Consider the following 71,348-nt stretch of genomic DNA (forward strand, 5'->3'; position numbering starts at 1 on the left):
TTCAATATCTGGTATCCGGCTGGATATATTTAAAATTGCCGGATACCCGGCCAAACCTTACTTCTATACACACAGGGTGCGGCACATAAATCCGGAAAAATTCTAATTTTTAAACAAATGAACATAAAATCGTCAATTTTAAAGATTTTATTGAATTTTAAAAACTGGGAAGCAAAATAGGTTTATGACTAGTAGATTATTCAACAAAATCGCCGCCAGCCTCAATCACCGCCTCTACCGGCCTCCTCAACCGCCGGCAGGTTCAGGTCAAAATGTACCTGTCCAAGCTGGCGTAGTTCTCATTGATAGTGGCAATGAGGGAGGTCTTTGTGGTATGGGCACGTCTATTGGTGTATGCTTCAAAAGTAGCCCCAGGCCCAAAAGTCCATTGAATTAAGATCGGGCTGCTTGGAGGCCACATTTCCTTAGGAACATGAGTAACCGCCAAATTGACAAAATCCATGTTTTTGCTCTCATTTGGGCTAGGATTTAGCTACAGTGGACTTTAAGTACTCAAAATGCGTGTCTCAATGAGCTTAAGACACACAAAAAAAATTTGGGTCAAATTTCCAACTCCTTCCCTGTCGGGCCCTATTGTTTGTGATTTCTTAAAGCTCAAAATCTTGAAAAATCGACCTCATTTCGGCTAGTATTAAGCTAAAATTGATTTAAACACGGCAAAATGTGTGTCTCAATAAGCCTAAGACACTCACAAAATTTGGGGTCAAGATTCCAACTCCTTCCCTGTCGAACTCTACGTTTTGTGATTTTGCGCATTAAACCACCGGCGCATTTGGAATCTGCCTTGTTGAACATATGCGCGGCCAGCTCGGTGTACACGTCCATCTTCGTCCAAAGATTTTTTTGTGCTAAAAGGTCATTACCTAAGCTTTCTATAGTGGGGTCAAACGTCCTGATTGGTCAAGTAGTTTTGACGCTATGGCCGTTTAAAAAATGTCCGGATTTATGTGCCGCACCCTGTATGTTTAAATGTATCTTCTACTTTTCATTTAACCTAATCAAATTATGATTTAATAGATTCATTACATTATTGCATAATATTTCAGATTATCATTATTCAGATCTCTAGAGAATTGAATAAAAATGGATAATAATGGATCAGGTGCAGCAGAGCGCCAAGCGGTCAAAGTGTCATGGAATAATTTTTCTTCCAATTTACGCCAGGTATAAAACAAATTATGGCGTAGCAGGTAGATTTTTAACGGATATGAATGAAGAAAATCATCTGGTCTAAACCATTTGTTATATTATTAAAATTGCTAGGTATTAAGAATAGAATATTTGAAAGGCAATGGATTTTAGACTTAACAAAAAGTTGTAGAAAAATTATTTTCTTCATGTGCCATATCTCCTTTCCTAGTTCTAGCTTGTTTTGCAGAACTTTGGGATGGATAACTAGGGATAGCAATCCACCAAGTTTTTATTCGGATGCTTACAAAAATTCGCCAAAATAAAGCGGATTAATCTGCGGATTCTAGGAGTTTCGTATTCGGATTACGATCTCAATGCATAACACATTTGTCTAAAAGGTGATTGTTATTATTATTGACAAATAGTTTTTTAGTATAGGTATTCTTTGGTGTTAAAAGCAATTTATAAATGTTACTAATATTTCAGTCTGCTGAGGTGTTCAGAAACAGGTTTACAGATGTTATTCTGGCTGCTGAGAATAAACAAATAGAAACTCACAGGTGAAATGATCTGATATCATTGATAGACATCATGATAACATCACAGAAATATAGATCTATTTGACTTCATAGCCAGCATTCTTATTAATCTTCTTAGGGGGGGGGGGGGGGTATGCAACCATCTCGTAATCAATGTATAAATGGCACTTAGAATTCAAATTTTGATCTGAAATTTTGCATCAGTAATCCTTGGTAGTTCTAATTTTCCTAAATCAAACAAAAAGTTGAAAAAGTAACGGCTCAGCCGTTTTTTGGCTATTTTTAAGGCAAATCTGTCATAAATTACGTAGGAATCAACTTTTAAAATGAGTAAAATGATTCAATATTTTTCATGAAATGTACCTATAACATTTAATACTTTTGCAGGTTTATTCTGGCGTCGGGCAGCGAGTTTTTCCGCAAGATTTTGGACAATGAGCCTATGAACACCAAGAAATATATTTATCTGTTTGGAATCAGATATGATGACCTCATCTCTTTCCTAGATTTTATGTATACAGGAGAGGTAAGAAATTATTTTAATACCTACCTAGTAAACCTACTTTTTATGCCTTTTCAAAAAAATTGTTCCTAGTGCTTTTAGCCTTTTTTAAGCAAGCTTTTGAGGGTTAATAAAAGTTTTATTAGTGAATTTAACTCACTTATACACAAATCTCATTTGGTGAAACTATAATAAACCCAGGCCTAGCTATTCTAACAATCAATTCTACAAAAAATCACGAAACCTTTGTAAGTAAGAATCTTGTTTTTTCATGACTGAAGAGGGTTGGTTAAGAAGGTATGGAAAAGGGGAAGGGGGTTGTGGGGAAATTTTCCTTTAGAATTGTTTGTCAGAATATCATTTCCTTTTCCCTGAATAAACCTAATGTTCTTATTTCATCTGACATACAAGTTATGGTCTAAATTTTTCTTAACTTTATTTATTATGAATATAACAAACTAATAGAATGCGACTATTCTGTACTTTTACAAAATTGATTAGAAGGGATTATTAATTAACTTTTTCGCTTAAGAAAGGGATAAAAAACATTTACATGTATCTATTTTAGGTTATAATAGAAGAAGCTCGCCTCAATAATTTTATATTAGCTGCCAAGCAGCTGGAAATTAAGGGTCTCGTCAATGACTACACTCCAACACAATCACCTACCAAAGAAAAGGATGATGATGTCGGGGTAAAAGATATTGAAGTACCTCCTAAACAAGTTGAAAAATCGGTGGCTCAAGATAATAATCAAAAGGTACGTTGGTAAACATTTTCCAGTGAAAAGTTTAAAGGGATAGCTTAGTTGCATCATGTGCATTTCAGAAAAATGATTTCAAGCATAATTTCAAGTAAAACACTTGATTAGTTGTTATGCTGTTTTTTGTGCAAAAATGCCAGCTGAGCTATAGGTATAAATTTTATATATCAAAAGAAGACAGTTTTCAAGTCTTGATATTTTTTAAACCACATGGTAAAAAATCGAAATTCTTTCTAATATAGGTATTCCCAATTTTTTTTTTTATCATTGAACAGGAAAGAATATTCAGCTCACTAAACGCAAGTTTAAATGCATTTCGTTTAACTCCCCCTTTTCAAATTATAAATTACCTTTTTGATTAGGAAAAAGAGGGCAAGACGCAAGAAAATGAAACAGAAAATGATAATAGTGCGAAAGACGTGACTGAACCAACAGAAGAAGAAGCAGGCAATAAGAACAAAGAAACTTTGGAAGAAGATTCTAATACCGATTCTTGTCTGAATGCTAAATGTTGCCATAATGATCACGACTACTTGGCCATTCCTGGTGGGGGGCCTGTACAGTGCAGGAATGAGTCATGCCAGGTTAACCAACAGAGATCTAGGTCAGGAAGAACAAATTCAGGGAATACTTCAGAAGAAACCTTATCCGCTCATGAATCTACGGATGCTGTGCTTAATGATTCTTCAAATCTTAATGCTGATGATGAAATTGATGAAGAAGTTGCTGCGGCTGCCCAAGTGTCGTCTGAAAATGTTGAAAAGGAGAGAAATATGGTTGAAATTCCTCTGGATTGCTTGAATATTGAGTAAGATTTAAATTTACTTTAAAAATAGGTTAGATCTGTACGACCAATCGTCCGTCAATTTAGGAGAACTTTACCAAAAAAAGTCTACCCCTCCTAACATAGTGGAAAAAACTATTTTGTAGGTTTTGCATTTGATTTAAGATATAGGAAGTCAAGATATTTGGAACTTATTCATTTCCAACAAGATTTACTGCTTATTTTGTGACTATAATTTTCCTTTTATTTTAATATTTTCTGTTTTAGTATTGAGAGAGGTATTAAAAGATCAAATTCTGCCCTTGAAATGGATGAATATGAAAGAGAATCTCCTTTCCAGCCATTTGTAAGACTGACAAGACTTGATGTGGATAATATTTCACAGGATATTGTTGAACAAGAACAAAATATTCGTCTCAGTCCAGGTATCATTTTTTCCCTCTCATTATGTAAAGAAATTGAAATATGTTCTTATGGAGCTCAGCAATGATAACTACCTAGACAATCTAAAAAATTTAACAATAGGTAATAAAGCCTGTAGAAAATCTATAGACACTTTTACATGCATAATAATACCAATGATAATACACGGACGGACTTACCATTGATGCAGAATTAGAGTAAAACTCTAGAGGGAGGGGGGGGGGGGAGGGGTAAATAACTAGCTGTATTTCTTTTTCCAATGACCTTGTGTCCATTCTCAATTGGGCGTTGGAAAATCAACCAATGGTGTCAGAAATATTAACACAGCTAATTAGCAGAAAACAATTAGCAGGCGAAAAAGGTCATTGGATAGGGAGTAGGGGGGGGGGGGGGGAGTTATCTGTTGTATATTATACATCTATACTATAGATCTGTTGATGCAGAAAAGCTGCAATATTTAAAAAGCATTTTATTATAAATAATTGTGTTTTTTATTGTTCGTTGATTTGAATGCTTGTATAACATTTTTTAATTATTACAGTTAAGGGTAAAGCAACAAGACAAAGAAACAAATCTAAAGAAAACAAAACATCAGATTCTTTGTCTGGTATCAATAACCCTGAGACAGCAAGCAGGACAAAAAGACAAAGAAAGTCAAGTCCTGGCACTCTACAAGAACCAACCGATCCAACCCCCGAGAAGTCAGTAAAAGTGACTCCATCTAAGAGACAACCAAGAAAACCAATGGGAAGACGGAGTAAATCATTACCCAAAAGAAACATGGAAGCATATTCCGCTGCCCTTGCCCAAGAGATTAATAATGATAATGATAATGCATTAAATCTTCAGATGGAAGATTCTCCAGAAAAAGAAAAAGAGGTTGAAGTAACTCCACCAAATAATGAAAAGCGAGCTAAAAGAAGCTCTAATAAGATAACACCAAAGAGAACTGTGAGACCTCTAATTTTGAGAAAGTCTGGGAGGAAATCTCAAGAGCCAAAACAGTCGCAGCAAGAAAAAACCTCAAATGCCTCCAGAAACGTAGAAAAAGAAAATGACGAAAATGTAAACATAGAGAAGGATAATGTCCGAGAAAGGACTGTTAAGAAAACATCATTTAGTCTGAAACAAGTGGCTCAACTAGGCACATCTAGCAAGCCTACTAAGGTTAAATCTTCCCTAAACATTACAGAACAAATAAGAAGGATACAAAAAAGACCAGCGTCTCTTGGTGGATCAGTGGAAGGATCAAAGAGTCAAGGAATTACAAAAACTAAAGATAGATTAACAGGAATGTGTACAATTTAATTTGAGCTGTTTTTTTTATAATTAAAGGGTACTAAGACCAAGTGAAATTAATCACCTTCCAGAAGCGATGTTAGACATTTTTTTGGCGAATTATACAAACTTTCTGATAAATTCAGTTAAATGAACGATAAAAGAGTTTTATAAAGCATCATGATTATAAATCATCAAATGATTAAACACAAAAGCAAACTTTTATGGCATATGTCATATATTAAGCAAATGGGATGATAATTTGTAATCTTTAAATAGTGTTATAAATGTACTTATGCCTTTTACAGCATTCAAGCATATTTTTGTTGTGATATTTTAATACACTTTGAACCCAACAAAACATTTGATACTATTTGGAAAAAAAAGTTCTTATATTTCCTTTTTTTCGTTGATATAACCATATTTGACACAAATATATAGTGAATTCACCAAAAATGTTTAAGATTACTGCTGGAAGTGGCTAAATATCACTCGCATTTGTTCGTGCATAGTCCCCCAAAGGGGTTGTTTATATAATATACAAGTTTTCGTGATCTTTAGATTCAAATTAACCGACAGATATTCTTATATACACTAGGTAATCTTCTATAAAAATTCATCCCTTTATAAAAGTGTACATATTGATCACTAGTTGAAACAATCAACGTGCCAAGTACAAGAATTGACCTAAATACCATTATGAGCAAAGAACAAATTGAAAAATATGAAACTTTGAAACAAAATCAAAGAATAGCAAGTAAGTTTATATTTTATTAATGATATTGAAAACAAAACAAAAATGTGTGGGGGGGGGGGGGTATTAAACACCCCCTAAAACACTAGCCTCACAGAAGGAAAGTGCAAAAATACGATTACAAACTCCACCCCCCCCCCCCCCCCCCCCTCTTGTGTCTCATAATTGGAAGCTTACATTAAAACAAAAGCAACGTTGAAAAGTATCCTTACAATAAGAGTGTTTTTCAATCACGTAAAAGTAATGGTTTGTTCAGTGTGTTATAATTTCTCAAAACTAAAGTAAACTTTTTTTATTTAAACAACGACCGTAGCCTATGTGCTTTGCTGGGGAGATGGTGTTTTAATTTCGGTCTCATTTTCGTCATTACTAAAGACGTTTGATGTTCTACTATATGTTTTGTCAGTTTTCGATATTATACCTTGCAAGAGTAGAGGTAATGACTCACCAAGAACCAAGATTTATATAAAAAAAAATGTTACCAATTAAATGGTTGTTTAAATAAAGGAGCCTTTGGAAATTTTTAAAAATTATAGCATTTTATTTTATCAATCACTCCTCGAGATAGTAATCAATCTATAACATTAATCGATATAAAATTACCTGGATTTAGCACCATATTTTCGCATACTCTGATGAAATGGTCCTTCCAGATGGCTAATGTAACAATACCCCCCCATCCGCCCCTTTTACCACATTACCTTCCCTTCTACTGACCAAAAAATGAGAACTAAAGCAACAACTCTAATTAATGATAAAATTTTCCCTGTAATAATATCCACATATATTATATCCATTATAATATATTATATTTAGACATTGTGAATGTACTGCTACAATTTCGTCCAACCCAGGAGAGAAAGCACCAGTGCTCCATGTGTCCTGAAACCTTCACCAACAAAGACCTGGCCTGGCTACATGTCGCGGATGAGCATGTTGTCAACAATATTAAGTAGAATCAGATATTGAAACCCCATACATATTTATATTTAAGTTTGGAATTATATGCAAATTAAATTGTAATTCTGGATGAATGATTTGGGATATTTTGGTTCAATTTTCTAAACGGATTTGTATTAAAATCCCTGTATAAATTTTGTATTAGGTAGGACTGGAATAAGTCTGAAAAAAGCCATAAAGATATTTATTAAATTAAGTGGGTCATAAATAAGTTTTGAAATTATCATTCAATAGAAGAAATAGGGCATTTGAGAAAAGATATTGTGTTTAAAGTTTATAAATGTTACTGTTAAAAATTAATATTCGAAAACATTTCTTGTATATAAAAATCTACCAGCTTATAAATTTTTTTTGAATGTTTTAGCATTTTGTGTTTTTTAAGCATGTACCTAACATATTTTACTTTAGATCATTATTTGATTTATTTTTACTTTAAACCCAAATTAAATATGTATAATTTCAGATTTAAGATAATGTCTTTGCTGAAGACTGCTTTGAAAAGTCGTATGATGTGGGGAATGACTGCTCTGTTGGTTGGAACCCAGGGCGCCTGGATATACTGCCAGTATGCATTCGGCTGGGTTGGTAAGAGATAATTTCATTAATTTCTGGAAAAGCTTATTTGTAAAATATAGAATCTTATCTGTTTAAAGTTTGTTTTATCTAACTTTCTTTTCAAATTTGCTTTATTTCTTTTAACCCATGATGGGGAACTAACCCTGCAGGTCTACACAGTACCCAATATAACTTAACCTAACTTGACCTAAAGTAATAAACAAGAAAAAGAAAAAATACAACACCCACCTTGTTTCAAGGGGGAGGTAGGTTGTGCTAAAATTCCGTAAAGGTGTGAGTTTTAAGGCTTAAAAACAGCAGTAGAACGATAATATTCACTAAATATGTGTATTCATTATTGAAAAAACTATAGACAAAAATATTTAGTGTTCTACTACTGTTTTTAAGTCTTAAACTCACACCTTTACGGAATACTAGCACAACCTACCACCCCCTTTAATTTAATGTAGGGGGAGGGTTTTCTATGCTCGACTAGACACTATGAGGGCAACCACCGATAATCAAATATTTAGATGATGAACACCCCTTGGTGTGGACAAGATTAGGCAGAGCTGCTAAACATGCCTTGACTGGCAAAGCTGAAGGATATCCAGAAGAGCAACCAAATAGAAAGTCAGCCATTCAGAAACTTACACCTGAAGAAACAAAATAAGAAAATCAGGGAAACCAAAGGAGAAAATGAAAGTGTGAATTATTATAATTACTCACACACTGCTGCTTAGAAACCATTTTATTGTATGTTTTTGTTTGCATTGTAGATATTGTTTTAGAGAGTTTTTAAATAATCATTATATCTAAATAAATTTTCAGGTGAAAATGTCGGAATCTGACCTGGCACTCGCCAGGTTGCTCCAGGATCAATTTGATCAGGAGGCCAATTCGGAGATTGTATCTTTTCTTCCTGAAGAATATAGGTATCGTGGGTTTCTTCGAGTTCATATAATTATACTTTTTAGGTGCGAAGCTACTCTATAATTCACGTCGTCTGTCCATCAGTCCGTAACGCTATGTGGAAAATGTGATTTTCTCGACTATTGAAGACATGTGAAACTTTCAGTGAAGATTCCTATGACATATTCGTATATTTTGTCTGTCTGTCGGTTATGTTTCAATAGATCTAAACCTTGGTTTAAAAAGTTTCATGATTTTTTTTCTGACATGACAACTAAACTTCTCTTTTATAGCTCACTTTGTCTGTTTGTTTATTCCATGATTTTTAGTGCTTCCTCTTTATCCCCTTAATAGTTATGAAAATCATGCATCAAAATTTAAGAAAAGACATATTTATCTAAGAGAGATAAGACAATGGGCTGTTTACTACACTATTCCCCAAAGTTTTAGTAACGTTTTCTTATTCGTTGCCTAAACAACTTTGGGGATTTTAGTGAATTTTGATTGGTTGATTCAATAACTTGAGTGTTTAAACGTTTCTTTCACTAATTTTAATGTACAGAAGGAGTTAAGGGGGGGGGGCAGGTTACGGCTGGACCTAAAAATAGCAAAAAAATGGCTAAACGGCTGAGCCGCCAGCTGTTAGCCGTTACTTTTCAACTTTTTGTTCGATTTAGGGAAAATAGACCTACCAAGGCCAGGATTACTCAGGCAAAATTTCAGATCAAAATTCGAATTCTAAGTGCCATTTACACATTGATTACGAGATGGTTAAAGGTTTCATCATTGGGAATGTATATCAATTTATCGGCTGTTGTCTTATCCCTTTAGATTCCTGGATTTATCGTATTTTGTCTCATACCTGTGCGTGCTTTGTTTAGGAGTCCTGAGAAAAAGGCTGGAAAACTGAGTGTTGTATCAGATGAATGGGAAACTATAGACCCCACCCCAGATCTGCACGCCTTGTTCATAGAATTTAATCAAACTTTCTTCTGGGGTAAATTACTAAGGTAAGTCTATTTAGTTTGTGCTATAAGGAAGACTGATGGTTTAGGCTATTTTTTCAGATTTCCTGGTAATAGGGTAAGGGGGGGGGGGGGGGAATTTCGGTTATTTTTTCGGTTTTTTTTGAAAAAGGTTTTTATTTTTTCCCTTAGTTTTCTCTAATCATTTAATTTGTTTTCTATTCTATCAGGGTTTCGGATCCGGATCTGGATCCGGATCCGGATCCACAAGGATCCGCATATTTTTGGGTCCAAGGATCCGGATCCGCAAAAAAATGCGGATCCGGATCCTCGGACTCAAAAAAATGCGGAAAAAGTGGAAAAATCTACCTAAATTTATATAAAATCTCAGACATTCTCTTGATGAGAGCCAATCTTTAAGGTTTAGGGTCAGACTTGAAAATTAAAAGTAATTTTGACTTCGAATTAAAGAATAAATATTTTTGAAAAATTTGGAGATTTTATTTTTATTTTCAAGGATCCGGATCCGGATCCGCACTGACCCAATTTGGAGGATCCGGATCCGGATCCGCAAAAAATCAATGCGGATCCGAAACCCTGTATTCTATCTATGATTCTACCTTTTCCTTTCGAAGCAAAGCCTATTAAATAGTGTAAACCAAAAATGAAAATTTCTTTAGGATCATATTATTGAAAATATTGGAATGATAATTTTTTTGTTAGGTTTATATCATTTTATTTTTAATAGTGATGGGAATCCGGATCCGGAATCCGAATCCGGAATCCGCCCAATTTTCGGCCAATTTTGGAATCCGAATCCGGATCCGGAATCCGTTTTTTATAGCGGATTCCGGATTCTAAATTGGTAGGCTAAAATTACCGGGTTTTTTCTTACAACTCCCTCTGTTTGAAGGCAAAGATCAAAAAAAAATTTCTACATAACAAATTTTAATAATTACTACTGTGATGTAAATGTTTTAGTTATGCTGGAAGTCAACACTTTAAACAAATCAAGGCTTCAACCAAGTAACATAGTGATAAATTAACGAAAAAAGCTATCCCTCTGTGACGGACGGCCTTTTAAAATACTGCTAGAATCCGGAATCCGAATCCGGAATCCGCCAAAAAATAAGAATTCGGAATCCGCAAGAATCCGTCACTTTTTTTGACGGATTCCTTCAGAATCCGGAATCCGAATCCGGCCCAAAAATTCGACAGATTCCCATCCCTAATTTTTAAATTAAAAAAGTTGTTAATTTACTTTTCCGAACTTCATTATTTTCAGCGTTGCGGAGCCGTTTGATTTTGGTGCGGCTCCGGCTCCGCGGAGCCGCCTGTGATTATGGCGGCTCCGACCTAAAATCAAGAAAAACTCGACATATTTTTTTGTTCCCACGTCTATTTTTAACTTTTGATGGTTATAAAAGTTCAATTTTTGATAAAAATAGACTTGAAAAGCTTAAAAGGGGCATTTGCACATGACAAAACAGAGTTACCAAATTATAATTTATTTAAAATCTCTTTGTTTATCTAGTCCGGAGCCGTTTTTTAATGAAAATTACGACTCCGGCTCCAGCAAAATATGGCTGCTCCGGCTCCGCAACACTGCTTTTATTCTTATTTCTCTAAAGGCTAATACATATTTGTTTGTTATACAAATGCTTATTGAAGAAAGTCGTAGGAAGCAAGTTATGGATGTTACATATGTATGTATGTATCTATCTATCTATCTATCTATCTATCTATTTATCTATCTATCTATCTATTAATATTTAGTTGTGAAGTTCGATGGTCTCCCCGCATGACACAGTGCGCCGGTATTTGCAGATATTTTCCCAGAGAAAGATTTTGTACTATAGGTAAGCATTTGCAATTTGTATAACAAAACTTGTTTTGGCTTACTATATCAAAAATATTCGCACTAAATAATTTAAAAGTTTTATGGCGACTAAAAAATAAGATTTTAGAAATAATAATTACAAGATTCTAAAAAAATTATATTTCATATTCTGCCTTTGGTAACTGGTATTTTACACTAGCGTCTACGCCCTAAGGAGCCTTTCGGATACAGACAGTTAGACAGACATCCTGTTACTTAAGGATTATAGAGTTTATTTTTCAGGTATATCCATACCACTGTTAAAACTACGTCCTCGCAAGGATCTAGTTGAGACCCTGCTACACGAGATGATCCACGCGTACCTGTTTGTCACTGACAACAATGATAACCATGACGGTCATGGACCAGAGTTTCATAAACATATGTATAGGATTAATAAAGCTACAGGTAATAAATTATTATTTTACCTTCAGGGTGGAATTCTCATTCGATTTTTAAGTGATCATCTAGAGAATTCAGAGCAATTTCCCCTTTACCATAACAACTATTGTCCAACAGACAACCAACCCTATGATTGCAAGACCTTTGGCTGAGACGTCCTAACTGTGCATGGTAATGAGTTGCGCCTGTTGATAGGCAAATGCATTCACACTAGGGGTAGGAAGGGAAGGAAGTGGGTCGTGGGAAAATTTTCACTTGTATTGTTTGTCAGAATCCTGGTCCCTTGTTCCTGGAAAACGACAAAATAATACTTTTACAATCTAGGCGCTAATATTTCTGTTTATCACACCTTCCACGATGAAGTAGCTTTGTACAAACAACATTGGTGGAGATGCAGTGGATCCTGTACAAAGTAAGATATTTTTTCTAGTAGCGAAGCTCTTCCATAATTAGGGTTGGCCATTACGCCCTCCATCTGTCCGTAAGTAACAGACAGCTTTTATCATTTGGGCATGTTTCCTGTAAGTGTTATGTAGCCAACAATATCTACTATCAAGTTTTTATAATGTAAATATATCCTTCAACAGAAATCTATAACAAGATGCTATTATTATAACTAAAATCAAACTTATACTTGTAGATAATCGCATGAGCACTATTTTGAATACTATTTGTATTTTTCTGTATATAATAAAGCTTTCAAAGCCTAAGTGGTAAACATTTTAGAAGACCGCCGTTCTTTGGTATAGTGAAGCGGTCAATGAACCGTGCCCCAGGCCCTAGCGACAGATGGTGGAAAGAACATGAAAATTCGTGTGGCGGAACTTTCAATAAAATCAAAGAGCCTGAAGGCTATGGAAAGAAAAAGGGAAAGGAGAATAAGAAGGTAAGTTATATAGCCCAGGGCTCTAAAGGGACAAGACAGTTGCTGATAAATTGATGTACATCCCCAATGATGATACACAAAATTAGTGGTTGAAACGTTTGAACACTCGCCTTAATTACCAACCAATAAAAATTCACTGTTGTCCCCAAAGTTGTTAAGCCAAAGAATAAGAAATCGTTAATAGAGGACTTTTGGGACTAGTGTAATAAACAGCCCATTGCCCCCCTCTCTCTCTCTCACTTAAAATTGCCTAGGATATGTAAAAGATGGGATAAACCACTAAGTTCTTATTTTGGTGTATCTTGATTAATAATGTGCATGATTTAATATAAATATGGTCAGGTGCCCTTCAGACAACCAACTATTTGATTGCATGACCTTTGTCTGGCAGTGCTAATTATTTGTGCATTGTAATGAGGTGGACCAAGACATTCTTGCTACTTATTTATGGCGCGCACCTGACAAAGCAGCAGTAGGAACATTTATGATTAGATACTACTACCCAAAAGTAAACTTTTATCCCAAATAACCTAGGCATAGTCTTACAGTAATACCTTTTGCACACCTTTTACGCAAAAGTGGCTAAAAATCCCCCCCCCCCCCACACTCCTTTACTTGGATGTTGTACCAGATTTTCATGTACTCAATTAAAGTGCTACTCCCAACTGGCTAAAATAACAATAACTCCCCCTTATCCATCCACTTTACCACATTGCTATCTACTCTTACTGTATCATCGAACTGACCAATAAATGAGGTCCATATTAACAACCTAAATTGACGACAAATTTCCCCCCGTCCATATATATTATATATCCACATATTTTATATCCATTTTAGGATCAAGTGAAGCCATCCGGGTCCAAGGACATCAGATCTTTTATCCAATCCGGAAGCGGCAGCAGCTCACAAAACAATAATACCAACAAGGGAAAATCAGATCCAAATCAGGGGACCATGACAAAATCCGGGAAAGGAAAACCGCCAACTGCAATACCCGGCACCAACAAATGGCATGGAAAAACAAGTCCTGCTAAAAGAAAACGGGATGACACATCTGGAAATATGTTGAATACAAATAAAGTGAACAAGACTGGAGGTTCGAGTCCTGTCAAGGGGAAAGGTGGTGGGAGAGGAAATATTTTTGGATTTGGAGGCACTAGCTTTAGTAGCTCAGGTTAGTAACAATAATATTTTAAAGATAGCGCAGCAATAATATACGTCCAAGAGGGGAGGAAGGTGGTTCAAGGGGTGTTAACTCTTACTTTGAAACCCATTATTTTACCAACTCGAATAAAAAAAAAACATAATTAATCCTAAAAAAAGCTATCTGTCGCGGACGGAAAGACGGACCGACCATAATTATAGAAAAGCTTCGCGTTTAAAAATTGCAACTATTTTACCTACAGTTTACTGAATTACTTTACTCCTTTATAAGTGATTTCTTGAAACATCATCAAACCGTAAAGCTTCGCAGCTGTTTGATGAATCACGGTTCATGTTTTAGGAAAAGTTGGAGGTTCGAGTCCTGTAAAAGGCAAGGGCGGGGGACGCGGAAATATTTTTGGTTTTGGTGGAACTAGTTTTAGTGGTTCAGGTATTTGTGCATTTTAAGAGACATTCTTAAAAATCAAATAAAAGTCAAAGGAAGGAATAAGATGACCAGTGTGTTTAAAGATACACAGTTCGTTTGTTCTTTCTGCTATTAGTATTATTCTATTTTTTTTGCTTATTTTAGTACATTTGTAGGTAAAATCGGTTCTAAAACTAATTACAATTTTCAAACTTATAACCCTGTAATTTAAGGTTCAAGTTCTCCTACAAAACCTTCTGGTAATAGTGGGGGTTCATTTATCGGCAGACCTGGTGATAAATCCCGTGATCCTGCCAGCAACATGCCTATGGTGATGCCAGCCACCATACCAACCATTGCTGGCAGCAGTCAAGGTGTCAGTCTAGGCGGGGGGTCAACCCAAAATGATACGTTGTCCGCCAGAGAAAGAGCAAGATTAAAGTGGGCATCCACTAATTTTTCTAGTTCTAGTCAAAGTAGTATTCAAATTAACAGTGATAAACATGATAAAGTCACCAAGTCAAAAGTTCCAATAGTTGAAAATACCACAAAGGATACAAATGTTGAAAAAAGCAATTGTCCTGTTTGTAGCAAGCTTATCGATATTTCAAAAATAAATGAACATTTAGATATTTGTTTGACATCATCAGCTGATTCTAACAGTCCTAGAAAAGACAATACTAAAACAAACAATTCACCAAATAAATCTGCTAATTGTGATAAAGTTATAGATGTGGATGGCCTAGATGACCAGTTTAATGATTCTGATAATGATTTACTGTCTCAAGCCCTAGATGATGCCGAGTCTTCCATTAATGATTTTCTTAATTCACCAGAACATAAGAAAGGTATAATTTTATTTCTATCAATTTAAATATTAACTTTTTACAATTAGTAACTTTACCTAGGTATTATATAAGTAATCGAAAACTACATATCAAACAAAAGTTTTGTAGATTACCAGAGCTGGATCTTTAAATCATTTCAATGGTGCGCTAAATCACCCGCGCAGAATTTCAGCCAATCACAGCGGTGAATTTTCCAGCTCTGGGTTGGCAGGAAAAGTCCAGGGCAGTTAAAACTTCATAGTTTTGACCGGTTATAACCACCAATAAAAGTCAACAAAAATCCTTAACAAAAGTCCACCTTGAAAAAAAATGCTATTTTCGCCTCCAAAAAGGACCTAAATCACTACTTTTTCGTAATAAACTTCTTATTTTTTATCAAAATGCCTGTAAACACTGTAAACCCGAATTGTGCCAACCCTGTAGATTAAACAACTAGTTTTACAACCTATTTAGATTTAACAAAAGTCCCCAAAGTTTTCAAGCCAACGATTTAGAGAAAGTATCAGTAGGTATTTAAAACTTTGGGGACTAGTATTTATAGTCCCATGTAATGTCTTCCTCTGTGGAATAGATAAATATTCAAATATTTTAGGCAAAAAATCTACCAAAAGAAAAGAAAATTCTTCCAACTCAAACACTACTACCAGTAACGTTATAAGTATCGAGTCCTCTGGGGACGAATTTGAAAGTGATGACGAGCCATTTGTGATGAAAAAAGATGCAAATGATGACAATGAACCACTGATCAAGAAGAGACATATTGATATTAATGACTCATTAAATCAGGTTTGCTAAAATTCAGTTAATTTTAACATTTTTATAACATTGATTTGTTAAAATATTTGATAATTTAATATTGCTCATAGTAGCCTGGGATCTAAAGGGATACGACTATGGTCGATAAATTAACGTACATCCCCAATGATGATAAACAAAGTTACCCCTTCTCTATATTAAAATTAATTGTTGAAACGTTTGAACACTTAAGTTAATGAATCATTCAACCAATCAAAATTCACTGAAGTCCTTAAAGTAGTTTAGCCAACGAATAAGAAAACGTTATCATAAAAATTTGGGGGACTAGTGTAATAAACAGCATTGTCCCCTCTCTCTCGGCATAGCAGCGGAGCTTCTTTATAGATAGTTAATAAAATGATTATTCAGGACGATATGGATATGATGGCTGCCCTGTCTGACCAACACCAGTATTCCAACGAGGAGTTTGCATGTCCTGCTTGTACCAAACTTGTCCCAAGCAAAAGTATTAATACACATCTGGACGCATGCCTCAGTGGCTCATAAAGTAATAATCATGAAATAAGTTAAACAATTTAGAAAATTACCTAGATATTATTTGAAATCCAAATCTTCTTAAAAATATTTATTTTTGTGCCAAACTTTTGTGATTATTTCCGTAGAATCTCTGTTTTTGACTCGCAATTTGGACTTTTAAAATTTTGATACATTTATATATTTTTACATCTGTGATAAGTACATTAATAAATTCTGTAAAAATTAAATAGAATACTTTTAGTAAATTATATTTGTAATTTAAATCTTTATATAATTTTCAAGATATTTTATATTTATATCATTTTCAGAAAATAAAAAAATGATGGTTTAAGAAAATTTCAAGATTTTCAAAAGCATTAAAAAAACATGGAGACATCACCTTTAGAGCCACCAAAGAAGAAGAGAAAACACCAGAAAACAAATCATAAAGAAGAGGTTTGATTTATTTTGCTTAAAGGTTAAATTCCAGCTAGGTACACAATAATAGTGATGAATTAATTTTTCGTCTCACTTCCAATTTTCAATAATCTGATAAAATGTACTTATTTTGATATGAATTATTTTATATGTCAAGCCTATGTTCCCAACTGAATTTTCAAAATATTGGACCATTTTTTTACAGAGTAGAAGAAATGATTTTATTTAAAAATTTCCTTTTAATCAGGGAGTAAGAGAGGACAAAGATCGAATATTCAATTTTTTAAGAGTCTCAGACTTTGGGTACTGGCTTAAAGGGAATGTGCAAGAATTCAGCAGTTTCTAACTGACTTTGGGTACTAGCGCATTAATGCCCCGTTAACTAGCTGAGTTAGTTTTGAATATTGCAGACAGAAAAATTTGTCCTTAGATGACTGGTTTTAACAAATATTTTTCACAAGAAAATGTCATTTCATGTATAGAAACTCTACTGTGATATTTATGTATTAAACGATCTAAGAACCCCTTGAATTTGGGTAGCAGTTGAGAAGGGTTGACGAATTTCTAAGCGTGATTTTTCTAGTGATTAATTACAGAATGTTTACTACATTGTAATGTAATGGTAATTTAATTTTTAAGTAAATGATTTTTTTCTTAGAACTAATTTTGTTCTCAATTATATTACCATAATCCCTTTACAGTTTTGGTCATTTTTTTGGATAAATCTGGTTTTATTGCTTTTCAGTGAAAACTCTTAAATTGAATTCATTGCCCATTGTCCCCTCCCTTACTCCCTGCCTTTTAATACATAGACGAAACGGTTTTTTTTGGATATATGAATGATTGTTATGTATTTATCCAGGAAGAATCTATTGATGACCCTTCCATTAGTCTGGAAGATGATCCTCTTTCCATTAAATCACCACAAGATTCTAAAAATAAGAAGCATTTACAATTTTTCACCAATGTTGTCAAAAGGTAAAAAATATTCTTACATAAACAGAAAGCTTTAAATGTTTGTTTTTTTGATTACCTATAGATTTTGGAAAAGATCTATTCAGTTATGGCTATTAAATGTAAACAAATTTTCGTCTTATTATCTTATTATCTGGGACGTCCAAGCTTTTCTATTTTGAGGGTTTTAAGATTTTTTTTGGTGGGGGTACTCGAATGTATTTTTTTAATTTCGGGCGGACAATTGAGGCCGAGGGGTTTTAAAGTTTGAGATAGGTAAATAACACCCTTTTACCCCAACCCTTGGACTTTTATTGAAATAAGTTATACTTTTTTTTGTATCTTTGTGTAAAATAACTTAAGGTAAATGTTATTGTTTAAGAAAAGAATTAAATATCCTAAAACGAATAAAAATAGGTATAATATAATTCTAAGCAACGACATAAATACATTTATTGAAATTTTTTTTAGGCCAAGCGTTTTGAAAAGATTGGAACCTGCAAAATATGTGATAGAAATTAATGATGAACGAGATAGATATAGACCCTTAAGTAAGTTCTATTTACAATTTTGATATTACGTAACAAAGCTATTTTATATAACACACAAGAGTATTTTTTACCTATGCTTCAAACTAACGAATCGATGATTTTTTGATTGGCTACTATATTGTGTCACTAAAGTTTAAGATTGATAATTTCAAATGATATAAAGGCTGTTATAGTTATTTAGACAGCTTTCCGTGGACGGAAAATTATTCATTATAGAATTAAGTTCTAGTTTTATTATTCGTGGAAAACTGTCTATAATACGATGCGATACATGTTTCTAATCCAGCAAATAATCTGTTTTGAATCCATACTGGAAAATATATTCCTCATTTTAAATCGATTCTATCATTATTCCTATAATACCTACATACATAATCAACTATATTTACAAAGCAACTTATTTTAACAATACATAATGTATTATTTATAGTATCTATGGCGAGCTACATGAATCAACTTGTATCGGATATGCGGTTCCTGACCACGAATCACAGTCCGCAACAGACCTTTGCCTTCCTGAAAGATGTTCTACGTACAAAGAGTTCTTCCATCCTGACTTTAACCACTGATAGAAGCGTTAACATGTAAGTGTTAAAAGATCTCGGGTCATAACTAAAGACGCTCTGTCAGGTGTGCGACATAAATAGTAACGAGTAGGGGGGAATGCCTTGGTCCTTAAACTGATGCAACTCACTACCATGCACAGTTAGGACTTCTCAGACAAAGGTCGTGCAATTAAAGGGTTGTTTGATGGATGTTACTTATCATATCCATGGGTGTTAGAGTATCGCATCCCATCACACGTAGATGATGCTCTGGATTCTCTAGATAATCACTTAAATCGAAGGAGAATTCCGCCCTTACGAGGTAATGGTAAAAAAAAGTGTTTAAAATATCTTCATTTAAAGAACTAAGTATATGTGCTTAAAACAGAATGGGTTTTTTTTATTTTATACACTAATGAGATATCTTATTATATAAAGTAGTAAGGATTTTTGTATGAAACTTAAGATTTTAATAAATACTGAACTGATTGAGTTCTTCTTTCTAGGGAAGCTTCACAGGTCTCTGGATGGCTTTAGGATATTTTATTTCTATATCTAAGATAGTTTGAGGCCATTTTTCAGCCCCCTTACTCTTACCTCACAGATCTCATAGATGCTAGTGGTGCAGCCGCTAGTCATGTATATGGAGTGGGGACAAAACACCTAATTTAAAAATGCCTAACTAAAAATGCCTAACTAAAAACACCTAAGTTTAAAAATACCTAATGTTAAAAACACCTACGTTAAAAACACCTAATTTATAAATGCCTAATTTATAAATGCCTAATTTAAAAACGCCTAACTAAAAATGCCTAACTAAAAATACCTAATTTTAAAAATGTCTAATTTTAAAAACGCCTAATTTAAAAATACCTAATTCTAAACTATCTATACGCCTAATTTAACAATGCCTAATTCTAAAATATCTATTTTTTTCACTAAAATACTTAAAATTTTGATAACATTAATCCAATTGACTGAAGGATCTTGCTAGTCATTGAACCAATATGGTTCATCTTTACAATGAAGCTTCCCATAGTTCATTGTTTATAACGCTTTTGGGGAGGTTACCAACTCTTTCCAATGAGAAATCGCCCTTTCAAAAAAATCCCCCCCCCCCCTCCCCCTGTTTTTTATATTTCTTTAATCTTTCTTTATAAAACTAGAACTATAATGGGGGGTGGTCAGGTCAACTATCACCCCCCAAGAAAGCGATGCTACGGCTACTTAGGTTAGGGAAGAAACCAATAAAAATTAAAATTAATTTTCTTTGTCCTTCAACCTTTAATTTTACTAACTAATTTATTTCTCATGTGCAGGGTTGGCAGACAAAAAACCCACCCCAAAACCCACGTGGGTTTCTTTACCCACCTAAAAAAACCAAGGGGTTTTAGGATTTTGGGTTTTTTCAAAAAAAGCAAAAATTGACCCCTTGCATGTATTTAACAAAGGAATTACTCAATTATGTCCTAGCCCGTTTCTAAATATTTAAAGAATGGACCTAATTGGTATCATGGCACAGTGGTTTTATTTTTATTTTTATAGCAGCTATTAATAGGTTATTTTTGGTTAGGTTAGTTAAGAGGTAATGATTACCCCGCAGGGGTAGAAATAAGAGAAAAGCTACTGTGAAAATACTATGAAACTCACTGCGCCATAGAAAGACTCGTCTATCATATATTATACTAGTAGCTTTGCCCCTCGCATCTATGGGCTTTACCCCAATAGGCAATTGAAAAAAAAATATTTTTTGCAACCTTTTCAATTAACTGCCTTAAACAAGGTTGAGGGATTTTTTTTTTTGTTTTTTGGGGGGAGGTTGGGGGTCGGTGTCCCACCCCTCAAGAAAATAGCTTAAAACCACTACAGGACCATTATATATATTCCCTGAAGAGTAGAATCCAACTGGTTCAGTGGTCACTGGGATCTTAAGGAACAAGAATCAAGCTACTTTGTATTATAGATAATAAAATATCTTATATTATTCTAGCTTTTACAGTAAAAAACCCAAACCCCCAAAATACCCCCAAAAACCGGGTAAAACCCCTATTACCCACGGCCCTGGGGTATTTAAAAAAAACCTGGGTTTTGCAAACCCTGCTCATGTAAGGTGCCACAAACTAATTTTATTTTAAAAAGTGAAGCTTTTCTATTATTAGGGTCTGTCTGTCTGTACGTCCGTCCAGTTTTCTATTTCAAACTATATTTTGAAATTTTTGAGGGGGGTCGTAACTTTCTCACCCCCCCCCCCCCAGACTTTTTTAATTCCCCTCCGCACTGCAATCGCTCATAGAGGACTCTGGGGGGCGTAGCCACCAGTTTAATATATTCAACAACAGTTTTAAGATATACTTAAAATTAGGTTTATTAAAATTAGGTATTTTTAAATTAGGTATTTTTAAACTTAGGTATTTATAGTTAGGTGTTTATAAAATTAGGCATTTTTAAAATTAGGTGTTTTGTCACATTAGGCATTTTTAAAATTAGGTATTTTTAAATTAGACATTTTTAAATTAGGTATTTATAAATTAGGTGTTTTGTCACATTAGACATTTTTAAAATTAGGCATTTTTAAATTAGGTATTCTTAAATTAGATGTTTTGTCCCCACTCCATGTATATTTTGATACCTACAACAATTCATTGCTTATACTGTAATCGAACATTTTGATGATGTCAAAAATACACCTTTAAACCTTAGTTTATGTTCAGAAATGATCAAATTATTTTACTTTATGAAAGCTTTGAAAAGGTGAATCATTAATTGATGTTCAATTATACTATCTAAATATATCTATATTTTATATAGGACGACGTTTTTAAACGACAATATCGGATTCTTGATTGTAGATTTAATTGTTCAACATATACAGTGTCCAGCTCCATATTTGTTTAAGGTAGGTTAATAGATAGATAATTCTTAAAGAAAAGGGATAGTTGTATGAAGTGCATTTAAAAAGTTTTATTGCAAGCATAAGTTTCAAGAATACCATCTAAACATATACGTAACATAGTTTTTTATTACAATAGATATCAAACAATTTTGAACTACTAAAATAGTCATCATGCTTTTTTTTGTGAAAATATGACAGAAAAAAATATGCAGTTCACTTAATTCAAGTTCTAATGCACTTTGTGCACCTACCCCTTTCATTTATAATGTGAAACAGTCAAAAATGTGACAATGGTCTGCAAATAAACTAGTTTGTGGCTTTGGAAGCTTAGAACTGTTTAGAAGAAAGTTCAGAAAAATACATTAACCAAAATAGTTATTTCTTGCATCGTATTATAAACGGCTTTCCGCGGATATAGAATGTACAATTATAAGATTAAAACTAGTTTTTTTAGCCCCGAGGTGCTGAAGGCACCGGCTAAAAAAACTGATTTTAATCTTATGATTGTACATTTTTATATTCGTAGAAAGCTGGATATAATACGATGCTAGACATAGTTTTTTCGTATGGATGAGAACCGGTTCTTATCCACCGGATTCGAATGAATACGAGAAATAATATTCTTACATTTTGTAATTCGGGGAGAGAGGAAGGGTAATAATTGTTATTTCTCGCCTCGTATTATAGACATCTTTCCGTGGATATTAAAATAAAAAATTATAATATTAAAACCAGTTTTGTTAGACCAGAGGTGCAGAAGGCCCGGGATAACAAAACTGGTACTTATTAGTTTTATGGTTTTTATTTGTCTGTAATTTGAGGATATACATGATTTTTCAGTATGGCTTAGAACCAGCGTGCCGGAGCCGGGGGCAGCAACATTTTTGGTGGAGCCCGAGCTGGAGCCGTATTTTTCGTTAAAAACGGCTCCGGCTTCAGATTAGCTAAAAATTTTTTTTTTTAAAGTAATATAATTTGGCAACGGTCTGTTTCCATATAATAAACTGAAAAAAATATTGTTACTTAACAAATAGACACACATCCTTCTACTTTTATATAGCTTTAATCAAATAAAAGCAAAATATTTTATATTATTTATTTTATTTTATCAAAGTCAATAATGATATATATTAATTTTAAGGTAGGAGCCGGAGCCGTATTTCCAGATACGGCTCCACGGAGCCGGAGCCGCATCAAAATTAAACGGCTCCGACACGCTGCTTAGAAACGGTTCCTAATCTCCTGATAATAATCGATTTCGAAGCCATACTGGAATAGTTATTTCTCGTATCGTATTATAAACGGCTTTCCGCGGATATAGAATGTACAATTATAAGATTAAAACTAGTTTTTTTTAGCCCCGTGGTGCCGAAGGCACCGGCTAAAAAAACTAGTTTTAATCTTGTGATTGTACATTTCTATATTCGTAGAAAACTGGATATAATACGATGCTAGACATAGTTTTTTCGTATGGATGAGAACCGGTTCCTATCCACCGGATTCGAACGAATACGAGAATAGTTATTTCTTGTATCGTATTATAAACGGCTTTCCGCGGATATAGAATGTACAATTATAAGATTAAAACTAGTTTTTTTAGCCGGTGCCTTCGGCTAAAAAAACTAGTTTTAATCTTATGATTGTACATTTCTATATTCGTAGAAAACTGTATATAATACGATGCTAGACACAGTTTTTTCGTATGGATGAGAAACGGTTCCTATCTACCGGATTCGAATGAATACGAGAAATAATATTCTTATGAATTGTAATTAGGGGGAGGGTGGATTTTATTAAGGTATTAAATACTGCCTTATAATATTTTAATTCTTTTAAGCTGGGTAAATTTATTGTGGAGCAGAAATGGTACAATTTCAAATATTCCTTCCTACGCATCAACCATCACCTGCTCAACATGGGAGCCATCAAGTATTTCTTACAGGGATCATGTTACTAATAGAATAAGCGCTTAACCTAATAGTAACATGTTTAACTTTGTTTAACCTATTGGTAAAATGTTAAAGGGAGATAAAAAAGGTGATAGGTAGACAATGTTAGTTATATATTAAAAATGAGCTTTTTATCATATATAAAGACCTTTATATACAACCCCACCCCCCCACACCTTATATTCCAACCATGCATCTAAAACTCCTACCACTCTTTTTTCTCTTTTCTGAGAAATTTCCCCACATTTTCTTTAAAAATTTTTTTATTAAAATTAGTATCTCTATAGGGAATGGAGGGGGGATGGTGCTTAACCTATTAGTAACATGTATGAGTTTGTTTAACTTATAAGTAACATGTGGTTAGCGCTAAACCTATTAGTAACATGATCCTCTTACAGCTTATCGGAGACCGCTCTGTCATAATAAGTCAAAATCATTTGGCTGATGTCAGAAATCAACTATTCGTATTCAAGTATGCGGCGAGGATTGTTAATTTGATCAACAAACAATCGGTAATTTTTATTAAGCAGCGAATCTGCTCTAAAATTTTGTTGTTCGGTCTATGTAATGTCTTTTATGATTAAGTGATTTTCTGTTTTTGATTGCATAACACTTCCTTCTCAATTTAATTTTCATTATTCCTTCTCTCTATCCTCTAAGATTTTAATGTTATTCCTTATCTTTTTGATTCATTGATTAAAAGCTCCTCAAATTACTCTGTGTTTCCATTTTGTATATTGAAAATGTCTTTGTTTTAAGTCTTGATTTAACTAATAAATTTTTAGGAGAAAAACAGGTCTAATACTGAATTGGATTATTACTCTCAAGTAAGAAATTTTAGTTGAAATAAAGCTTAAAGAAATAAATTAATGAAGTTGATTAGGTATTAAAATTAGTGTTGGACCGGATACTTTTTTGGCCGGATATCCGGCTGAGTTCTTATGCCGGTTATCCAATACCCGGCCGGATATATGGCCAACGCCGTATATCCGGTATCCGGATAGTTTCAAAATCCAGTATCCGGATAGTTTAATATCCAGTATCCGGATAATTTTAATATCCAGTATTCGGCCGGATATTGAAAATGGATTGGCCAGGTATCCTGCCCAACCCTAAAAATACAACTTACCAACTAATGAAACTAATTGATCTATAAAAAAAACAATACCTGGAGAAAAGTCAAGCGTTGTTTCAAAATACTTGGGAATTAAAAGACTATTATATTTTTCTACATCTATATTGGTCTAATAAATGTACAAGTTTAGATGCATAACCCCGACAACTACCTAGTTTCAGTGGTGGGCACCTTTATCGTCGTCTAGCAAATTGCTTACTGCTCTTGTGTAGCGAATTGGCTGTGTTAATATTTGCAACGCTATTGGCTAATATTCAAAGACCCAATTGAAAATCGACACAGGGTCTGGGTCCCCACCCCGTGAAAATAAAGTTTTTAACCCATATTTTCGTCTGCTAGCAAATTGTTTTCTGCTACATGGCTGTGTTGGTATCCCCAACTCCATTGGTTTTACAAAGATCCAATTGAGAGTCGGCACAAGGTCATTGCGATTGAAAAATACAGTTATTTTACCTCTTTCCCCCTCTAATGGAATTATACGTAACCTAATTTGTTTAGGAATTGATAAAATTGATGTGTGACTCTGGCAAGGAGTTCACAAATATGCTGCCACTGATGACCTGGTATTTGGAGATTAATTATCATCACAACACAACTGCACAGGCATTGTCACAAATAAGGTAATAGTTATTTATCGCAACGTAGTATTAGACAGCTTTCCGCGAGTATTAAAATTAAATATTTTAAGATTACTGACTTTTAATTCAAATTAATTACAACTTATCATTTTTTCAGAGATGAAAATAGACAAGATGAGAAAACGCATAGAAGTTTGATAAACTATTTGAAAATTAGAGACTTCAAAAGTAAAGTAACACAGAAGGCTTTGAAGCAAGCAAGGTAATTTTATTTATTTAAAAATTGTTATTTATTGTATCTTATGATAGTCAGTTTTCCGCTGATGGTAAAAGTGAGAAGGCCTGGTGGGCTAACAAAATTGAATTTATTTTATGATTTTTATTTTATTATTAGTACAAAGTTTTTTATAGCTGAGAACCGGCTTTAATCCTCTGGATATTAAGCTGTTTCGGAGCCAAACTGGAAATATTTCTATTTTTAAATTTATTTATTATTCCTTTGTTAAAAATATTTTAATTTCAGTAAAAAGTTTCCTTACCAAGACTATGCTGTAGAGTATTGTCAGGTATACTAAAATTTTATTTGGTTTTAATTTGAAATTTTTGATTAATTTTATTTAAACTCCACAATTTTTCCGCCTTTAAAGAATAAAAAGTGTCGAAATAGTAGGGTTTCTTTTTACCTAATATATTCCTCATATTATTTAATTCTATTCCTGTCATAAAAACCGGCGGCAGCTTCCGCTGACAGCCGTCATTTACATTTTACGGACGCTGTCAGTTTATTGGCTGTTTCTGGTTCACAAAAACTTCGGTTCTGTAAAAGCTGAAACCTCACTGATTACGAGAGACCATATCATGCCGACCCTGCTCAAACGCTTCCTCTAAATATCCCCCCTTTGTTGTTGTTGTATTGGCTGCTCATAGTCCATTTTCGTGTCCGGGGTCGTCATCAGTAGGTGGGGGAGGGGAGGCTTATGGGGGGGGCTCTGGAGGGGGGCGTTGAAGAGGAGGGAGGCTGGTGAAACTTGGGTGTGATGATAGGAAGGCAGCTACAAGGGCGGGATTATGCCAGAGGTCAATGGGATTAAGGTTGGTGGGGTTATTAGGGCAGGAAAAGAGGTGTTGGACAGTTTCAGGGGTAGGATTGTTGGGGCAGGATGGGCAGTTGGGTGAAAGAGAAGCGTTGATGGAATGCAGGTAACTTTGGAGCTTAGGACAATAATTGGATCTCAATTGGGAGAGGATGGTTCTGTAGTGCCTAGGAAGTTGGATCTCAGAGGGGTTGATGTTGGGAGGGGCGAGGTTAAGGACAGGATTAGGGGGATAGGAATTGATTGCTTGGGTAACTGCAGAGGTGTGGAGTCGGGAGATGGTGGATTTGTAATTTGCAGGGAGGAGAGTGTTCTCAGGGGTGAGAAAAGGTTGGAGGGTCGGGAGGAACATGGATTGGAGGGTGGATTTCTTGGATCTAGGACCAGGAGGGGTTGTGACATTGGGGAAGGATGGGTGGGAAGGGCGGAGGGAGGAGGCCAAGTACTGGGAGCATAAAAGGGAAAGGTGGTTCCGTACTGGTAGGATTTTAGTTTCTTGGTGGAGGTGGCTAATGGGGGATTTTTTGGTGGAACCAGTACAGATGCGGAGGACTTGGAGTTTATCAATGTTGTTTTTGGAGGTGTTAGGAAACCAGACAGGACAGGCATAGGTGGTGATGGGGCGGAGGAGGGTGTTGTAGGTGGTGAGGAGGGTCTCCTTCTGGTGGCCCCATTTGGTGCCAGCCAGACATTTAAGGATTCTGAGGCGGGAGGAAATTTTAGAGGAAATGGTGGAGACATGGGAACTGAAATTGAAAAAGGTGTCAAAGGTAACTCCAAGGATTTTAGGGGTTTTCTCAAGGGGGAGTGTGGAGCCGTTAATTTGGACTTGAGGATGGAGGTTGGATTGGTGTTTACGGTCAGGAGTGAAAAGGGTGACAGTGGATTTGTTGGGGGCGATGGAGAGGCCATTGGTGGAGGCCCAGTCAGCGATTAAGGAGAGGTGGGAGTTGATGGATTCAACTGACTGGGGGATGTCAGGAGATGAGTGGAAGGAGTTGAGGTCGTCGGCATAGGAGGAGGTGGTGGCGGGGGGGTTGTGGGGGGCATCTGCTATGTAGAAGTTGAAAAGGACGGGGGAAATAACAGAGCCTTGGGGGACACCAGTGTGGACAATTCTGGGGGAGGAGTTGGTGTTTTGGTAGGAGCAGAAGGCCATCCTGCCACGCAGGTAGCAGGATAGCCATCTGATGATGTTTGGATGGAGGTTTGAGGAGGAGATTTTTTGGAGAAGGAGGTGGATAGGGATGCAATCAAAGGCTTTGGAAAGGTCAATTGATGCTACGGTTGTGCGGCTGGGGGGGGGGGAGGTTTTGGTTGAAACCGTTAGCAATGGAGGTGGAAAGATTAAGGAGTGAGGATGTGGTGGAGTGGAGGGGTTTGAAGCCATGTTGAGAGGGGTGGGTGGAGAGGGATTGTTTAAGGTATGGGAGAAGGAGGCGTTCAAGGACTTTAGCTGCAGGACAGAGGAGGGAGATTGGGCGGTAGGAGGTGGAAAGGTCAGGGGGTTTACCAGGTTTGAGGAGGGCAATAATTTTGGAGAGCTTCCAAATGGCAGGGATATTAGCAGCGGAAATGGAGAGGTTGAAGAGTTTGGTAAGGTAGGAGATGCCATTTGGACCAAGGTGTTTGAGGTGGAGGATGTTGAGGTGATCAGGACCAAGTGCAGATGAGTTTGAGGAATTTTTAATGGCTTCGAGGACGAGGGCAGGGGTGAAAGGTTGGAAATCTCTGTTGAGGCGGTGGTGGTGTCTAATTTTGCGGATAATTTTTCTGGAGAAAGGGTTGGAGGTGTGGCGGGAGACAGAGGTGAATTGTTTGGTAAAGGATTCAGCAATGTGGGCATGGGAGGTGTGAACTTTGTTGTTGAAGGAAATGGGTTGGTTGGAGGGAGGGGAATTATTTTTGCCAGAAAGGGATTTGAGGAGGGACCCGAATTTGGAAGGGTTGGTTCTATGGTCGGATTTGGAAAGGGTTTCTTGCCATTTTTTGTTGGAGTGTTGATTAACTATTGAGGAAATTTGTTCATTGAGGATTTGGATTTGAGGATCATGGGGGTTAATTTCTCTTAAGGAGTCTCTTTGCTGGATAAGGGGCTTAGCAGACTGGGGGAGGGAGGGATTGGAGTTTTTGATGAAGCCAGCGGGGACTGTGTGTTTGGAGGCAGTTTGGAGGATTTGGCGGAAAGTGGCTTCACCTTGGGAGCAGGAGGAAGGATCAGGAAGATCTTCAAAGAGGGTTTCAGTTTCAAGGGTAAAGGTGTCCCAGTCTGCTTTACGGAAGTTGTGGAAGGTTTTGACAGGGCGGGGGTTTCTGTTGATTTCAGGGAGGGAGAGGAGGATGGGGAGGTGGTCAGAACGGAGGGTGGTGAGGGTGTGCCAGGAGAAGTCAAGTGCAAGGTGGGCAGAGCATAGGGAAAGGTCGGGGGAGGTAGGTTGGCCGTTGGCCCCCTTTAATTATCATGTATTAATAGACAGGGAGTAAGGGAGGGGACAATGGGCAATTAATTCAATTTAAGAGTTTTTGAAGAAGATTGTTGATTAAATCTAGAAAACCATAAACTAAGAAAAAAGTTCCAAGAAAAAAAACAATCATTTGAAAATAAGATTACCAGTATTACAGACTGACATAACCATTCTGTAATTAATTACTAGAAATATCTCCCTGGATCTCTTTAGATGACAGGGAAAGAGAAAAGAGATTTGGGGGCAAGTGATGTGAACACGGAAAAAAGGGGCAGGCAGGCGTGTAGCTGGATGGGCAAGTATATGAACCGCACGCCTTCCTGCCACTTTTTATCCTGTTAATTTCCCCCACCTCCCTTCTCCATTTCCCTTTCTCGTTGTCTACTTTTAAAAAGGAGGTGAGGATGAAGGGAGTGAAATATAGTATGGGAGGGGGCCGTGTATTTATATTTATATACTACTCTCTGTCTGCAAAACTATATATTTTCAAAACTAACATAGCAAGTAACGGCATTTCTTGCGCAAGTCCCCAAACTCAGTCAGAAACTGCTAAATTCTTGCACATTCCCTTCAAGTCAATCCCCAAAGTCTGAGACTCCTAAAGATTGAATATTCGATCCATTGTCCCCTCCCTTACTCCCTGATTAATAGACATATTTTATTTTTTAATTTTATATCTTTTGGAACCTATAACTTTGAGTTTTTAATTATGAATGTTTACAGGGAATCTTTCAAAAAGATGAATATTTTGATGAAATGGAGGAAGATGATAATGGAGAAAATCTGGAGGATTTAAAGGAGGTTGCTGACAAACTCTTCAAATATTTTGATTGCAGGTGAACCTTATAAAATAATCTTACCTTAATTCAACTCGGCTTATAACAAAAACGAAAAATCACGAAACCTTTACGTGTTTTTCAGCTGTCATTTGGGGGGCAACACATAGTAAAATTGATGATCTCTCCATCTGCCCCCCAAATAATATTTTAGAATTAAATCTCTTGTTGGTTATACCTTATTCCTGACTATAGTTTTCTTGTGAAGCGAAAAATTAATGAGCATGCCTTTGCCTACATATAGATAGATAATACAAAATTTCACTGTTAAACAGAGTTTTACTCACCATAGACACACCAATAGACAAACATCATGTTAATTTGTTTTCTTATTAGTTGCAACATGTCAGATGAGAAAGCTTGGGGTATCCTTGTGAACACAACTCTGATCCTGTCAAGAATCAAGGATGGCAGGAAAATGTTAAAAGACCTGCTAATTGACAGGTATTAAGATTATTTTCTTAACTAATGATAAAGTAAGTACTCAAAAAGTTAGGCAGGGAATCTTCATATTTTAACATAGATATTTTATAGAAAAGGGATGCACAAATGATGATATTTTACACGTACAATAGGACAAGATCTTTAAAGTTATTGTTTTATTTCTAACTAGCGGCTTCGCGGGATGGGTAGGAAATTAGCCCATAACTAACATGGGACCTATGTGAATCTTATTTAAATGGAAAACTCAACCAGTTAAGTTGGTTTCGAAATCTTACTTACCTTACTACTTTATGTAATGGGATATGAAAACTTTTGTTAGACAAAGAGAGGGGTAGGTTTCTGGAAAAATCTGTAAAGGTTATGTGTTACAAGTAAAAAACAGTAGTAGAACGATAAAAAAAAAATTTTAACTTTAAAAAAAAAACTTTGTCTATAGTTCTTTTTAATAAGAAATACACATACATATTTAGTGAATATTATCGTTCTACTACTATTTTTAAGCCTTAAAGGAGATGTTTTTACCATTGCCTAATTAAACCTCGTTACCCTTATATAGATCAGACTGGTGGTTTGACCAGTTGCTGGACGAATGCTCCTCATTTTCCAGCGTGTGCCTGGGAAAGATTCTTGTTTTCATCAAGATTTCTGTCGGAGAATCAACTCACTTTCAGCAGGTAATTTGCTAATTTAAAACAGATGCATTAGGCATTGACTAGTAAATTCTGTCTTTGACCAGCGGTTGATGAAAATGGCGTCACAATATGGAAATATCATATCGCTGCGCCCTTAACATCTAAGGGCTCTATACACAAAAGATTTGGAAAGGACAGACAAATAGCGTAAATCTCTCCCGAGACCTATGAGAAGCTAAACTGTAAAGGAGAACCGTATCGGGTCAGTGGTTAGCGAGATCCTTCGCTACAGATAAAAAAAACACCTTACTACTTTATGTATTAGTATATATTAAAACCTACTAGCGTTAACGCCCCTAGAGGCCTATTGGTTTGCAATGGTAAAAATATAATTAAATTTTTTCTTTAACATACAGATAAAGGATTGTTTGATGAGTAAGAAGAGTTCTTCAGCTAGTGTAGAAGGTATTTTAAACGAGGTACGTTTTAAACTTAAATCTGTTTTGGTTAATTTCAGTTAAGTTGAAAATTGTGTTTACAAATATATTTTGTTTACTTATGAAGCATTTTTTAATACATATATTAATAAAATTATTATATTAATAAAATTTGGTTAACTGAAGTTTGATAAAGAAGTGATTATTCAGTTCACGGTTGGACCCTCAGATGTAAAAACTTTATTTTAGTGTTTGGCCAAAATGACTTAGCAATTGTATCTCTAAGTACGTCTAATAACACCCTTTGCTATTTTTAAAATCCTAGAAAATTTTTTTTGCAAGAAAATTGCATAAATTCGCAACCTTTTTTAGAACCACTACATAACTCGAGTTTTAAAACTTTTTATATAAAATCCTTTTTACAAAAAATATCAATAATTACTTAAAATTAAACCTGAAAAAAAAAAATCTCATTACACGTGTTAATTTGCATGTTTTAGGTCTTTTTTTGAGGAAAGTATAACTTACACATTTTTGACAATAATATATTTTTTTAACATTTCAAAGTAAAATATAATAAAACTTAAACGATTTTTCTTGAATTATCAGTTGAAAATTTCATCAAACATGCAATTTAAGTGATGAAAATTTAATAAAATCATTTATCACACTTAGTGAAAGAATGTTGCTATTATCACATTCAAAATAAATGCTTTAATAAGCTTTAAAATATTTAAACACTAGTCTCTCATTGGACATGAAATGACGTCCAATAAGAAAAAGGAATAGAAATATTGGAAAGAAAATTATTTTTTTCAAAATTGATTCTTGGGATTTTGGAATGATAAATATATGGGAAAGAAAATTATTTTTTTTCAAATTTATTTCTAATCATAAAATAATATATATTATTTTTTTTTCAATTTTAGTGTCAACCAATAAGAAATAGGCATGCTATTATAAAAGTTTGGAATAAAAATTATTATATTTTGTCAATTCCTTATTTCAGAGTATGAAATGAGAATAAATTTACCAACATTATTATTGATTTCTAATTTAACATTTCATACAGTAGGTAATATTTATTTCAACATTTTTTTTGTCATTCAAAATCAAGTGTCATAAAAATAATAATATGTAACATAAAAAAGAAATTTTTAAAATAATTTAGTTTTCTTTATTTGTTGAAGATTTAAGCCCAAGCTTTTTCTGAGGGGGGAGACCCCCCTCAACCCCCCCTCTCCTGAAGGGGGAAACCCCCCTCAACCCCCCCCCCTGACGCTCTCTTTTTTATAACTTTTATTATTTCTGTAATTTATTCTAATTATCTTATATATTTCAAAACATGAGATAAAAAGGAAATAATTTGCTGTACATTATTAAAAAATTTAAAAATTTTTAAAAAAATTCCAACATGATCTTTAAATTTTAAATACAAGAATATTTTTTCCAATATGATATGTTAAATTTAAATACAAGAATAATTTTGTACTGTGTAATAGAAGAAATAAATGCTGTACATTAGAGTGGCTTGATTTTCAATGATTTTCTAATTTTAAATGTGCTACATACACTTTCTGTCTGAACATCATATAAAAGACCAAAAAATGAAAAGTAAATATTTTTAATAATGGGGAGGCTCGCTGATGCATGTAAACTTTTAAGAAGACTCTTGTGGGGAGATTTTTTTTTGGGGGGGGGGGCAATTATTTTTTCTTTCAAAGTATAGCGTTATGCACCTTCCCAACTTTGTCTTGAAGAGTAGAATAAGAATAAAAAATTTGTTTTTAAAACTATTGATCCTAGCAAGAAAAATCCATAAATAACTTTCAAAACCAAGAGATTTTCATTTAATTTAAGATTTTTCATGCTTGGATGAATATTTTTTAAAACCAATTTGATATTCTTATTTTACTCAACAAGACAAATTCAAAAAGATGCATAAAGCTATACTTTGAAAGAAAAAAAGTTGCACCTCCAGACTAAACTTCTAAAATTTTTTAATGCATGGGCACACCTTCCCCCACATTTCCTCTCAAGGACAAAATAAATTTTTTATATTTAGGTTTCTTATATGATGTTTAAACTGTAAATGTTGATTACAAATTCAATGTCCAAAATTGATCCACCCTACTGTACATTATTATAATTTAATATTTGATGTGGGTATTAGACATTAGACATATATGGTCAATCTGACCCCATTTTTTTCTTAAAAAGAAACCTTTGTTCACTTTTTGTTGTATATGAAATACAGCCCTATAGGCAACATTATTTGCAACGAAATTTTGCAATGATATATTTTTTAGAAATCTAACTTTATTTTAAGAAATTAAATTATTTATAACTAACTTTTTATATGTTGTGTCATATGCTTCACATTATATGATGGAAGAAATATTTTCTTCAAATATTTCACCCAAGGAAAGCTTTAACCTAAGATATTCAACAATCTATAGCTGACTCATAATGTAAACAAAATGCCCTAGTGCTGTCTCTAGGTTATATCTATTGTATAAATGACGTACAAAAGAGGATGAGAGAGAGAAGGAAATAGACAGAGAAGTGAGGTAGGGGGGAGGGGGAAGAAATATAGAGAAAAATAGATAGCCTGATATCTAGTTGCCGAAAGTGTACGCAGTTTCCTGAGTGTTTCCTCATCCTAGCTCAATATTTACTACTAGCTAAAAAAGCTTCAAACTTCAAAAAAAAAAAATCAAAATTTAAAAAATTCAAATTTATAATGTATATTGTATAAATCGTTTACACATTCAAATTTTGATTTTTTTAAGGGAAGTTTGAAGATTTGTAGCTAGTAGTAAATATTGAGCTAGGATGAGGAAACACTCAGGAAACTGCGTACACTTTCGGCAACTAGATATCAGGCTATCGAAAAATAGACAGAGATATTCATTGTTAACCCTTAGATGATGTAAATTTTTTGATACACTTACTTTTTTGAATTTAAAAAAAGATAAAGAGTGAGACAAAACCAAGTATCATATTTTATTAATATTGCTTATACAAGAAAGGTCATTCAAAATTATTTCACCAATATTAAGGTCAAGTGACAAAAATTTTAATTTCCACCTACTTCGCCCCCAAAGGGGGCAATAGTAGACGGACAATTCAAATTTTTGATCACATGACCAAAATTGTTAAAATAATTTTAAAATCCTTTCTCGCATTCTCAATATTACGAAAATATGATAAATAACTATTTTTGAATGTTTAGAATTACCAATTTTCTACATTTAAAACAAAATGTTAACAAAATTTAAAAACATTTTAACATATAACTTCAAAAATCAATAACATTTTATAAAAAGATGTTTCAAAAAATAAATCATCAAAAGGTATTAAAATGCATTTGAAATTACTTAAAATTAAAACGAGAACATCTTTTTACACTGTATTCTGTGTAATAGAGTTTAAATGACATGATTAGTGAATGAAATATTTCCTAAACTCATTAAGCCTTTTTGTGACTATATTAAAAATAATTTATTTTGTTTTATATTGTTTTTTTATTCAAATATTTGACAAAATTTTCCCTACGTCAATAAAATAAAGTCAGTTTTTTACTGTTTCCAGGTTTTTCTTTATAATTATAACAATTAAATATAATATAAATCTTCATTATCTTTTATTTGAATTATCATACACATTAAAATGTAAAGTATAAGCTAGAATAGCACTTTTTTCAACGAATATTTTAATGACATTATATCAAAATAATTCCTCTTAAATATCACACAACATATGATTGGGAAGTATAGCCATTTCTTGGAGGTATAATATTTACAAAAATACCATTAATTCTGTTTTTATCAGAAGTTAAAAAAATTGAACAATTCTAAAACAATGGTTGGCTGTCTAGATATTGAGTACACTAAGACTACGGCTCTGTTCTATTGAAATAACGTTGCAAAAAGAGGGGTTCTGAAAGTAATCTACCTAATTTTTTTTAAAGAACCAACAAGTACTGTCAGTATCTTTCTTCTTGTAATCTAGCAGACAATCAAATCATAACACAATTTTCAGGTTTCTACTTCACATTTTAAAAAATATACTGATCAATAAAATGTTCAAAATTTTACTTTGTACTAATTGAAAAAAAATGTTGTATTTCTTATTTTAAAGTTACATTTTTATCCCTGACAAAATCATAGACGACTTTTAAAGGCATCTTATCTAAACTTTTTGAAGAAAAACTTAAAAACGTTAATTAAGTATGAAAACTATTTTCTTCGATTTTTCTGAAGTTATTATCGCATTCTATGGGTTTTTTATTATCATTTACTTATATCGAAAGTGCCAAACATTGTACCCTAACTTATTCATTTAATAAAAAACCAACCGTGAGTTGCTAAGTCTTAACAAAATTTTACCCAACTCTTACAGTTATCACCATGCAAATTTTGAAATAGAAAGGACGAATCTTACATACTTAAATCAACTAGATATATGTTACGGGCGTACGGGCGGTGTTGAATAAAAAAAAGATTCGCATTGATATTTATTTGATTAGGTTGAAAATCTGACCGCCAATGAATCGAAGCCAATTCTCGAGGACATCAATAATTATAAAATTAAGGAGGTAAACTAGAGTTCAAATCATTTCTGAATTAGATTCATTATATTTGTCTGAAGTTCAACTTATTTTTTATAGAAAGGGAATAGTAGCTTACGCGCAATAATCTGTAAAATTGTGAGCAAGCTTCCAGTCAAATGCGCTTATCAAGTCTAACTGTTCTCAAAACGCATAGTAAAATTAAACGCCTAATTAAAAACAGTTGGACCTAATAAACGCATTTGACTGGATTTTTACTCATAACTTTACGGATCATTGCTTAAGCTATTATTCCCTTTTTAACTTGGAAAACGAGTGTTTTTTATTGTAAAAATGTAATCAGTTACTGGCATTAAAACTTTGTGCCCAAAATAAGATTTGCTCTAGCTGGTGTAATTTAAATCTTTTCTATTTTGTAGGAAGTTATCAAAGAAGAATTTACAAGTAAACCAAACATTGCTCCTCAGAGGTAAATATTTAAATAAATATTTGTATACGATAAACTTCCAAATGTCTTGATAATACATACATTAACAAGAATGACAAAAAGGTATACCTATAGTTTTACTTTTTCTACCAATACTGTTGTAAAACCCAAAGGGCCTCTAAAAGAATTGTTTTTAAAAAAAAAGTCATTATTTTTCAAAATTCAGCCCAATCCACTTTAGATTCACAGCTGTTCGTCACCAGTCGTTCATGGAAAGTCAACTTTATTTTATTTAGCATGTTGTGACATTTTTAGATAACTTTCTTAAATTTCAGTGTTGAAAAAGTTCCTTGGTACGTGGAACTTGAAGAAAAACTGTCAGAAGTGCCGGTGGAAGTGCCAAATAAAGTACCTAAAGAAAAAAAGAAAGTAAAGAAGCAAAACGAGAAATTGCACACTCAAATTTATGTTAACAGGCCAAAAGATCATATAGAAGATCCTAAAGAAAAAAAGAAAGTAAAGAAACAACACGAGAAATTGCACACTCAAGTATATGTTAACAACAGGCCTATATACTTTAGGTTAGGTTTTTTTATTGTCATGAAGGGATGCATCCTAGGGTTGGGAGTGAGCAGAAAAATAGACTAAAACCATCCTGTAAAGAATCTCTAAAACAGAAAACTCTAAAAGTTCAGTGATAATGAGATTTTAATGGACAATCCACAAAACTTTGCAACTTTATTTGTTGTTATTTATTAACTAAAGTTTTCTCACTAATTGGGATAAGATACAACTATGAAATATTGTTAATTTCATAGGTATAACTTATTTTCAGGAAGTTTTTATGGTTAGAATTGTGATATATTTTTTGTATTTTTAACTGAATTGCACGTAAATTAACACACTGACAGTTTTTCTATTTCTTTTTTCGATTCATCAAAATTCAAAACTATTCTTTTTTAGAAATTTTCTTTATATGGAGAGACCAACACAGTTTGAACTGTTAAAGAAGTATATAGACGAGAAAATATGCTACAAACTTTCTGAATCTTTACTTGCTTTGAATCATACGTGTCAATTCTGTGGTAAACATTGTGAAAACAAGTATTTCTTGCAATATCATATAGACAGCTGCAAGGTAAAGAGATGGAAGGAGTCCAAGGACAATAAGGTAGGTGTTTATGTTATCTATACTTAAAGTATTTTTAAAACTGTATATGATGTTTATTGTTGAATTAATAGTACCTAGCAAAGTTACTCTATTCATTTTTTTGTGTGTTGGTCTGTCTATTTGTCTGCAGTGTTTTTTTTCTTTTTTACCTTCTTATATAACCACCTCTTTTACTTAATTTCTATTTCATTGCTATGCTTGTACTTTTTTTTACATAATTGTTCCTTTTCTCTTCTATTTTGCAAAAGAGGAGTATGCACGAACGAGAGCAAGTGATTCTTAGCACCTTTCAACGTTGATTTTAAATGGTTTTTTTTGTCAATATACTAGGGTTATGTTTAATCAATTAATGGTTTTATAAATTAATAAGTTTCACCGTGGTTTTGTATGAAAAAAAAGCTTTAAATGTTAGTCATTTTTTGGCTATATATCATCAAATATTTTGTTCAGTTCAAACTGCTGTGACACAAAATTAAACTTTTTCAATGTCAAATGTTAATTAAGAAAAAGAGACGATAACTGGTAATACCATAATATTGTACACAGTTTTATACGTGTACAGAATTCAATTTTGTTTTGGCGTGTTATTTTATTTGAACTTCTAAACTCAACAAAACATTTGATGATATTTAACCAAACAAATGCTTAACATTTCAAAAGTTTTATTCATAAAAAACCTTGGTTAAACTTTTTTGTTTGTTGGTATAACTATATTAAACACAACTCTACTATATTCACACAAAAAATATTTAGAAATACTGCTTGAAGGTGCTTAGAATCACTTGCTCTCTTTCGTGAATAGTCCCTTTAATTTTTTTTAAATTTAGGAATCTTGTTTAGAGAAGATGTTAATGAAGTAAGTATAATTATTTTGTAAAAGCGAAGCTTTTCTACCTATAATTAGGGTTGGTCCTTCCGTACGTCCGTAACGGATAGCTCTTTTCAAACTATCGATTTCAAACTTTGCATGATGATTCCTATAGTAGTTAGGTACAAGTTAGAAAGCGAAGCAACTCTATAATCGTTACCAGAAATTTTTATTTTTAAGTTTTTAACATATTGCTTTTTAAATTTTAACAACAAATTATCCAAAAAGTCTGATTTTTGGAATACTGATTCCTAAACAAAAAAGTACATTATCATAAGCGAAGCATCTCTATAATCAAGTCCTTAAAATGTAAGTATATCCTGAAACAAAATCCTGTATTTAAGCAGTTTTTCAACAGATCTACTTACAATTTTGTTTCGTTCGACTTAAATACATTTATATTATTTAGTTTTGACACTCTACTCAAATGTTAATGTTAATTTGTCGTACCGTTTCAGTGCTTCGCTTTTATGGATGTTGTCATTCTTGTTTTATCAACATCGATTATGAAAGTTACAAGCATCACAACATCCATAAAAGCGAAGCTTGCCCAATTAAATAGAGGAATACAAATATTTTAGGATATATGCTTTCAAACTTTTGTTTTTCCCAATAGTTATACATTATTGTGTAAGGAATTGTCATGAATTATGAAATTGAAAACACAACCATTTTTATTCATAGCACTGTGCAGGTAGAAACAATCTTAAATGTAGAAAAAGTTCGCTTTGAAAATATATTAAGATTTAACTTCATTTTATTTGTATTTATTAAGTTTTGGAGAAAAATGGTTATTTCTCAAAAATAAACTGCTTCTGATAAAGTTACGACTTTGTCAGATAGTGAAACAGACATCCTATTACTATTTGTTAAATATTATTTCTTTGTTCTAGTTACGATGAGCTGCTTCTGAATGTATTTAAGAGGAATATGCTTGAGGAGACTTCTTTGGACATTATTATCTCAGAAGAACTGCCTGACTTTCCAAACGTCAAGTAAGGATTTTTTCTTAATAGAGGAACTACATTAAGAACACATGCATCACTTGGGTTTTCGCAATCTAAGTGAAATTTAACTTTTGTCCTTCTTATTTACTGGCAATAAGTTTTACATTGAAAAGAAAATTAATTAAGTATAGAAATATTATAGGTAAAAATCATATAAATTAATACTACCCATAAGAAGTGGCTCATCTTTTCGATATAACAGAGTCTTGATCACTCTGAAACAATCATGCAATTAGATCTAGCCATGCATAATGAAAAATAATTAAACTGACAACATCATAGTATATAACTTGACAGCTGCTGAATCTCTATGTATTGGCTGCTGAAACTAGTCTTTTTTAATCAAAGCTCGTGCAGCTTATTGTTCACTGAAGATTCATTATTAGTCTCATCAACTTCTCCATTAAGATCTTATTTTTAGTAGCGAAGCTACTCTATAATTCGAAATGCCCGTCTGAGACAGAAAGGTCGAAACGTGATTTTCTCGGCTCCTATAAAAGATAGAAGGCTGAAATTTTTAGGGATCAAATATGTTAACATTCTGCATACTTTTATCAAGTTTTATTGAGATTCGTCAATTGGTTGGGGTGCTAGTTCGATTCCTAGATTTTTCAATTTTCATGATTTTCTTAACTAGTATTCAGGATAGACGGCTGATATTTTTAGGGATTAAATAAGTTCACAATTTACATATCTCCACAAAGTTTCATCAAGATTTGCTTATTGGTTTAATTGCTAGATCTATTCCTAGATTTTCGCGTTATTAATCTTACAAGGTTTCGTATTTTTTTAGTTTAATGTTTTTTTTATGAAACTGCTCTATAGTTCATTTTTTCCGGATATCCATCCATAATTTTGGAGCTTTACTACTTATGGATGTTGTCATCCTTGTTTTTTTAGTCAAAATAAATCTGAGAACAGTCTCACAGTAAGATTTATAATTGTAATTTTATTTTTCAGAAAAGTAACAGCTTTCATCAATAAACACTTGGAAATGTAAGTTACTTTTAATTTATAATACTAAAAAAAAATACTTAAGTTCATAAATCCTCGGCTGGGTTGAAAAACACATGAAATATTAGAGCATAAGTTAATCAGAAAAAAAAACTGCCGAAATACGAAAAATAACATATATTAGCTAAACTAAAACCAAAATTATCAAGCTTTCTTTGATATTACAATTTGTATTTCATACATTGAATACGAGATCTATACAATAGTAGGGTTGGGCCGGATACTTTTTTGACTGGATATCGGATATCCTGCTGATTTCTAATGCTGGATATCTGGTATCCGGCCGGATATCTGGCCAACGCCTGATATCCGGCAATTAACCGGATATCCGATATCCGGATAGTTTCAATATCCAGTATCCGGCCGGATATAAGCCGTACAGGATATCCGGCCCAACCCTATACAATAGTAACCCTTCCGCAATAACCTTAGATTACTTCAGGATGATACTGTATATTGACTGGTCAGACCTTCCGGATTTACAAAAATTTAGCCACAACAACATTACAAAAATATCAGAAAGAGCAACAAAATATTTTAATAGGAAAATTTAGATTATTACCTATCATATATTTATTATTATTCTAGTTCACTTATATTTTTGTAATAAGTTTATTTTTTAAGCGAAGCTTTTATATAATAAAGGTAGGTCCTTCTGCAACGGCTAGCTTTTTTCGTTAATTTAGGCATGTTAGAATTGTCCTATTGATTTCAAATTTTGCATAATCGTTCAAATTATCGTTAGGAACGAATAAGAAAGCTTAGCTACTCTATAATCTACTAGCGGCTACGCCCCCTAGAAGCCTCTAGGGGCACTTACATAGGAGGGGGAAAGTCGATATCATCCCATTTAAAATTCAGTTTCAAAAGATTAAAAATTATTTTTGGGAGGGATGGGGGTGAAGACACCCTCCCCAAAAATAGTTCTAAACCTTCCCAGGACCTATAAGAAGCTTCACTGTAAAGGAGAACAATATCGGTTCAGCGGTTAGCAAGATCCTTCGGGACAGACAAAAAACGCTTACTACTTTATATAATAGGATAATGAATAGGTAATTAAATTGAAATAAATAGGTTTGTAAAATGTTGTTCTACACTGATGTACAAGAAGTTGAACCCCAAACTTGGAATAAAGACGGCTGCAAAACAAGTGAAACAGAGAATCCTCAAGGAATGCGGAGAATTGGATCGCGATCTCCAACAAACTATGGAAATTATAAACTCCTTTAAAATAGATGAAGAATCTTAAATGCCAACCGAGCCTAGATTGTCATCAGTGGTAAAGATGAAGATTTAAAAATGGTTGATTTTAGCAAGGACGTCCAAGCTTTTTTAAATTGGGGGAGTGTTGGGGGTAAATTTACAAATATACATTTACTCCCCCCCCCCCTTTGACGTCCCTGGATTTGAGAACAGAACTGATAAAAATCAAAACAAAATTTCCTGTTTCGCAATTTAAAATTTTTTTCGGAGCCACTGAATTTTAATAACATCTGTGATATTTTTTGTACCTAAAACTTTTTTTTGCAGAAAATAATAAAAAATGGATCACGAAGGAGCATCAGGGGGTGGGAAAAAGTTGTTGTATGTGGGAGGGTTGGCGGAGGAGGTGGACGAGAAAACCCTGCAGGCCGCCTTTATTCCTTTTGGTGACATTGTCGAGGTAATCCTTAAACTATTGCTTGATGGCCTATATGAAATTCTGGCTTAGCCGCTTTTTATGGTCAAAGAAGGTTAAAATATTTAAGGATGGATATTTTATAACCTATGAATGAAAAGAGTTTTCAATTAAGTGAAAGCGAGTCTGTTTGTGAAAATTAAGTTTATACCTACTTATTTACCTATACACTTTGAAGAAGCTGTTTTAATTTATCTTGTAAAACAGTTTTTTAGGTGCCAAATTATTATAAAAATAATTTTGTATTAGACAACTTGTATTTTTTTAGGTGAATATACCCTTGGATTATGAGACAGAGAAACACAGAGGATTTGCATTCATTGAATTTGAACTACCAGAGGACGCACAGGTATTTAAAGTGTTAAGAGAGAGAGAGGGGATATAGGCTGTTTTATTACACTAGTTCCCAAAGTTTTATAATAACGTTTTCTTATTCGTTGGCTTAACAGCTTTGGGGACTTAGTCAATTATTTTAATTGGTTAAGTTAAGTGTTTAAACGTTTCAACCGCTAAATTTAATTTACAGGAGGGGTAATTTCATGTATCATCAATAGGGATTTACATAAATTTATCGGCAATTGTCTTATCCCTTTATATCATTGGTTAAAACTATTATTAGGGGCGAAATAAGTAACATTGTCTGTTGGTATGTCTTAGGAAATATACATAGTTCTCTCTAATTTTGTATACCAAACGTCCTAACGCTTTATTTATAAACTTGCCTTGACTCATTAACGGTTGCTTACAGTTGAGAATCCAGATAGAAATCATTAAATCAAAGTATTTTGTAATACAAATGATAAATTTTAGGCTGCAATTGATAATATGAACGATGGCGAGTTGTATGGGCGGACACTTAGGTGTAACCTGGCCAAACCAATGAAAATCAAGGAGGGAAGCACCAGACCTGTCTGGGCCACCGACGAATGGCTCCAAAAGTATGCTGGTGCCTCGCTGGCCACTGGTGGAGGCCCCGAGGGTGGCTCCATGCCTGCACCCGGGCTGGAGCCGAAGGAAGGTGCCAAGCGCGCGGCTGATACTGCGGAGGATGAACCGGAAGCCAAAAAGAAGAGGAATCCACAGGTAAAATTTTTTTCTGAAAGGAAAATGAATATATAATATTATGGGATAAGAGGGCCGACTGTTTTGGAGATATGACAGTTCACACTAGTGTTGTTAAGCCATAACCCAAACCCGATTTTTTGTGGGTTTTGGGTAGGTTATAAAAAAACCGCAATTGTTTTTACATTAGTTTTTTTAGTTGAATATTTTCTAGGTATCTAATTTTCTATATAATATAACTAGAAGATGGAAATTGGAAATTTTAAAGAAAGTAAACTTTTAAAAATTGATAAATAGGTTCATTACCTTCCGTTTTGATCATAATTATGTCTAAAATAGTCAGGTTTCATCATTATATAGTAGGTATATTTTAAAGCCTTTCGATAGACATTTCTGATTAACCCACAAAAAAACCGAGTTTGGTCGAAGTTTTAATTTAAAAGCCCGAGTTTTTAACAACCCTGGTTCACACATATGTATAAAATACAAAAATTTATAATTAGAATATTTGATATTTTTAAAAGCGAAGCTTTTCTATAATTATTGTTGGTCCTTCCGTACGTCTGTAACGGATAGCTTTTTTCGTTAATTTGGGCATGTTAGAAGTGTCCTATCGATTTCAAACTTTGCATGATGATTCCTGTAGTAGTTAAATATGATTTACAAAGCGTAGCAACTCTATAATCATTACCAGAAAGTCCGTACGTTCATTTTAAACATGTTAATTTTTTTTACTTTTTTAACAATAAATTTGTATGTGATCTAATTATCCGATTAATCTGATTTTTGGTATAATGATTCCTGGGACAATAACGTACAATATTATAAGCAAAGCAACTCTATAATCAAGTCCTAAAAATGTAAGTATGTCTATAAACATTATTCTGTATGAAGCGTTTTTTCAACAAGTTTACTTATAATTTTGCTTCGACTCTTTTACATTTATATTCTGATTATCCAGTTCTGACACTATACAAGCGTTAATGTCCGTTTGTCCTACCGTTTCAGTGCTTCTTTTTTATGGATGTTGTCATCCTTATTTTTAACACTTTTATCTTTTCAGGTTTATTTTGATATCAAGATTGGAGATAAGATGATGGGTAGAATTATTATCTTATTACGAGCAGATGTTGTTCCCAAAACAGCAGAGAATTTTAGAGCGCTGTGCACAAATGAGAAAGGTTTTGGGTACCAGGGCTCTTTCTTCCACAGAGTTATTCCTGGTTTCATGGTTCAGGTAAAAAAATATAATGTATTTTATTTTCTGCATCTTATTTAAATGGAGCATGGTGTTATTGTCAATATCTTTTAGCAAAGAAAGTAATTTGGGTATAATTTCAACAACGCATATGTAAAAAAAGAGATTATTAAGTTTAGTTGATAAGTTGGGTAGCAAGTTAGTTAATCCCCTTTTAATTCCAATCCTAAGTCTTAAAAATCTGTTAATATACTTTTAGATTAATCCATTATTATATGTTTTACTAAAAGCCGTTAGGACTATTTTTTACGAATCGTTTTAGTTTATAAAAGTAATCTTATTTACCTAGTTGTTTTCTCACAAAGTGTCAGTTGAGCGAGCACCAGTCTGATATCCTCCCCCCCCCCCCCCCCCCCTCTTATATTTAAAATAAGTTGAAAATAATGGAAGGGGAGATAAATTTATTTTTCTTCTTATGGTGAACCCCAATGGGGGTTATAACCCTGCGGTACCCAGCAAAGTACCCAAGATAAGCTAACCTTACTGAGCTAAAGTATTAAACAAACAAACAAACAAAAACTCCCTTTTAATTTATTTCAAATTAAGGAGGGGATTTTCAGTGCTTATGTGAAAGCGCCCTTATTCCTAATGATTTTTTAGGGTGGAGATTTCACAAATCACAACGGTACTGGAGGTAGATCTATATATGGGGCCAAGTTTGCGGATGAAAATTTCACTTTAAAACATACAGGTAGAAAACAAGAAACAAAAAATCGATTTGTACATAAAACTATTACCTAACTACCTAATGATTATTTAAAATCTACATTTCTTCCTCTTGTGTTTTATAATGATGTGACTGTTTTCTATTTGTTGAATTATTATATAATGACTTTAACTAAAGCATTGGTCTACTCGTCAAGCTGTTCTTGAGATTTAGATAAACTAACAATCCTTATAATATCCTGCCTTTTATATATAGATTAACTATTATATTAGGTACATCATTTATAAAGGGAATAGTAGCTTTTGCAATATTGCGTGAAGTTGTGAGTAAGATTCAAACTGTTTTTAAATATGCGTTTAATTATACTATGTGTTTTAAGAACAGTTAGACTTAATACCCGCATTTGACTGAAAGCTTGCTCACAATGTTACGCAATATTGTAGAAGCTACCAACCTTAGTTGAATTTATTCCGTCAATAAAAATCATTTCTAGAATTCTAATATAGAAATAGTCCACAGATGACCCCTTTACCATACACCAATATGTAAAGTTTATTTGCTTGAGACCTTGTTCATTCGTCTATAAATCCTCACTTCTAATGTATTTTGATGTATTATTTCCTAAATTAAATACAGTGTCAATAGTAAGTGGGTTAAGTAGGGCAATATTTTTGTCCTACTAAAAAAAATACTGTAATTTTAGGACCTGGAACCTTAAGTATGGCCAACTCAGGTCCAGGAACCAATGGGAGCCAGTTCTTCATAACAACAGCTAAAACAGATTGGTTGGACAGAAAACACGTGGTCTTTGGTCAGGTCATTTCTGGCTACAGTGTGGTTGAAAAAATAGAGGTAAATTATAACTTAGTTTTTAAAAGAAATAAAGCATAAAGTGTTTTCTAAGGTAAGAATGTTCTAATTCTAGAGGCGTAGTCGCTGCTCTTTAAAGTATTAGGTTTTTTTTTGTATGTAGCTTGAGATTTCGAAATACTGGGAGTCGATTTAGTTATTCATTTTAGGTTAGCTTCACATAGGTCCTGGGGTTTTTTTTATGCTACTTAATGTAAATATTTAAGTCTTTTGATTGGTTTAAGGCTTTTTTATTATTAAACCAACAAAAATAACGAGCCTAATTTTTTGCACTCGATGGTTTTTTAAAATGACATATCTATAATACAAAGTAGAACAATGTCCGTCTGTTTGCTTGTTTGTAACGAAGGATCTCGCTAACCGCTGAACCGAACGGGGTTTCCTTAACAGGGTAGCTTTTTATAGGTCCTGGAAAGGTTTATAACTATTTTCTTAGGGGATGGGACACCCCCCCCCCAAAAAAAAAATTTCTTTTTAAAACTAAAACTAAAATATTGGGGTTGACTACCCCCCCCCCTAAAAAAAAATAAATTCCATCCCCCCCCCCAATTTTTTTTTTTAAAAGCCGCTAGTCTATAATACAAAGGTGAACAATGTCCGTCTGTCTGTCTGTTTGCTTGTTTGTAACGAAGGATCTCGCTAACCGCTGAACCGAACGGGTTTTCCTTAACAGGGTAGCTTCTCATAGGTCTTGGAAAGATTTATAACTATTTTGGGGGAGGTTACCACCACCCTTTCCGGAGAAATCGACAAAAAAAAAAATTGTAATTAGCTAATAACGTAACTAACACCATCTATCTGCAAAAAAAAAAATATTTTTTGTGAATAGCTGATTTTAAAAGTGATTGAAGAGAAACAATTTTACGTGTTCCTAGAGGCCTCTAGGGTCGTATCCGCTAGTAGTATAATAGAACACGAATATTTCAATTCTTAAATAAATCTAAATGCTGAAACTGAATAAATTCATCTCTTTATTTAGAAATTCGGAACTAAATCTGGTAAGCCTACAGAGAAGGTGAAGATCGCCTCCTGCGGAGAGTTGACGGACAAGCACATCATGTCACAGAAAGAATTAATGAAGATGACCACGTACAGAGAGGGACAAGGAGAAAAGCTTGTATAGTTTCCAACATTTTTTATTGTATTGTATGCTTATTTTTTTTATATCTCTTTGAAAAAACATTGTGATAGAATGAATCAACTTTTAAAGAAAGGTGAATGGCATCTAAAGAAAAGAAAAATTTTCTTCAAATATTTTACCAGTAAAAAAAGATCATGATCAAATTAAAAAGTTTTCTTTTAAAAAGTACCTACCATTGCAACAAAATAAATCTAAATCTTAAATTTTCCTTATATTTTCATTTTACATAAGGCAAAAAGAAAAGTACATTGTACTATTCCTCTGTCTTGAAGCATCTTAATTTCCAGTAGGGCGTTGTTATTATCGAAAAAAAAAATAAGTTTTCCAATTGTGAAAATATTTGAGTAAAGATTTATTTTCTCTAGGTGACACATTCCTTTCTCTATTCAAAGATACCTATTTGTTTTCACAATTGTATTTTTTAAAGATTTATTAGAACTTGTTCTAATAAAAAATACTTAACTGAGTACCTGGTTACAGAAATAAAAATGAGTATAGCGGATGCACTGAAAGATTTACCATCTAAAAATAAAGAACACTTTTCAAGGCTTAATATTGAAACCCATAATAGGTAGTATATAACATCTTTTTATATTATTTCACTGTTTCTGGAGCGATGCTTTTCTGTAATTTACCATATCTGCTTGTAATTTAGCTATTAGAGTACAAACACTAGAGGGGGAAAGGGTTAAATAACTGTATCTCCCAATCGCATCAACCTTGTGCAACCTTTCTATTGGGTCATTGAAAATCAACCAATGGTGTCGCTTATATTAACACAGCCAAGTAGCAGAAAACAATTTGCTAGCAGACGAAAAAGGTCATTGAAAAAGAAAGGGAGGTAGTTGTTTGTATATACATCTATACTATAGATCTGTATTTCTGCTGATTGTGACGGAAAACTCTTTCTTTAATGGTAACTTTCTTTAGGTAAATGTATCTCATGACCTTATATTGAAGTTCCAACTGTAAATGTAAATGAGTTGCGCCAGTTTTAGAGCCAAAGCATTTCCCTTCTTTAAATACTAATTTGGGTATCTGACTGTCAACAGCAAGTACAATTTTTAACGTCTTCAGTTATGACGAAATTTGTTGAGAGATTTAACCCGTCATCAGTAACCACCTTGAAGACATAAAAATCATGTTACAAATGTTGAACATAAATAGTACATACAAAAAAAAATATTATAACCATATCATAAACCCATGGCTACTTTTGGACATAATCATATTTGTTTTTAGATCTTACAACAATCGAAAGTCAACGTATTTGACAACTAAAGATATTCCTCCAGAACAAAAGATTGTTACAGAGAGAGAAAACATGCTTCTGAGGTAAAACTTGTTTTATAATAGATAAGTTTTAGATTCGTACATTGATTCTATCTTAATATGAATTAATGTTAACTCCATAAGCATTTGATGATAGAAGCCATTCGTTTTCAAACAGAAGTTGCAAGAAAATTTTAAATAAAATTAATTTCCTGTAAAAAATTAGAAACCTAGTCCAAAGACTTATAAAAAAGCTTTTGATGACTGCTGTATGATACTGTATTTATTTTATTGATCTAGCCTTGTTATTTACATAGTATGTTCCTTCATACATACAGATCAAAACTCATAACTGTTGAATATGTTTAACATGATGTAGATACCTGCACCAACAATGGGATAAGAAAACAAATGCTATGAAGAAAAGACAAGGAGAATCTGGTTCACAGGTAGAAACTTCCAGGGAGTAAGGGAGGGGACAATGGATCGAATATTCAATTTTTTCGAGTCTCAGACTTTGGGTACCGGCTTAAAGGGAATGTACAAGAATTTAGCAGTTTCTGGCTGACTTTGGGTACTTGTTCAGCCAATGCCGCAACTCGTGTGTTAGTTTTGAATATCTAGCAGAAAAGTATCAATAAACTTAATTTGTTATGATGTGGCTGGTTTTAACAATTTTTTTCTCTCCAGAAAATATCACTTCACAGATAAAAACTTTATTGTGATATTTATTTAATAGCCATTCTAAGAACCCAATTAAATTTTGGGTTATTGGGCGATGGGTTGAATGGGTTCCAGGGAGATTTTTATAGATATTAATTACAGAATGATTATGTCAGTCTGATGTGCTTGTAATCTAATTTTCTAATGAATGCTTTTTTCTTGGAACTCTTTTCTAATTTAAAAGTTTTCTGCCTCTCCCTTTACAATTTCCTTCATATTTTCCGGATTATTCTGGATTTCATAGTCTTTCAGCGATAACTCTTAAATTGAATTAATTGCCCATTGTCCCCTCCCTTACTCCCTGAGGAACTTCATTCTTGAGAGCATCCTTTTTTTATGACTTATTCCTGATCATGGTAATCAGTCGCGCTTTTTAATGGCCAAATTGCACTCACCCTGTTATTATAACCTATACAAGAAATAAAGAACTCTTTTTAATATATTTTACTATACTACCTAGAGAGGGAAAGGATTAAATAACTGCATCTCTCCATCAATGTCCTTGTGCCGACTCTCAATTATGTTATTGAAAATTGACCAATAGTGTTGGGAATATTAACACAGCCAAGTAGTAAAAAACAAGTTAATACTAGACGAAAAAGGTCATTGAAAAAGGGAGGGAGCTAGTTATTTGTATATACATCTATACTATAGATCTGTTACTTTACTAATGTTTATAAAATGAAACTTGTGTTGTGTATAATGTACATTGATTGTTTTCCTTGTACAGGATGAGCCTGCAGAAAAGAAGCCTAAATTAGAACAAAGCACCGGGTCCGGTCAAACAACCACTAGAATACTACCTGGATATTCAGCTGGTCCTAGTAGATCACATCTAGGTATAGTACATGTATAATATCTGTATAGCTTAACCCACCCCAGGACAAACAACCACCAGAATACTATCTGATATTCAGCTGGTCGTAGTAGGTCACATCCAGGTATAGTCCATGTAAAATATCTGTATAGCTCCACCCACCTCAGGACAAACAATTGATTTATTTAAAACTAGCCGCTACATCCCTAGAGGCCTCTAGGGGCGCGTAAAATGTTTTATTTTCAATCTATGTTAAAATCAGCTATTTACAAAAAAAATATTTTTTCGCCGCTAGATTGGGTCAGTTATGTTATTTTTTGCGATTTCGCTTGGGAGGGTGGTGGTACCATCCCCCCAAAAAAGTATAAACCTTTCTAGGTCCTATAAGAAGCTACCCTGTAAAGGAGAACCATATCAGTTCAGCGGTTGGCAAGTTTCTTCGGTACACACAAACAGACAGAGATCCTGTTACTTTATTATTAAGATTAATATGTCTTTTTATTCTAGGAGGTCCCTCCCGAACCAACATTACTAGTCGCCCCTCCGGAGGGTCCAACAGCAGCGGTAGCGGCGCCAACTCTAGTGGCGGTGGCGGTCAGAGCAGAAGTAGTGTCCTATACCTCAATTAACTTTTTCTGTGGATAACAAGTATTTGAAATTAACCCACTTATTCTTGATATTTTTATGTTCTTTGATTTTTAGGCACATAAATCATAATGATTGAAAATTTAATTTTATGAAGATTATTTGGGTTAAATGCATCAATACTGTTTTCAATGAAAAAAACACTTAAAGAATTCGATATTGCACAAAAGTATTTAGTTAAATTTTTTTTGTTTAATCCATAATTTATATCATCCATCATATTTTAGCGCAATAACTTTTTCTTTAAATGCTTGTGTCTTTCCAGGGAGGGAAAGGTAAATGGAAGAAAATTAATCCTTAATTTTTCTTTCACTGGCCTATCTCTGATTCCCTGGCTTGTGACTGATTTACCTTGAAAATACATACTTTTAAAATATTATTAAGTTTATATGTATTTATAATATACCTATCATATTACATAATAAAAAGTTTCATATAATAAAATCTCATCATCTTAAGATTATATTTCGTTTAAAAAATTTTATTTTTAAAAATTATTTTGCTTTTTTTCTAACCTTTTGTCTTCCTTTTAAAAGAATTATTTTTATTTTAAAGAATAATCAAATTTATTTTTGTTATTAATTTTAGTATTATTTGGCATTTTTTGTCTATTTATTATTTGTATCTAAATGGTTTCATGTATTCAAGGTGAAAAAGAAAATAAATTTCATATAAATATTACTTCATTAATTTACTAGCGGATACGCCGCTAGAGGTCTTTAGAGGCGCCTGAGTTAAGTAATGGGAGGGGGAGGAGATGGGTGTTAGTAGAGCCTCCACTTACAAAAAGTTTATGTTTATGTCAGGAATGCGGAACAGTTTGATTTTTGGCTCCGACTTAAAATCAATAAAAACTTAACAAATTTTTGACAAGTCTATTTTTAACTTGGATGGTTTTAAAAGTTTATTTTTTGATACAAATGGCCTTGAAAAACTTAAAAGGGGCATTTGCACACGACACAACAGAGTTACCAAATTATTATCAATAAAAAAATCTCTTCTTTTTTTTAGCTAACCCGATCCCGTTTTTATCGAAAATAACGGCTCCAGCAAAATATGGCGGCTCCGCAATCGCATCCCTGGTTTATATGGTACTTGCCTCCAAAATAGTTAAAATCCTTCCCTGGTCCTATAAGAATTTTAATGAGAACCATATCGGTTCAGCGTGATCTTGAACAAAGTAGCTTCAGACAAAGTAGCTTCGGACAAAGTAGCTTCAGGACATTTACTTAAGAAAAGTAGCTTCCTAAGAAAAATAGTCTCCAATATAGCCACAGCGCTCGGCCCCGTGGCCTGCCTAGCCGCGGGCGTTCGGCCCCCTAGCCTATAACCTAACCTAACCTATGTTAGCCTCAGAACATTTATTTAAAAAAAATATCGTCAACTGATAATGCATAAACGGTGTGCAAAAAAAAAATGCGGACATTTTAAAAATTAAAATTGCGCGGCTTGTATTAATAGTAGAAAAATTTTATGCATATCGTTAGAACCGTTAGGAAGTCTATTTTTTGGAAATATTAAAACGATTCCTGTGCTATATATAGTTTAGGAGCGATATGGTAAAATGTCCCAACTGCCTTAAAACTTGACTTGCGAGTAAATCATTAAAGATTAAAGTATATAAAAAATATGTACCTTTTTAAAATTCAAATTGCGCGGCTTGTGTTAATAGTAGAACAACGTTATGCATATCGTTAGAACCGCTATGAAGTCTATTTTATGGAAATATAAGAATCATTACTGTGCTACTTATAGTTTAGGAGCTACGAAGTAGAATGTCCCAACTGACTTAAAACTTGACTTGCGAGTAAATCATTAAAGACAAAAAAAGGGTGTGCAAAAATGCGAACATTTTTAAAATTCAAACTGCTCGGCTTGTGTGAATAGTAGAAAAATGCTATGTATATCGTTAGAACCGTCATAAGCTCTATTTTTTGGAAATATAGGTACGATTTTTGTGCTATTTTTAGTTTAGGAGCTGTATTGATATATGTGAGAAAAGTAGAAATTTTTTTTTTGAGTTTTAAGTCAGTTGGGACATTCTACCACATAGCTCATAAATTATACATAGCACATGAATAGTTCTTATATTTCCAAAAAAATAGACTTCATAGCGGTTCTAACAGTATGCATAACATTTTTCTACCATTAACACAAGCCGCGCAATCTAAATTTTAAAAATGTACGTATTTTTATTTGCATACCCTTTAATTTAATCTTCAAAGATTTACTATTTAAGTCAAGTTTTACACCAGTTGGGACATTTTAACACGTAGCTCCGTAACTATATGTTGCAGAGGAAACGTTCTTATATTTCCAAAAAATAGACTTCCTAACGGTTCTAACGATATGCGTAACATTTTTTTACTATTAACACAAGCCGCGCAATTTTAATTTTAAAAATGTCCGCATTTTTTTGCACATCCTTTAGAATTTCGTAGATTTTGCAAAAAGTTGTTGATAGATTTTTACAATTTTTAATATTGTTTTACAAGTTTTGATAATGTTTTTACAATTTTTGGTTAGGTTAGGTTAGGTTATAGGCTAGGGGGCCGAGCGCTGCGGCCATGACCTATATTAACAGTGGAGGCTACTTTCCTTGGGAGGCTACTTTGTTCTAAAGCTACTTTTTCCTGAAGCTACTTTGTCCTGAAGCTACTTTGTCTTGAAGCTACTTTGTCTTGAAGCTACTTTGTCCTGAAGCTACTTTGTCCGAAGCTACTATGTCTGAAGCTACTTTCTCCGAAGCTACAAGATCCGTTTTTTTTGATTAAAAGATTATTGTAGCTTTTATACAACTTTGGTAGTTTGAATAACGTTCAAACACACAGAAACACATTCTATTACTTAATTAATATTATGGAAAGTAAATTGCATGACCGCACACTTTATTGCAGTGTTTATATTTCAAATTCTTAGCCTAAAAGGACACTCGTGAAATATTCTTTTTTTGTAAAATACTGACTTTGGAACTGACATAACTAAAAGGCTAATAGATGTCTGTCCCGTGCAACTTGTAAATAATTAGAAAGATAATAAGTTAAATTACTATATACTTTCGAAAAGCAAATAAGTGTTCTACGTTGATTAGTTTTATAAGCGTCTTTTATTTCCCATCGTTGCTTTCACACATAGTAACAGTTGAACACTGACATCCCCTCCCCCCCTTTTTATTTTTAAAATGAATTGAAAAGAGGGTGGTGTTTACTATTTTTCCTAAACCTAATTCCTGCGGGGCTGCCTATTACCCTATGGCATAAAATAAACTGACCTAAAGTAATAAACAAACAAACGAGAAACCTACTTTCAATTTAATTCAAAGAAGGAGGAAGGGTATTAGTGATTAAAAAGGTACTTTGTGCGAAAGTCCCTTTTTATCTATCTAATTAAAATATCTATCAACTAAAAACATTTATATTGTAATATTAATGCGCAAGGACAAAATAATCGCAAAATCGGGGTTGTCCCTTTAGTTCCGGTATTTGTACACCAAATGTGAGGGAAAATTTTTAATTTTACCATCTGTCAACTTTGCCACCCTCTCACTCTTTCCTATCAATTGGGCGGGCGATATCGTCCCTCCCCCCCCCCCCCCCTACCTTCATAGAAAATTGGGCGGTTTAACAATTAAATACTTATTTAGTGTTTGTTGCATTTTAAATTTTTGAAAGCTAAGCTTTTCTATAATTAGTGTACGTCCGTAACTGTTAGCCTTTTTCGTTAATTTAAACAGGTTAGAATTGTCCTATCGATTTGAAACTTTGCATGATGATTCCTATAACATTTAGGTACGATTTAGAAAGCGCAGCAACTCTATAATAGTTACTAAAAAGTTCGTACGTCCATTTTAAGCATGCTGATTTTTAAATTTTTTTTGACAACAAATGTTTGTATGTTTAAAATATCCGATTCGTCTGATTTTTTGGAATACTGATTCCTATTACAAAAAGGTACAATGTTGTTGGCGAAGCATGTCTATAATCAAGTCCTAAAATGTAAGTATATCTTTAAATGGTATAATCTTTTTATGCAGTTTTGCACAAATTTACTTGCAATATTGTTTTTACTTATGCATTAATATTCTGATTATTTAGTTCTGACACTCTACAAGTGTTAATATTCATTTTTTCTTCCATTTCAGAGCTTCGCTTTTATAGTTATTGTCATCCTTGTTATTTCACATTTCTTGCAGATTCTCTAAGTGTAGTTTTTAATTTATTGAGATTTTTATTATTTATTCGATTAAGTTGGATAATTATATCTGTATATTACTTAAGATCTCTGATACGATTTGGCTATTTTCTGGATAGGTTATATTAGGGATTGTAATGGATAACACAATTGACGAAAAAGGAAAATAGACGGACTTACTTTGTTGAGAAGCCAGCAATTTTGTTTTCAATTTATTTTTTTGGTTACTTTAAATAATGTAGATTTTGTTTACCCAAATTTAAAATATAAACTATGAATTCCTTAAATATTTTCCATTCAGGTGTATAACACATATGGCTAGCTAATCTAAAACACTAAGTAGATTATTATTTATTTAGAGTGCAAGAAACTCCTGAAATAGATTGTGTATGTACTACTTCTGAAGTTACAAACAAATTAAGATAGGTGTCAGATAATGTAAAAATTTAAAATTGTGATTTGAAACATTTAACATAAATTTTGTCTTTAAAATGATCATTTTGTAATTTTGGAAATGATAGAGCTTAAATCAATCATATGCATACACAGGAATTTTTCAGGGAGAAGGAGGTATAAGCCCACATGGGTTAAAATCAGGGGAAGGCGGTTCGATCCTTATCTCTCTTCTTTTGGGAGTTGTTGACACCCCACCCCCTCCCATAGTTTAATATTTCGTTTAAATATAACTCGAAACTGCAACCCTAGGAAACTAAAGTAGTTATTCTATTGAAATAAATTTCTAATTATTCCCTATTATTGCGCGTGTGCTTGCTAATGAAGTTGCTATTACAAGAATCAATTAAGTTGAGGTATTATTTTACATTACATTAACTTTATCTACTAAAGAATTTACTTACAAATGACTTTATGGCTTGGACAAATGTTATACCTACTTGTAGCATTTTAATGATAGTATAATAATTAGTAGATTAAAGGACAATTTAAAAAGTAATTTCTGTCAAAATATGGGATGTCGCGATAATATGTCAGACATTTAAACTTTTCTTTAATACAACATAATGTAATGTACAACAAACATGTAAGTTTTGACAATTTTTATTCAATGAAATAAAAACGAAATCAACTATTAATATTATGTGTATATGTAATACTTGTTAAATTGAAAGGATTGCGTTGACATACATTTGCAACTAATACTGTATTCACTTGAGTTGAGTATTTCGACTTTATAATCTTTATTCAAATTAGATCGGTCGTATTATCCTTGTAATAGGATGTTTGTCTGTTTGTGCCGAAGGATCTTGCTGAACCGATTTAGTTCTCCCATACAGAGTAACCATAAGAGAAATTGCCCCTAGAAAATTTCCTCCCCTAGAGGCCTCTAGGGGCGCAGCCGGTAGTTACTAAAAGACAGTATTATGTTGATATAATAAGAGGAGGATAGTATGACAGGTTGTATGTAATAATTATCCTCTGAACATGCAACTTAACCTCTCCAATACATCATTAATACTTTTTACCACTAGCAGTTTATATTCAGGGATACATTGATAGGTTTATATGTTGTAAAGCATACTTGTTTAGAAACTAATACATCATGACGCAACATATATAAACAATTTTATCAACATTCAAATAAATGAAATTATACAGTGGAGTATTAAGCAGGGCAATATAAAAGGTTTAGTTATATTTGCCAAGCTTGAATACTATGTTAATGTTTACCCTTGGTGGTTTTGTGATAAAATAAACCTTGGTGGTTAACTATATTATAGAGATTGATTAAGTAATACCTTTGTGGTCAAGGATGACTCTTAGTGGTTGATCAAGGGATCTTTGTGGTCCAGGACATATATATTGGACCTTTGTGATAGACTGGACCTTTGTGGTCAAGGATGAATCTTAGTGGTTGATCAAGGGACCTTTGTGGTCCAGGACAAACCTTTGTGGTTTTGTGCAAAGACCTTAGTGGTCAATTGAAGTGACCTTTATGGTTAAAGACTTATCTTTGTGATTGAAGAACTTAGTATACCTTTGTGGTCAAAGAACAAAACTTGTGTGATTACAAAACTATGTATAAAGGTGCAATATAACCTTAATACTCTTTACATTCTCTATTGTAAAAAGTGCAAAGTTCAATAAAAATCCATATGCATGTTTTGAATGAACTCTGATACACACATACTGCATTTTCTGATATCCTAGCATTGAAAATGAGCACAACACAATAGATTGAATACTAGTATCATAAATTTTATGTATATAAATGATATGTATATGATGTATATAATGTCTATATTGATGTTCTGATCTTCTTATTGTCAATTCAAATTTTGTTAACAAAAGGCAGCCATTTTGAATATGAAGGCAGCCATTTTGAATCATGGAAGCAGCCATTTTAAAAATGAAGGCAATATTTTGTCAGCTGATTTGAATTGACGGGTATAAAAGCTGAGATATTTATTGTAATAAATCAGTTCTGTATTTGCTTTGAAACTGTTAACAGTCAAAATAAATATATAACTCCAAAGAAATCTTTGTTATTCAACAAATATTATCTTTGTAATATAACAAAGAAGTAGCAGTCCATCAAGAAGACCTTCCCGCCTGAAGAACCCTCACCAAGCTGACCTTCCATCCCAGAAGTCCTCCCAGCCTACATCTTCCAAGTACCTACCTAGTGATAATAAGGTTCCCTAGTTCATGGGATATCTTTAGCAGGTACTTATTGTGGTAAAGAGTGGCTTTACCACATATATCTTGATGAGATATTGTGATTCAATTCTAATATTTAATTAACTACGTCATTAAAGGCCTTTCGGTCCACTTTAGGGAAAGAGAGTCGACCCTCAAGTATCAATTTTAAAAAGAAAAATTTAAGGGGTATTTTCCTAGGGACAATTTCACTTGGTAAGGTGAAGGTACTGTGTACACTGTCACAAAATAGCATTAAACCATCCTTCAAAAAAAAGGTCACTGTAACAGTTTTTTCAAGTGGTTAGCAAGACATTTTGCTGCACATACACAGATATAGTCATTCTATTTGTTTACTATAAGGATAATATTTTCTTGATAAACTTATTGTTTTATTCCTGACTTATAAGCATCCCAAATAAGATAAAAAGTGGAGAGAAAGGAAAAATATTAATCTTTTCTTTGTCTTTCAAGTATATAAGAATCATTACAGTTATCAACTAAAAATGTTCAAAAAACGAAACAATTTTTATTAGGAAAGCCAAGATGTCCAAGCTTTTTTTGGAGGGGGAGGGGGTAAAAATTGAAAATTGAATTTTTTTTGTGGGGGGGGGGGAGATCTTTTTATCATAAAGGAAAGAGCGTCCAAGCTTTTTTATTTTTTTTTTTTTTTGGGGGGGGGAATTAAAAATAAAAAATTTTGGGGGCCTAAAAGTATGTTAAATTGTTCAGGTGGTGTGGAGCGAAACATTTCTTTTCAATGCAAATATAAAACTTTTGGGATAAAATTTGTGTTCAGCCACTCTCATAATATGTAGTAATACCATTTAAACTAATGTCAAATATTCTTTTTGGAGCCCAATTTTGTGTCTCAAACTTGACACATTTTTAACCCTTGCGGGGACGAGTGAAATTTTTGAATATCATAGTTATTTTGACATGCATACATATTTTACTTCAATCCTAGTTCAGATTCATTATATCATAAAAAGCCAGGTTCTGACAGCTTTGGATTTCGATACGTAAAACTGGCAAAACAAAGTCAGACAAAAACCTATTAATTTACAAGTCTAAACAAAAATCAAATGAATAGGATAATTATATCATACACAAAATTGTTGTAAAAACAAGTTATGATTCATGTTTTAAATGGGCGTATAGACTTTCTGGTAATGATTATAGAGTTGAAACGCATCTAACTGTTTCAGGAACACCATATAAAGTTTGAAATTGATAGGACAATTCACACATGTCTAAATTAACGAAATAAGCTATCCATTCAAGGGTGGACTGACTGAACCTCATAATAGATAAGCTTTGCTTTAAAAGCATTGATGTTTGAAATTTCTTAGAAATTTGTGCATAGTAGTACCATATGGTATTGATATGAAAATTTAATGTCTGTACGCGCCAATCATTGAATCAAATATTAAAGGGTTAGTTCAATGGATATAATATACGTGGATATTGCATCCCTGATAAAATATGCATTCAAGTTGGCTATTATACCTCAATTCCCTCTCCTGAACTTGGATGAACGTAATTATCAATACTTAAAGGCTATTCTAGCAACCTAAATTGTCGAGAAAAATCACTCTGTCATAATATCCGTATATTTTATATCCATTGTATAGTTGGAAATATTAAATGGTTTTGGTAGGGAAATAGTTTTAGTGTGCTATCGCTTCCGCGTATTATCTAATAATCTCAGTCTTTAGCCCATTTAAACCTTGTTACTATTTTCAACGTAATAATAGTCATGATATCTTTATTTACAATAATAGAGTATATAAACATTAGAGGGGGTAGGGGTTAAATAACTGTTTATCCCCATCCCAAGGAGCTTGTCCCGACTCTCAGTTGGGTCTTTGAAAATCAACCAATAGTGTAGGGATTATTAACACAGCTAAGTAGCAGAAAAAGGTCCTTGAAAAAGGAGGGGGGGGGGAAGTTATCTTTAAATACATCTATGTATACAAATAGATCAGTTTTTATACATTTAGATATAGGATTCTGGTAGTATTGGACATGTTTTTAAAGTCTTATTTTCAACATGCCGATAAAAATATTGAAATGTTTGTTAAATAAGGTGTAAAACTATCTTTGAGAAATTTTAAGAAAGATTTATTTATCTTCAGAAAGAGTAGGTACAATGGGCTGCTTATTACACTAATCCCAAAAGTTTTATAATAACGTTTTTTTATTCGTTGGCTTCATAACTTTGGGGACTTTGGTGAATTGTGATGGTTGGTTTATTAAGTTGAGTGTCTAAACGTTTTAACCACTAATCTTACGCTACAGGGTATTTCTGTGTATCATCATTGGGAGTGTACATTAATTTATCGGCAATTGTCTTTTCCCTTTAGATCCCTGGCTTTACATGGTGAATAAATTTCACACAGCAAAAAAAAACTCGTAACAAGCTCTTAAAATCCGGCAAAAACTTATACAATACAATATTTCTATTGTTAAAACTCATAATATTCATTTTATATCAAACAAAAACTTGCTTTAAAATGGTTTCACACAAAGACAAAAAATAGGCGTTTTTTAGTAGCGAAGCTACCGCATTACAAGTCAGCAGTATAGGTGTATGTTTATTCGTTTGTTATGTTTTTGACTTAATTCTTTTAGAAATTATATTTATGCCTGCAGCCTGACTATTTGTGTTGTAAATGCAAGTAAACAAACAAGAAATAAATACGTGCCTTAGTGATTACTTTTTGGCTTGCCAAAAATTTGAGGCAATAAGTAATTCTTCAAATAAAATTCCCCCCCCCCCCTTATCCTATTTCTTCTGAATATGCAGATTTTTTCTTCTAATTTTTATAAGGTTTCAAAAGCTTCGTTGCTTTTGAATATAATATCCTTGTTTTAATGGGAAATACTTTTATCAATTTTTTATTGGGGGTAGGCTTAAACAATATGAAATGTATACAAAAGGCAAAATAATATTTTGTTATTACTTTTTTCTGCCCTTTTTTAAACTTAAGTTATTTGATAATTTGCCTTAAATTAAAGCGTCGTAGCATACACTTTCTTAAGATGTATTAAGTCAATGGATTTATAATATATGTGGATATTATGACACGGGAAAATTGTCATCAATTTAGATTGCTAACAAGACACTCATTCATTGATAAGTTTGTTCATTTAGAAGGAAGGGAGGGGGTATGGTTATTTTAGCGCGCTGCGATTTTCATTTTGTTAGATAACATGAAAAGTAGAACTTCTAGGATCTGTAAAATGCAGGTTATAATTCTAATTTAATGTGATACAATTTTAAAAAATCGGCGAGGCCTTTTTCGACAATAAAATTAGTCTATAGTTTCTATGTAAAAGAGAGTTTATAGCATCTGTCAAAAGCGCCAAAAAGACATTTTTCTTCATATTATTTTACTTTTGATAATTAAACTCATTACAAGTCCAACATAAAGCTTCCTTAAATCACTGTAAAGTTGTTAATGCCGTTTTAGGTATTTATAACAACAGACATATGAAATCTAGATACTTTGTACTTTCTTTCTAACAAATACTATTTTGAATAAAATCTAAGAAAAATCACGCAACCTTGCAAACAACATAAATCGCCGAAAATTGTCAAGTGGGGGTCTTTTCCACCCCTCTTTTTCCCTCACACTCGCATTATTCGAGGGGAGGAAACAGTTAGGATTGGAAAGAGGGGACATGAGAGGGTAACTAAATACAAGTAAAGAATTTCTCTTATACATCTTATAAAAAAAAACTAGAATGACAAAAAATGCACAAAAGCTAAGCTTAACAGATATGACAACAGGGATAAATAAAAAAACAATTTTTGAGTGAATTTGTTTTTTTGATTACAGACAACTACCTTCCTTCCTTTTTCAAAGACCTCTTTCGTCTGCTTCTAAATTATTTTCTGCTACTTGGCTGTGTTAATATAAGCGACACCATTGGTTGATTTTCAATGATCTAATAGAAAGTTTGCACAAGGCAGTTGCGATGGGGAGTTACAGTTATTTAACCCTTTCTCCCTCTAGTGTTTTACTCTAATCATAACCCTTAGCTTTAAGTTGTAAGTTTAAAGACAGCTTATAAAAATGTGCCTTGTGAATCATAATACTATGTTAAATATGATGTCTTGAAAGGTGTTTAGAATAATAATAGAAACACAACTTATATTTTAATTTTTTTTATGGGCTTTATAGCAAAAATTATTCAATATATGTATATAGTACCTTATTTTTGCAGGAATCCTATGACGCCATACAAAACAAATGACCAATGATAGGCCAGTATACATTTTAATTGAACAATGGTAAAATGACGTCAATTTTTATTTGGCACTAAATATTAGCTGTTTCGGAATCTTTAAACAAATTTGTAGATAGATAGAACAATTCTAACATACATAGTTCAAAAATGATAACTATTCGTCAAGGACAGATTGTACATACCAATACGTAGAAAAACTATGCGTTTTACTAAAAATTAAAGGAAGTGAGTTAAATAAGTGGGGAAAAGAAAAATTAATGTAAGCAAGCTTAAAAAAGGGAAAGGACCCGATTTGCACTTTGAAAATTTCAAGGAATTTATTTCTTTAAAAAAATGCAAGTTCGAGTGTTTTGTACGTGCCCAAATGAGTCATAGGGTTTTTACGTTCAGATATTTTTCTTGAGCGCAATTAATTAATATTTTCTACATGTTTTGTAAGTTGCACATATCTTAAATGTTTAATTAATTTAGATTTTTTTGGAAATTAATACAAGGATGGCACTAAAAGCTAAGTTTGAAATAAAATAGTAGAATCATTATTTTAATCATTTCATTAAGACACAATGAAATTGAGAGAGCTATACATTTTTGTGAAAACTTCTTTGACCAATAACCCTTAACGGTCGGGGGGGGGGGGGCGTTGAACGCCCCCCCCTCCGGTTTTTTCTATCTCATTTTCTGTGTGTGAAAGATGAAGAGCCCAAACTGCTTGACTTTTTAAGTATGGGTATGACACATAACTGAGAGTTGAAATTTTTTGAATATCTCCATCCTGGCGGGCACAGGATGCCAGCAAACCTGGCAGGGTCATCCAGGTAAAGAGCAAAAATATTTTTTTTGACTAAAACAAAGCATTTTATCATACCAAAATACTAAAAAATCCTCTAGTAGTACATCCTTATATGAAATACAGGTGTTCAAGTCACTTTCAGGTTCCAGGTATGATCCTGCAGGTCCTGATCCTCCAGGTCTCCAGAAATCTTTAAAAGGCTCCTGTGGCCGCAATTTTTGACTTAGAGACTTCAAATTTTAAACTTAAGCTTTTCTTACATGTCTACATAACGTATTAAAATTTCATGAAGATCCGCCGCCGTTTTCCCGCCGACCGCCGACTGCGGCGGCTGGCAGCTGCCAAGTACAGCTGCGGCCGCTGAAATTTATATTTTGATATTTCTAATGTAAAATTTACATAAAGATAAACATTTTCTGGAAAAAAATTATTCTTCTAGCTTCAAAAATAAGAAAATTACAGCCGTTTGAAATTTTTAAGTAAAAAAGGACCTAAAAACAAAGGTTGTTAAATAAAAGGGTGAAGGAAGCGAAAATTGACTTAGACTTATAAAAGGTCGGAAATTCATTATCAAACAGGGGACTTGCACAAAAATATTTAGCCCTCTAGCTCTAATAGGAACTGAGATAATAAGGGGGGGCGTTGAACGCCCCCCCCCCGACTGATTAAGGTGCGGCAAGGGGCCCGACTGTAAAGGGATAAGCATCTACTTTATATTTAACTTTAATCTAACTTGCTTTGCTGACATAGTCTGTAGAATTTTTATATTTCTTAATTATAGATTCTTGAGCAGGACATAGCAGCCGAAGCCACTCTCAGCCGCGCGGCTTACATAAACCAGCCTTAAAGCAGCAGAAGCAGCTTAAAAAAATACCCCTCTACTAGCCTCATCTACTCTATAACTTACTTTTTCCAGAAGAAAAAAATCTTTTTGTGACATAGTAAAAATTATAAATAAAAGGTGTATAAAGTAATAATGTTGATATTTGCAGACTTGTAGTGAATATATTAGAAACTCATCACACACATATATTATCATACATACGTGAAGCAGAGTTCTTTAGGTACAAGTTTTTTTTTATCGGTTTAATTAGAATTGTAACACCAACTTTCAAAAACATAGACCTATAGTGCCTATAAAAAAATGACGTCATGCAATATAAATTAACAATGATATGCCAATACACAGACTAAAATACCAATGACAGGCCGGTACACATTTTAATTGACCAATGGTAGGCCAATGTGACGTCATTTTTTATAGGCACTATTAAAAGTTTTAACAAAGACACATCATCAATCATTTTTAAAAATTGCACTTTTGAATTGATAGATCGGCTTAAAAAATTTGTATGACTAAAAGATTCTTAAAGTATCTTATTTCGCTTTCCTAGGGTTGAGTTGTTTTGGAATAATCGTACTGTTTGGGTCAGGTTAGGTCAAGTTAGATTCAGATTGCCTTTTATTGAAAATGCTCCAAGTTATGTACAGGTTTAGGTCAAGCAGGGTTTCAGCTATTTGTATATTATATAAAACTAGCTTCATATGTAAAGCTGCTCTAGGATTTATAATTGATCCTAGCATCATATATTCAAACGGGTGGGAAAGGACAGAAAAATAGCCATCCCAAGACTTAAATCTGAAAATGAAATAACCTGTAGCCATCCCGAGACCTGTATAAAGCTTCCCTAGAATGGATAACTTAATCAATTCGGTAGTTATTGAAATCCTAAGCTACAGACAACATAACCTTATTACTTTATATTCAAGGATAGCTTATGACACTTTTAGGTAGAGTTAAAGTTTTTATTAGATGGGACATTGATAAAGTAAAAAAAAGGTGAAAATGTTTTTTGATTTTGTGCATTTTAAAATGAAGCAATACTGCAACTACCTAAGTAATCAGCCTCTGGAAGGTTTTGTATATCCCCGCGCTGATTCGCAAAATCTAAAATCCCCCCAGCCATCCATCTATCTATCTATCCAGCCAGCCAGCAACCCGTTGGCAAATTCTCTTGCAAAACCAAATTCAATTTTGCCAACTTTTCCTTTTGAGACTTTCAAAAGTTTCATATGTACATACTTTTTTTACTAGCGACTGCGATCCTAGCATCTAGGAGCTATGTATTCGAAGTAGTAAGGAAAGTAGGAAAATAGCCTAAAACCAAACTTAGATACAAAACTTGAATAGCCTAAAACCATCCAAGGACCTATTAGAAGCTTCTACAAAGTGGAGAAATCGGTTCAGTAGTTATTGAAATCATGAGGCACAGACAAAAACCTTACTACTTTATAGAATAGGATTTCTTTTGAAGACTATACATTTAACATCAACCTTTTTATTTCATTTCACCACCTTTTTCTCCAAATACTAATTTTGCATGGTAAAGAGTTTTGCCTATTTAATAACAAAAAGGCATTCCCGCAACTCCGAACATCTTTGGTATGAAACGGTTTAGGACTAACCGTCAACCAACAAAAGCGACAGAGAGAAATTAAATAATTTGAACCACAAAGAACTTGCGAAAATTTAATTTTGGCAAATCCCTTGGTATTGAATTTGCAAAATCAATTAGATTTCGCATCTGTCCCTTGCCCCCCCATCTCTCTCACACTTTTTGCCCCCCCCCCCCATCTACCCCTTTAATGTTCCCTTACTTTATTTAGATGCTTCTTAACCCCCCATCTCGGCCCCCTTCCCTATTATACGCAAAAAAACATCCCCTGCAATGGAGGGTTAAACCTCTTCTGTCAAACTTTGGAGGTGGTATTATATCAACATAAGATTATTATCCTATTATATAAAATAGTAAGCTTTTTTTGTCTGTAGCGAAGGATCTCACTAACCGCTGAACCGATATGGTTCTCGTTTAAAGTGAAGCTTCTTAAAGGTCCCAGGGTGGTTTTAGGCTGTTTATTTTTTAAAAAAAGTCGTTGTAAGGTTTTAAGTTATTTTTCTGCACTTTAATGTCCCTTCTAATATCCCTAGATACTAGGGATGCAGCCGCTAGTCTCAATAAAAAGTATTATAAATAGTTATTTATCGCATCGTATTATATACAGCTTATAAAAATATAAATTAAGCTTCATTTAACAAGTTAGCTCTGTGAAAAATTAAATGATATTATATATATATACTAGCGGCTTCGCCCCTAGCCTCTAGGGGCTTTGTCCCAAGAGGTTTGATCAAACCAATTTTCGTATTTTAGATTTAAAATTTAATAAGATTTTTTTTTTTTTTTTGGGGGGGGGGGGTAGTCGACCCCACTATTTTGATTTTAAATTTAAAAAGAATTTTTTTGTTTTTTTTTTGGGGGGGGGTATTTTTCATTTTTGGGGGGGTTGGGGGTGTCCCACCCCCCCGAGAAATAGTTATAAACCTTCCCGGGACCTATGAGAAGCTACCCTGTAAAGGAGAACCCGATCGGTTCAGCGGTTAGCGAGATCCTTCGTTACAAACAAACATACAAACACACAAACAAACAGACAGACATCGTTCTACTTTGTATTATAGATATAAGAGTTCACATGAACATTTAAATTGTATGTCAATAAAATGCTTTTATATCTTACAGGGCTTGCAAGAAAGGTTTACAGTAATTCCTCATTTCATTTCACTTCAAAGCTGCGGGATTAGCGGATGGGGATTTTTGCAGATATAAAAATTCATTCAAATTTGTTTTTATAGATTAAAGAGCAAATACCGTAGATAATCAATATTCATAATACATAGTATATCTGTTAATATCAGGGTATAGAATTAAATTTAATGTAATAACTATTTGCTATCTATATTTGCATTTTGTTTAATTGTTTGTATTTTTATTATCTTGTCATGTATGATTTTTTCCATAAGATGAATAAACCATTTAACAACAATATCTAAATATCTTAAAGTTTCTCTCAGTCTCTACCGACTTACTTTTATTCGAGGTAGCTTGGGAACCTACCCTACGGTCAATTCGGGATGGGGAAGGGGTAAAATATTGTGCTGGGTCTAAGCAAGACCCTTGATAAAGGGATGGAAGGGAGGGAGAGGAATCTGCTTAAGACCACCAGAAGACATATACAAATCTTTCCTGAAATTAAAGCTTGTCAGGAATACTTACACTTTAACCAAGGAGACTTTAAAATTGTAGAAGTGCTTTTTAAAAAGTGTAATGTTATGCGGGTTAAAATTAAAAGAAACACAAAAATAAATATTATTCCAACTTTTCCTCCAGTCCAAAGGAAGTTTTAATTTCAATTTCTTGTTCTACATATTTCTATGATTATTATTTTACTGTATTTTACCTACTGGCATCTTTTTGTCTGAAAAGAATATTAATCATAGAGTGGCTTTGAATCCCTAAATTTGCATATTATTGTCTATATACTGTTGAAGATACGCCATACTCTATCAGGGACTAAAAACAGATAAGACAATGGCCGAAAAATTGATGTACACATTCCCAATGTTGATTCACAAAATGACCTCTTCTGTACATTAAAATTAGTGGTTGATACGTTTGAACATTAAACCAATTAAAATTAACTAAGGTCTCCAAAGTTGTTAAGGAAACGAATAAGAAAACGTTATTAAAAAACTTTGGAGGCTATAAACAGCCCATTGTCCCCTCTCTCTCTGATACTATATGTAGTTCTGTTCTGAACTTGTTTAATCTTGAGATGCATACACCGGAAAAATTACCTCTCAAACTTGATATATAAGAATATAATACAGGTATTAGAATAGATGTGCATCACGGAAAAATTATCTCTCAAACTTGATATATAAGAATATAATACAGGTATTAGAATAGATGTGCACCACGGAAAAATTACCTCTTAAACTTGATATATAAGAATATGATACAGGTATTAGAATAGATGTGCACCACGGAAAAATTACATCTCAAACTTGATATATAAGAATATAATACAGGTATAAAATAGATGTGCACCACAGAAAAATTACCTCATAAACTTGATATATAAGAATATAATACAGGTATTAGAATAGATGTGCACCACGGAAAAATTACCTCTCAAACTTGATATATAAGAATATAATACAGGTATAAAATATATGTGCACCACAGAAAAATTACCTCATAAACTTGATATATAAGAATATAATACAGGTATTAGAATAGATGTGCACTAAAAAAGATTTGGATCATTCATAAAATTTCTCGAGCATATATAAAAAATGCGAGAATAGATATTTATCGCATCGTATTATAGACAGTCTTCCTTGGATATTAAAAAGGAAAAATTATAAAATTTAAACCAGTTTTGTTAACCATTAAATTTTAGCAAAATTAAATATTTAAGTCTTTGCACTTGGGAAACAAAAAAAATCCAACATGAAAATTTACAATACACCATAGTGTAAAAAGATAATATTTCATTGAAAATTTGAAGCAAAATTGTTGTAAAATCTTAACATTGAAAAGTTCCCAGCATAACTAAATCAATACATTTTTGAGTTAGGTATATGTATTATTGTCCCTCTATATATTTACTCTATTAAAAATATAAGAATTCAAATAAGTTGTACAAACATTTATTTCTTTATTTTGTAAGATATTCTAGCCCTCTAAAACAAATTGTATAAAGTTTATTGAAAAAACAAGGATGACAACATCCATAAAAGCGAAGCTTTGAAAAGTAGGACAAACGGACATTAACACTTGTATAGTGTCAGAACTGAATAATCAGAATATAAATGAATAAGAGTCGAAGCAAAATTGTGAGTAAATTTGTTAAAAATCTTTTTGATACAGGATAATGTTTATGGGCATACTTACATTTTTAGGACTTGATTGTAGAGATGCTTTGCTTATAATATTGTACTTTGTTTTCCCAGGAATCAGTATACCAAAAATCAGAACAATCGGATAATTAGATCACATAAAAATTTGTTGTTAAAAAAGTAAAAAATTAACATGTTTAAAATGGAAGTACGGACATTCTGGTGATAATTATAGAGTTGCTACGCTTTCTAAATCATACCTTACTACTACAGGAATCACCATGCAAAGTTTGAAATCGATAGGATAATTCTAACTTGCCTAAATTAACGAAAAAAGCTTACTGTTTCAGACGTACGTACGGAAGGACGGACCGACCCTTCGCTTTTAAAAACTCATTTGTAAAAGAAATTTCGATTATAAAAAAATTTAGCCACTCCTGTAAAATTAATATAAACTATTTTTACGTTCATCTTTTAATCCATTAGTTGAAATTAAAAAGTTACAATTCTTTATTTGAAAATAATAAAAAATATTAGATAAATAAACTGTATACAGAACAAGAATGACAACATCCATAAGTAGCGAAGCTAAAATGTGTGACTTAGGCAAACGGACAAAGTCCGTCTGTCTGTCTGTCCCTTAAGATCCCGGTAACCACTTAACCGATCGGATTCTACTCTTCAGGGAATATTCCTACTGGTCATTTGGTGGCTTTAGGCTATTTTCTTGGGCCTTGGGACAACCCTAGCCACCCAAGTATAAAAATCCCTCCCCCTCCAATTTTTTGGGCACTTAATTTAAAATGTGTTGGTGGCAGCACCAGAGGTACAAAATTTTTTTTGAATTACCTCTTGGGGCAAAGTTATTACAGGCTAGAGTGTAGCAATAAAATATATAATGTATAATTGTACAATAATGGTTGATTAATCTCTAATCATCCATAATGGATATTCAAATAAGGGTTAATCATTGTCTTCTCTCTGTCAGAGAATGAATGTCATCCAGGGTGTGCTATAACTTCCCTTAAAATTCCCACACTAACATATTCATAATCAACCATGGATATTAAGGGATAAGTCTATTTATGATAAGCAAAATTACATAATTGTAGATTAAAACAAGGATGACAATATCCATAAAAGCGAAGCTCTGAAAGGGTAGGACAAACGAACATTAACACTTGTATACTGTTAGAACTGAATAATCAGAAACTTTTTGATACAGGATAATGTTTATGGACATACTTACATTTTTAGAACTTGATTATAGGTATGCTTCGCTTATAACAATGTGCTTTGTTGTCCTAGGAATCAGTATTCCAAAAATAAGATAAATCGGATAATTTTATCTCATAAAAATTTGATGTTAAAAAAGTTAAAAAGCAACATGTTTAAAATGGACGCACGGACTTTCTGGCAACGATTATTAAGTTGCTTCGCTTTCTAACTCGTACCTAACTCCTATAGGAATCATCATGCAAAGTTTGAAATCGATAGGACAATTCTAACTTGCCTAAATTAACGAAAAGAGCTATCCGTTACGTACGAACGGACGGACGGACCGACCCTAATTATTTGTTGAAAAAATTCTACAAAATATTTTGAAACCAACCAAGTATCAAAATTCAATAAAAGTACCCAACGAATAAGATAACTTTATTTTGTTATAAAAACTTTGGATGCAATTGAAATTTACAGTCCAATGCCCCCTCCCTCCCTGTTAATCGCAAGAATTACTGCAGCATAAAATGTCCTTACTCCTACATGCTTAAGCTTCAGACAGACCGACAGACAGACAGACAAACATCGTTCTACTTTGCAATATAGATAGTGAATTTTGCTCATATTAAATGAATCACTTTTAAGATGCGCGTAAGTGATGATTCACTGTCATTCAGTAATTTACATATTGTATTTATCATAAAAATGAATGCCCAAATGAAACTAACTCAACAAGAACAACTACGTCCACTATCTTAAAATAAAGTCTTCTTTGGTAAGATACATTAAACTTTTAAAATCTTTTTAAAGCGTTTTTGGAGAAAGCTTTAAGTGTCATATGTGACGTCATAAAAATCTATCTCTTTTTCGGGGGGTTTCCTTTTCCATTTCACCTCTCATCCTTCCTTTTCAGACTTAATTTTTTTGACGTCACACATGACACTTTAGGCTTTCTCCGTTTTTGTAGTCACACCAATAAAAAAAGAATATAGTGACCCGTATAAATCTACATAAAAGTATCAATATTCACTAATGGAGTGTAAAAAGAGCGTGTCCATCCCCCCCCCCCGCGTGTCCACCCCTCGGACCTTTGATCTTAAAAGGTCTGAAACTTGATTATGTGGTTGGTATGGGGGAAAAATACGGTAAAAAAATATTTGGTTGAGGGAGTTTTAAAATACAATTTTATAGTAATATACAACATTTCAAATCTACAAAACAAAGTAAAATGTAAAAAGTACAATAATGACATAATTAATGCCATCTCTTTTTTTCCAGAATTACCAAAAGCAGAAACTATAATATAATTTGGGCCTGCCTAAGAGTTATTGTTTCTTAAGTCTTAAATTTTCTTTATATCTACGACTTAAAATGAATAAAATGTTTATTGCAAAATAAGTTTACATTAGAAGCTTAGAGGGGGAGGGAGGATGGGTATCCCCCCCCCCCCTAAAAATTTAAAATACCTTATTTTATCCCCCTAGAAAAAAAGCTTGGACGGCCTTGACAGGAAGATCCTTATATGTCTAAAATATTTCAATCAGCTTTTGCAATTCAATTAATCTTTATTATTTACTATTTTTAAAAACGAAGCTTTTCTATTCTTTTCTATTTTCTATTCGTTACCAAAATGTCCCTACGTCAATTTAAACATTTTTTTATCCTTTTTTGATACTACTTCCTATTACAATAGGGTACAATGTTATTAGCGAAGCATCTCTTTAAAAATGTAAATATGTCCTTAAACAGTATCCTTTATTTTTTGTCTCAATTTTGTTTAGACTTATACATTTATATTTTGCTTATTCAGTTCTGACACGCTACAAGTGTTAATGTTCGTTTATCCTACCGTTTCAAAGCTTTGATTTTGTGGATTTTGTCATTCTTGTATTCCCTTGAATGTTAA

At 33.2% G+C, this 71,348-nt stretch overlaps 5 protein-coding genes and 1 long non-coding RNA gene across 11 annotated transcripts; all 6 read left to right on the forward strand.

Annotated features, from left to right (window-relative positions):
- Positions 1–1,064: 1,064 nt before the first annotated feature.
- LOC145324910 (uncharacterized) lies at positions 1,065–7,619 on the forward strand. Its single transcript, XM_080167665.1, has 9 exons — positions 1,065–1,185; positions 1,639–1,712; positions 2,079–2,217; positions 2,762–2,953; positions 3,319–3,764; positions 4,008–4,165; positions 4,705–5,452; positions 6,092–6,198; positions 7,012–7,619. Exons 1-9 carry the CDS (start codon positions 1,105–1,107, stop codon positions 7,149–7,151), a joined length of 2,085 nt encoding a protein of 694 aa, XP_080023791.1. The 5' UTR covers positions 1,065–1,104; the 3' UTR covers positions 7,152–7,619.
- LOC145324937 (uncharacterized) lies at positions 7,617–8,541 on the forward strand. The gene is made up of 2 exons (XR_013881360.1): positions 7,617–7,740; positions 8,244–8,541. It is a non-coding gene; the product is annotated as an uncharacterized LOC145324937 (long non-coding RNA).
- Positions 8,540–16,507, forward strand: mh (DNA-dependent metalloprotease SPRTN). Of its 3 annotated transcripts, none has more exons than XM_080167633.1 (11): positions 8,540–8,645; positions 9,504–9,632; positions 11,364–11,446; positions 11,710–11,874; positions 12,193–12,280; positions 12,595–12,754; positions 13,595–13,931; positions 14,262–14,351; positions 14,561–15,175; positions 15,768–15,961; positions 16,340–16,507. In XM_080167633.1, the coding sequence occupies exons 1-11, from the start codon at positions 8,548–8,550 to the stop codon at positions 16,475–16,477; spliced, it is 2,097 nt and encodes a 698-aa protein (XP_080023759.1). In that variant the 5' UTR covers positions 8,540–8,547; the 3' UTR covers positions 16,478–16,507. The 3 variants fall into 3 exon arrangements, with proteins under 3 accessions (XP_080023759.1, XP_080023769.1, XP_080023779.1); XM_080167643.1 differs by having other exon boundaries at positions 14,262–14,345; XM_080167653.1 differs by lacking the exon at positions 14,262–14,351.
- A 258-nt stretch (positions 16,508–16,765) lies between these two features.
- On the forward strand, positions 16,766–41,804 carry LOC145324890 (uncharacterized). 2 transcript variants are annotated; one of them, XM_080167609.1, is made up of 24 exons: positions 16,766–16,903; positions 17,736–17,863; positions 18,311–18,390; positions 18,821–18,974; positions 21,744–21,831; positions 23,666–23,762; positions 24,168–24,289; positions 24,563–24,604; positions 25,411–25,532; positions 25,648–25,752; positions 26,014–26,056; positions 29,773–29,885; positions 30,222–30,329; positions 30,886–31,003; positions 31,378–31,440; positions 35,930–35,998; positions 36,391–36,440; positions 36,734–36,979; positions 37,362–37,569; positions 38,397–38,425; positions 39,331–39,432; positions 40,405–40,440; positions 40,901–40,997; positions 41,528–41,804. In XM_080167609.1, the coding sequence occupies exons 1-24, from the start codon at positions 16,835–16,837 to the stop codon at positions 41,705–41,707; spliced, it is 2,469 nt and encodes an 822-aa protein (XP_080023735.1). In that variant the 5' UTR covers positions 16,766–16,834; the 3' UTR covers positions 41,708–41,804. The 2 variants fall into 2 exon arrangements, with proteins under 2 accessions (XP_080023735.1, XP_080023743.1); XM_080167617.1 differs by having other exon boundaries at positions 17,748–17,863; positions 41,528–41,802.
- A 164-nt stretch (positions 41,805–41,968) lies between these two features.
- Positions 41,969–47,623, forward strand: cyp33 (peptidylprolyl isomerase cyclophilin-33). 3 transcript variants are annotated; one of them, XR_013881355.1, is made up of 8 exons: positions 41,969–42,121; positions 42,405–42,485; positions 42,947–43,219; positions 44,262–44,435; positions 45,057–45,147; positions 45,827–45,975; positions 46,973–47,207; positions 47,500–47,623. XR_013881355.1 is itself a non-coding variant. In XM_080167674.1 (7 exons), exons 1-7 carry the CDS (start codon positions 42,002–42,004, stop codon positions 47,114–47,116), a joined length of 1,032 nt encoding a protein of 343 aa, XP_080023800.1. In that variant the 5' UTR covers positions 41,969–42,001; the 3' UTR covers positions 47,117–47,623. The 3 variants fall into 3 exon arrangements, 1 of the variants encoding a protein (XP_080023800.1); XR_013881352.1 differs by having other exon boundaries at positions 47,527–47,623; XM_080167674.1 differs by having other exon boundaries at positions 46,973–47,623.
- LOC145324930 (DET1- and DDB1-associated protein 1) lies at positions 47,603–51,272 on the forward strand. The gene is made up of 5 exons (XM_080167691.1): positions 47,603–47,705; positions 48,377–48,469; positions 48,786–48,855; positions 49,860–49,968; positions 50,454–51,272. The coding sequence occupies exons 1-5, from the start codon at positions 47,623–47,625 to the stop codon at positions 50,573–50,575; spliced, it is 477 nt and encodes a 158-aa protein (XP_080023817.1). The 5' UTR covers positions 47,603–47,622; the 3' UTR covers positions 50,576–51,272.
- The last annotated feature ends 20,076 nt before the right edge of the window (positions 51,273–71,348 follow it).

This window comes from Acartia tonsa, chromosome 1 (genome assembly GCF_053477335.1).
Source record: "Acartia tonsa isolate MP-2025a chromosome 1, ASM5347733v1, whole genome shotgun sequence".
Classification (NCBI taxonomy): domain Eukaryota; kingdom Metazoa; phylum Arthropoda; class Copepoda; order Calanoida; family Acartiidae; genus Acartia; species Acartia tonsa.

Excerpts from the sequence above, each read along its gene's own strand:
- LOC145324910 (XM_080167665.1), top strand. The coding sequence starts at position 1,105 with ATGGATAATAATGGATCAGGTGCAGCAGAGCGCCAAGCGGTCAAAGTG. Across the intron at positions 1,713-2,078 it reads AAACAAATAGAAACTCACAG|GTTTATTCTGGCGTCGGGCA; the intron begins GTGAAATGATCT and ends ATACTTTTGCAG. Across the intron at positions 6,199-7,011 it reads ACAAAATCAAAGAATAGCAA|ACATTGTGAATGTACTGCTA; the intron begins GTAAGTTTATAT and ends TATTATATTTAG.
- mh (XM_080167633.1), top strand. The coding sequence starts at position 8,548 with ATGTCGGAATCTGACCTGGCACTCGCCAGGTTGCTCCAGGATCAATTT. Across the intron at positions 8,646-9,503 it reads TTTCTTCCTGAAGAATATAG|GAGTCCTGAGAAAAAGGCTG; the intron begins GTATCGTGGGTT and ends TGCTTTGTTTAG. Across the intron at positions 9,633-11,363 it reads TTCTGGGGTAAATTACTAAG|TTGTGAAGTTCGATGGTCTC; the intron begins GTAAGTCTATTT and ends ATTAATATTTAG.
- LOC145324890 (XM_080167609.1), top strand. The coding sequence starts at position 16,835 with ATGGAGACATCACCTTTAGAGCCACCAAAGAAGAAGAGAAAACACCAG. Across the intron at positions 21,832-23,665 it reads CAGCTCCATATTTGTTTAAG|CTGGGTAAATTTATTGTGGA; the intron begins GTAGGTTAATAG and ends AATTCTTTTAAG. Across the intron at positions 39,433-40,404 it reads CCTGACTTTCCAAACGTCAA|AAAAGTAACAGCTTTCATCA; the intron begins GTAAGGATTTTT and ends TTTATTTTTCAG.
- cyp33 (XM_080167674.1), top strand. The coding sequence starts at position 42,002 with ATGGATCACGAAGGAGCATCAGGGGGTGGGAAAAAGTTGTTGTATGTG. Across the intron at positions 42,122-42,404 it reads CTTTTGGTGACATTGTCGAG|GTGAATATACCCTTGGATTA; the intron begins GTAATCCTTAAA and ends GTATTTTTTTAG. Across the intron at positions 42,486-42,946 it reads AACTACCAGAGGACGCACAG|GCTGCAATTGATAATATGAA; the intron begins GTATTTAAAGTG and ends GATAAATTTTAG.
- LOC145324930 (XM_080167691.1), top strand. The coding sequence starts at position 47,623 with ATGAGTATAGCGGATGCACTGAAAGATTTACCATCTAAAAATAAAGAA. Across the intron at positions 48,856-49,859 it reads AAGGAGAATCTGGTTCACAG|GATGAGCCTGCAGAAAAGAA; the intron begins GTAGAAACTTCC and ends TTCCTTGTACAG. Across the intron at positions 49,969-50,453 it reads TCCTAGTAGATCACATCTAG|GAGGTCCCTCCCGAACCAAC; the intron begins GTATAGTACATG and ends TTTTTATTCTAG.